This window comes from Cervus elaphus, chromosome 3 (genome assembly GCF_910594005.1).
Source record: "Cervus elaphus chromosome 3, mCerEla1.1, whole genome shotgun sequence".
Lineage (NCBI taxonomy): Eukaryota > Metazoa > Chordata > Mammalia > Artiodactyla > Cervidae > Cervus > Cervus elaphus.
This window is the reverse complement of record NC_057817.1, coordinates 54,680,696-54,738,494: the sequence shown is the minus strand read 5'-3', so window position 1 is coordinate 54,738,494 and position 57,799 is coordinate 54,680,696. Positions and strand designations below refer to the sequence as shown.

The following is a 57,799-nucleotide window of genomic DNA, read 5'->3' as shown; positions in this document are numbered from 1 at the left end:
CTCCTGCTCTGTAGGTGGATTATTTACCGCTGAGCCACCTGGGAAGCCCTGTACTACTATACACTTATTCACACTCCCTAGCTTACGCATAGAGGTTGCTCTTCTCACAATTAGACTCTAAACACATCATACTGAGTAAGCACTGAATAAATGCTTATCTAGTTTGTTAGTCCATGAGGAATTTCAGATGACAAAAGAATTATGGTTCAGGCTCCTCCTACCTTCAGTTCAGTTCAGTCGCTCAGTCGCGTCCAACTCTTTTCAACCCCATGAACCGCAGCATGCCAGGTCTCCCTGTCCATCACCAACTCCCAAAGTCCACCCAAACCCATGTCCATTGAGTCAGTGATGCCATCCAACCATCTCGTCCTCTGTCGTCCCCTTCTCCTCCTGCCCTTCTACTTTAGCACTATACAATTCCCAAAGCTTTTCCTTTCCTTCCCGTTTTTTCTTCCTGTCTGAAATCTCCTACTTTCAAGCCTAATGTAAGGGCCAATTCTGGGCATGAAAGACAACACAGTTCATACTTTTGGTTTCATATTTTTTCAGTTCATTTCAGTAAAAACATAATATAAAAGGCATTGCCACCCTCTTCCCCTCCTGGGGGTAATCCATCAAGCTTGTCAGTCTGAGCCGCTCCAGTGGTTCATAGCTCATCATGGGATATGTGCAGGGCATGGTCACATAGATCTGCAAATAGCACAGGACAGTTTCAAAGAAAACGCCACTCACGCTGATATACGCCACTATCAAGGACATACCCCAAAACAAATCAACACACACCGACCACCATTTTTCAGATCAAATGCTTTTTTTTTTTTTTTTGCCATACCTCAAGGCATGTGGGGTCTTAATTCCTGACCAGAGATCCAGCCCATGCCCCCGGCAGTGGACGTGCAGAGTCCTAACCACTGGACCACCAGGAAATCCCCCCAGCCCCCAGCATAGACTTTAAAATGACAAAACTTTCCCATCATCCTCTCACCCGTATGGATCTCGGGTGAGGGAGCCACAAATTCTGAAAGCTGACAGGAAGAGAATGGAGAGGATGAACCCAGGTCCCTAAGCCATGAGTTAACTCTTAAGCTAACTTCATGGATTAGGCTGGAGGAGGAGGTGTGAGGGGGCCGCCGGAGGACAGGGCGTGGGACAGACAACAGAGAATGTGCCAGGTCCCAGAGATGTGAGGACAGGAGGGAAAGTGACAGAAGCTTACCTGTCCGCTTACTACAAAGTTTGTCTTTAACGTTGTCAGCCTCTCGGGAAAAGAATTCAATGAGTTCATCCTCGTACTCCTCCACAATGCTCTCACACTGTCAACCCAAGGGAGAAAGCAGTGAGAGAAGCCAGCAAGGGGACGCCTCTGGTCTCCACCTCCAGAGAGGAGGACAAGGACGTGAACCCAACTTTCCACTTGGGCTCTCCAGTAACCCCCCTAATTTTCAAGAACCAGCTACCCATTCCCATAGCTCACCGCGAACTTGAGGGTGCCACTGATGTCTGAATCAATTCGAATGCCCTGTAGGTCCAGTTCACTGGATTCTCCATTCCGGCCCACGACACGTACATAGTTCTTGCGGTGCGTGGAAGGGTCGATCTGTTCCCCATACTCCTTCATCCGGTCGCACACCTCCTCTAGCAGCTCTGTGAGGTGGGCCTCTGAGCGAGCATAAGGCACCTAGAAATGTCCTCAGCCTTGGGTCATATTCTTCTACCTCTGGACATTAATAATTTATACCCTTACTTTTCCTTCCAAATCTAGCTTGATCAACGTATTCTAACAAGCCTTCTCCAATTTAAAACCATTATGATTTGTGTAATTATGAAGTCCTAGTGGCTCAGCGGTAAAGAATCTGCCTGCCAATGCAGGAGACCTGGGTTCAATCCCTGGGTCAGGAAGATTCCCTGGAGAAGGAAATGGCAACCTACTCCAGTATTCTTGCCTGGGAAATCCCATGGACAGAGGAGCCTGGAGGGCTGCAGTCCATGGGGTCGCAAAGAGTCAGATACAACTTAGCAACTGAACAACAACAAAGTCCATTCAAATATGTGACCTTATTTCACCTCATCATACCAGCCTAAGAAATAAAACAGGTGTCTTTCCAAATTATAGATAAATGACCTCTTTGATTAACCCTGGTCACTGTGTGTTCTCTTCCTTTGAATTTCTTTAATTTTTATGGCTGTAAGGTAATTTTTTTTTTTTTGGTATTAAAATGAGGCTAATACCTGCCCTTAAAAGGAGAGCATCAGACAGTTGCATGTGTGCTAAGTTGCTTCAGTCAGATAGTGTAGGCTTTGAAGATAACTATTAAAGCATTTCACAAGCATCATAACATTTCCCAAATACTCACTAGGTACAGCTTTCTGTCTGCGTGTATTATGTTTCCTACTAAAACAAATTTCCTAAATATATAGATAAGACCTATATATATATATATTTTTTTTTTTTTAATGAATGTATGTATACCATACTGTCATAGTGAAAACACAAGTCACACGGATTAACGATATGGAAAAGGGGGGCTGATCAAGGTTCTCTGTCTGCTAACAACTTCTACAAAGTATTAGGATTTCTGCTGTATTAGGGAGCCAGGGAAGCAAATGTATGGGGTACAAGCCTCCAGCCTCTTCCAAATGAAACAGCCCAATCTTTTAGATATCTCATTAGTTGAGTTCTCATTCAAAGTTAGAGTGAGCTATTTGGGGGAACAGTCAAATTACCTCCACCACTGACTGGCTGCCATCTGGGTTGATTCGGAAAGAGCCCATCTGAATGGTCTTCTTGGGATCCACCTGGGAAATTTCCCACTCAAGTTCATCCACCAGAGCCCTGCAAGCTGATGCAAGCGGGGAGGGGGAGAAAGGAATCAGCCTATGGGCTTCCACTCATCCTTCTCCCAGGCCTTGGATCCCATCCTCTCCAAGACTCTTATCTTCCCCATCCCACCCTGCTTCTTCCCACTTCTTCTGTGCCTTTACCTCCACAGTGTAGATCCTGGCTCCTCCGGGCCCAGGCAGTTCCCAACAGGGCCCCTAGAAGCAGGGCCAGCCAACCCCAGCCTTTCATCTTTGACGCGATGGGGTTGCTCCACCTGCATTTAAAGCATAGGTGTGAGAAGCCTACTCCATTCCCCCGCCCGCCCGGCCCGCCACCACCAGCCCTCCCCAGCCCTCATCCCAAGCCTACAAAGGCCTCAGTGTGATCTGGCTCTACTTTCCAGGAAATGGCCTGGACACAAAGGGGCTCCTCTGTTCCGGCGCTGGATGTCCCGGAGGCCCGGGGGCAGCGGGCGAGAGAGCGAGCTTGGGACTTGGGTCTTAGTCCCAGATACTACGTGGACAGGTGAGCCCTCAGATGTTGGTATTTAAGCGGTGGCTGCCTAGGATCACAGGGCTATGTGCCAGCCATGGGTTGGTGGCTGGGATTAAGCAAGGACGACAGGCTTGGAGCTGCTGCTGGCAAGGAGAGTAGCTGATTGGGGCTAAGAGGTAGCGAGGGGGCTGGCTGGCGAGAAGAGCGCTCAATAACCAGGGCCTATTTGGACCCAGCACCGAAGACTGCTGCATCCCCACCTCCAGCCTATAAGCTATTCCTCCGTGCGGACCAGCCCCCTTTGTAAAGACCCCACCACTGCCTTCGCTCCAGTCCAACCCCGACCCTCAGTGCCGCTCGGATCCATCCCACCTCTGCTCCCAGGGCCGCCGCCGTGGCCCAGGCACTGGAAGACAGCCGAAGTCTCACTTTAGCTCCCGACCCTAGCACCTGGCTGCGGGGGAGCGGGGCTGTCCAGGCGTCTCCAGAGCGCTCCTGCGCGCTCCAGACGCGGGGTGCCCGGGTGACTGCCTGAGCCAGCTCCTCGAGCCCTAAGTGGATTCCCAAGCGGGGCTCAGAGGCGCTGCAGTACGCGTCCCACAGCGGAGACCGACCCCAAACCCGCCCCTCCAAACTCTCGCGCGAACAGGCAGCTTAGGAGCGGCTCCCGGACAGCTAGGACCCCGGTGGATCGCAGGACCCAGACTTGCGTGGCGAGGAGCTCCACGTGACCATCAGGGGTCAGCCGAAGAATAGGAGTGGCTTGAAGCAGGGTCAGAGCCTGACGTCGTGCGCGGAGGCGGTCAGGCTCACACACGCCAATCTAGGTGGGCTCGGACCTGCTAAAAGAAAGGTATGCGGGAGCCAGAGAGAAGCCCTGGTTTTAATACCCGGGAAACTACATCTCCCAGGAAGCACCACATCACCACGCTGATACTTTGTTAGTAGCTACAGGTTTTAAGGTTCCTGGGACCTGTAGTTTGTCAGGTTCTCCAACTCACATTTTACACAAAACGGGGAAACCATACTGTACCTCTTACAAGAATCCGACACTAGGGTTCTAGCCAGCCACACCAGAGGCCTAACTGCCCAGGAATGACATACTTCTCCAATATCCTGAATTTTGGACTTGAGAATTTTATCTTCATTTCTGGGTGAGGCTTTGACTTAGTTTTTTCCAGTTGTGATATTGGGTTTCCAAAAGAGTTCCTTTGACTTTTTTCATGTAAGATGTCTGTAGTAGTGCTTAGCTGTCTAACTTCATTCGAAGCGATTTTGTTAGATTGTAGTGTGACAGTTGTCTTATCAGCATGCACTAAAAATACTTAGAAAATTGGTTAATTATTGTGTAGCCATTTTACTATTTAAGATGAAAGAAAAAAGCAACATTTTTGGCATATTGCTTTATTATTTCAAGAAAGAAAAGAATGCAACTGAAACGCAAAAAGATGTGTGTTGTGTGTGGAGAAGGCGCTGTGATTGATGAAATGTGTCAAAACTGGTTTGCAGAGATCCCGGCTAGAGATTTCTTGCTGGAGGATGCTCCAGGGTTGGGTAGGCCAGTTGAGGTTGATAGCAATCAATCAAGACATTGAGAACAATCAGTGTTACACCATGAGGGAAGACAGCTGACATACTCAAAATATCCAAATCAGTGAAGAGATTTTTTAAAAGAATCCAAATCAGACGTTGAAAATAATTTGCAGCAGCTTGGTTATGTTTTGTTGTTTGGGTTCCATGTGTGCTAAGCAGGAAAAAAAAAAAAACCCAAACACCACCTTCTTGGCTGTATTTCCACATGCGACTCTCTGCTAGCCCTAACGAAAACGTTCCCTATTCTTTTTTTAAATTACTTTGGCCGCCACAATTGGAGGCATGCAGAACTTCCCTGGCCAGGGATCGAAACTGCGCCCCTTGCAGTGGAAGCGCAGTCTTACCCACTGGACTACCAGGGAAGTTCCAAGACACTGTTTTTAAAACAAAGTGTGATGAGCAATGAAAAGTGAATACTGTACAGTAACAGGACACAAAAAGGATCCCAGCAGAGGCAAAATGAATCACCACCAACTACACCAGAGGCTGGTCCTTACACAAAGAAGGTGAAGTTGTGTGGGATGGGGAGTTCTCTATTATGAGCTCCTTCCAGAAAACCAAACAATTAAGTCCGACAAGTACTGTTCCCAGTTAGATCAACTGGCAGCAGCTCTCAATGGGAAGTGTCCCAAATTAACAGAAAAACACAATCTTCCATTGGGATAACGCAAGACTTTGATGACCAGGCAAAAACTGTTCCAGCTTGGCTGGGAAGTTCCAACGCAGCTGTTGTTTTCAATGGACATCGCACCTTCGGATTTCCATTCATTTTGGTCTTTACAAAATTCACTTAGTGAAAAAAATTTCAATCCTCTGGAAGACTGTACAAGGCACCTGGAACAGTTCTTTGCTCAAAAAGATGGAAAGTTTTGGGAAAATGGAATTATGAAGTTGCTTGAAAAATGGCAGAAGGTAGTGAAACAAAATGGTGGATACACTGTTCAACCAAGTTCTTGGTGAAAATGAAAAATGTGTCCTTTATTTTTACTCAAAAGCTGAAGGAATTTCTTGGCCAACCCAATAAAAAGCCAACACAAAGAAGAGGAGGCTGAAGTCAGAGAACCCCATGTGCAGATATTTCTAATGAAATAGATGACACTCAATAATATTTTTGTTTTTATTTTACAAAACATGCATTTTAAAACTTTTAAAAAAATAGCAAGAAAACAAAACTTGGGACAGGAGAGTGGATGGAAGACAGATGCTTCTCAGCTGTCAGCAGGAGTGAAGCCAGCAGCCAAGCTTTGTCTAGGACCCAAAGGCCCTTTTGGCAATGATGATGTTGGCAACACTGGTTTGCTGGGACCACCAGACTCTAAATGCTTGCCCCTCTGAGCAGTCCTCAAGCAGCCAGACGTAGGCTAGGTCTTGAGTTACTGCTGTATCCTATCAGTGTCTGGGACTTCAGTAGGAACTGGGCGTTTTGGTTCCAGGAGCTTTTCTACCTGTGTATTAATTACCCCCAGGACAGTGATTAAGGACACGCATTACTTTCCATCTGGGTCAGTCTAGGCGGTTTCTGGCCCACTCTTTTGCAAAGGATGAAGAAGGAGTCTGGCTCCTAGACCTTCTGCGGCAGTTCCGCTGCATTCCAGTTCTGTTAATAGCACCATCTGTAGACCCTGAGCAAGTCCAATCTGGAAGTGGACAGGGCATAGCCAACTTGGGGCTCATCTCCCAGTTCTGGGGCCACAGAACGCTAAAGGGAGGGAGCTGTTCGCTGGGAGAGCATGAGGTCAGAGTGCCAGCACTGAAGAGAAGACCGCTGCGTCTGTGAGAGACAAAACCAAGAGCGCTGACTCCTCAGGAGGCGGGAGAAAAAGCACCTGGGACCCCTGTCATGAAGGAAAAATGCAGGAGAAAAGAAGGCACGGACCTCCCCCAAAGTTTTTAGAATTGGGAAAGAGAAGGTTAGGACCAATAGAGAGCTTCAACAATAAAACTGATTTCTGATTTCACTGAATATTGGAAGGAGGAAGCGCTTTGTGAACGGTTAAGTGCTTTCTATCACAAACAGAAGGCTGGGGCGGTGCTGCTTCAGCATCACCACTGTTCTTATTTGGAAAAGGAAAAAAATGGCAACCCGCTCTAGTACTCTCGCCTGAGGATCCCATGGACAGAGGAGCCTGGCAGGCTACAGTCCACGGGGTTGAAGAGAGTCGGACAGGACTGAGCGACTTCACTTTCCCTTTCACAGTTACTATGGCGGCTGTAATCTTCACAACCCCCCAGACCCGCTCCCCCGCCCCGCCCCAGACCTTACTCTTGGGGCTTGTCTGGCCCTCAGGCTCGGGCACCTTCCAGTCCATCTTTCGACCTTTCTCGTAAAGGCCCTTGAGAACTTTGTGGAAGGACTCGGGCTCGGTGCCGTTTTTGCTTAGTTCCAGATACTTCCGGTAAAGCTGAAGGGCCGTGCGGGCGTCCTCGATGCTGTCATGGGTCTCCCCCTGAATCTTCAGGTCTGGGGGCAGCAGAGGTGGGGCAGTTCGGGACCCAGCAACGGCAGGCAAGACCACGTCCTCTACTCACATCCCCTCTCAATCAACAACAAAGGATCCCTGACTGCCCTTAAGGGAAAGGGCCAAGCACCACCCCCAGTGCACAAAAGGGATACTGAAGCCAATTAAATCCACCTGTAACGTGGTTCAGGGTTACCCCCAGTCCCTTGGCCGCTCACCCGTTTTCATGCTCTTGCCGCACACAGGACGTGCAAGGCAGGGGAACTCACCCAGAAAGTACCAAGCGAGGAACCGCAGGGAAATCATTCGTTTTCGGGGCATGTGAAATAGATAAACAGTGTCAAGGACTTGGTCCTTGGGCACCTGCCAGGGATAAAAGAGTGGGAGACTGAATGCAGGGGATCCGTAATTTCCCATTTTCCCAAAACACAATGTATGCCCTGGGGGGCCCACACAAAGAAAGACTCTTAAAAGAGCCCTGCCCGAACCATGAGGTTGATGACCCGGAAGTCCTTTTGCAGACCGTGACCCACAAACTTGACTCCAATGTCTATGAGAAAACGAAGCTTTAAGTAGGTAGACTTTAGCGTTGTGAGGTGCTTAGAGGAAATCTTGGCATCAAGGTCTCCTGGCTTTATCCCTGAGTACTGAGTCAAGTAATCCACCACCTAGGGATGCAGAAAAGGTCAAGTCACACAAGAAGCGAAATGCACAATTCCCCCTGCCGCTCGTCCCCAGGTTCGAGGCCTTCTGTGAAAGCACAGTCTTTCACATTTGCACACCCGCCCCCGATACCTGCTCCTGGGTGGAGATGTAGTCATCGATGAAGGGGATGCCCTCGTTGGGCCCCTGGCCCCTGACGCAGGTGATCCTCGCCACTGACATCTGGCTCGGCTTGATGGTCGATTTGGTGCCGTCGCTGCGGAGCTCTGCTTCCTCCTGTGTCAGAGTCCACAGGGAAACCAGAGAAGTGCCCGCGACCCCTGACGCCCCCAGAGTTCTGTCCCAACACCCCGCCCTTCTGGCCTTGGTTACCTCATTGAGGGTGACAAACTCCGCGTCCAGGCCCACCAAGTCCCCAACCTGTGGCATCTCATTCAGCATCAGGGGAATAAAAGTAGTATGTGTTTTCCGCTGCTTCCGTGCTAATGAGGCTTCAGCCAGCAGAACGCTTGCCTCAATAGGATTCTTAACTGGAGGGGAGAATCCAGAAGACAGATGGCTGGGGAGAGGCAAGGGATCAGGGGAGGGAAACCAGAGTGGCTGACTACAGACTGGGTCTACACCATGATCCCAATAATCAAAGCCTGTGACTAAAAAGATCATGTCTGATGAACAGAACAGGCCGACGAACAGGTCAAATCAGAAAATTATCAAGAAATATGCTAAGAAAAAAAAACACAAAGGAGTGAGATTTTCACTTTGGACTTTACCACAGAAAATCCAGAATTAAAAAAAAAGAAAAAAGAAAGCCCAGAATAATATAGTTTATTACGACACACACAAAAAAGAAGAGATCCTTACTTGGAGAAAAGCTCAATATTATACCTTAGCCATTTTCAGATATCCCTCCTCATCACCTCTTCTAACTACGCCCTCAGGATCCCCAGCTTCTGAATTTAAGGCCTGATGAGCAGAATCACTCTACTGTCCCTGGAAATATTAACACTGGTTGCCAGTCCTAACAAGCTGTTTTCCAGATCTCTTCCTGCAGATGAATCTTATTGCTCACACCCTTGGGTCTACACTGTCCCACTTACTGTTCAGGTTGTATCTGGAATTAAGATTCCTTTTGATGTAATAAAGGATGGCAGGCACTTTCCAATTCATGTCAAACTGCACAGCTTCATGCTACAAAAGAAAAAGCGCCTAATGGCCGACATATACGCCTTTCTTCCCCTTTATCCCAAGTCAGAGAGAAGACAGGACTCAGACTTCAGCTCTGCTGATGCTTTTACTGTTGAGGACCCACCCCTCCCTCCTGAATCTGCCTGGCATCCTCCTGGGTACTGAGGGTGAGGACACCAGGGGAAGGGGGGATGCAAGGGGAAATGGAACCTGTCACAACTCACCTTATCGATGGGTTCAATGAGAAAGTCATTGAAGAGATACCACTGCTGGTGGGTAACTCCCTGTGGAGATACAGAGGATGCCCAAGTGATGGCTGGAGCATTCCTGCTCAGACTCAAGGTGAGGACGGAACTGGGACTGTGCTGTGGCTGCCACCAGCACACCCCTGCCTGGGCTCCCCACTCACCTCCTTGCGCTGGTGGTAGGTCTCCCCAACTTTGATGTGAGCCACCAGGCTGCCCCCTGCGCGCGAGTCCAGGATGTGCACCACAGTGGCCATCAGGTCGTACACATGGACACCATGCGCCTCCTCTGCCCTGGCTGGGCCCCACTGTGAGGGCGTACCCAGGCTGCTAAGCTGAGTTTAAGGGCGGGGAAGGAAGGGGGTGGGGAGAGAGGACAGGGGGCCTGGGGGACGGGGACAGGGGACCAGGGTGGGCACTTTCCATCCTAGCCCAACTGTGACTGCCAGCACTGAACTGAGTCGCTCTCGAGAAGCCCGGGCTGGTGACACGAGGCCTTGCTCTCTTTCTCCCCTGCACTGAGTCCCACCTGTCCCCTGTCCTGCTTCTGCCCCATCTCTCCCTTCTGTTCTTTGGTCGTGCCGCAAGGCTTGCGGGATTTTAGTTCCCTGACCAGGGAACTGGACCCAGGGCCCCGGCAGTGAGAGTGCCGAGTCCTAAGCACTGGACCACCAGGGAATTTCCCAACCTTCTTTCCCTTATTCCCCCTCCTCTTCCCAGTTTTTCAACAACCTGCATCTCATCCCCATCAGTCCAATTGCAAACATCCAGCCCTTTGTTCTTGGTCATCTTCATTTGAATGGAGAAAGGAAGCCAGACATTCTTCAGCTCCTCAATGGAGGGACACAGCAGCATGCCCTCGGGACTGCCTAGTTCCTTCCTATCAGGACAAGAGAATCGGAAATTTGTCCTGAGGAGACCTGACCAGTGACAAGAGGGGCCACTGGGTAGCTCAATCCTTTGACCACTCTACAGACACCACCTACCAATCAGCCAAAGCAAACTCCTTATTCTTGGACATTTCTCCACTATGCTTCTTGATTGCCATCTTGAAGGCAACCTGCACACAAGGAGAAAACATCCAGTTCCTCGGAGAACACGAGTCATATATGGAGGTTAAAACTAAACGTGCTCCTAGAGCCCTACTTGCAACCTAAGTCCTGACCTCAGCCTGCATCCTCCAGAAGTCAGCTTCTTTCAAACTGTTCACCTCACAGTTGATGACAAGAATATCTGGCAGGTGGCGGATGTTGCGGGTCTGGATCTGAGAGGAGGAAACAACAAGGAATGGCAGGCGGCCCACAGGGAAAGAAACCTGGACGGGAACAGTTTAAGCCTGGGGCTGCTTCCTCCAGCTGGTGTTCTTCCCACCCACTAGAGATCTCTGGACGGTGGTGCTGACCTCGTCTGTCCCGGGTGAGACCACACGTGGCAGGACTCTGGCCCAGGGCCAGCGCCCACTCACCGTGGGCTGGTACTTTTCACAGTTGTCACACCAGGCCTGCGTATTCTGCTCCAGGCAGATGCTTCGCTTCAGCACCTGAGCAAAGTCACAGTTCTTCCCGGTTTTATCTGCGGGGAAACTGGATGCTTCACTCCAGGTCCTCCCTGTCCCCACCGTGAGCCCCCCAGCACCCTGCCCCTTGATGTCTCAGGACGCCTGGCGGGGCACCCCCCCCAGCTGCAGGGTATACCGCTGTTGCTACCCTCAGGGTAGGAGAGCGTGAAGAGCAGGGTGGAGGAGGCGCGCACGGTCTCACTGCCGCAGCGGCAGAGGCTGCAGTTTTCCATCTCACAGCTGAACAGCTGCCCAATGACAGAGTCCCCGGATGAGCAAAAGCTGCTAAGAGTGGACAGGGCAAGATATGCACACTGAGGAGTCAGGACACCCCTTAAGTCACAAGGGGGCCTGTCGTGGTGGCTTTAACTGTTCCATACCTGCCTCCAGCGCCTCGGTAAGCCTGGGGTACTTCCAGCTCCTGCAAATCTTGATGAAGTTGCGTGAGGATGAAGCGGTTCCACCTCTGAATGAGCCTGGCCAGGTTGCCCTTGCCCGAAGCCTCATCTGAGTCAGCCAAAATCAAACCGAGGGCTGAGGCCTCAGGAATGGTGCGGAATGCTCGAAGAAAATTACTGCCCTGGAATCCAGGAAGTGTGTCGGTGGAAAAGGGTTATTTCCTCTTCTGTGATTACTGGCGAGAGTGAGGACCCTGCCTGCTATCCCCCTCCTCTCCCCTTTTATTGCCCCAGGCCTCCAGGCACTGACCTGACAGGGGTCGCCTCGGGAGAGGTCCAACATGTGGAAGAGGAAGCCCAGCTCGCAGGCCAGGCAGAACTCCTTCTGGCAAAGGTGGTTCTGGATTAGACAGCGCACAGGCTCCAGGAAATAGAGCACCTGGAGGGAAGAGCAGGAGATCTGATGCAGACAACTGGTACACGGAGAAAGGGCGATGGGGAGGCGGAGAGTGGGTGGAGAACATAAAGCACAAGTCCACTGAAGAAGCGGCGCTCGCGGGGGCGATGTGAAGGCTGTGGGGCAAGAGAGAACGGTAGAGGGGACTCAAGTGGACTTGGCCACGTGGTGAGGGAGACCTGGAAAAAGGGGGGTCGAGGCGCCCAGAGAGAAGAAAAGCAGCAGCCATCTTCCAGTCGCGGGAATACCCAGCCTTACCTGGATCATGCAGTTACAGTAGGCATTGGGGATGTGGGGCTCCAATCCAGCAAACAGAGTCTTATTGTAGTGCTTGAAGTCGAAGTCCTCCAGCCCTAGCTTGGAGTATTTGATGGTCACCTGAGGCAGAAATAGTCTGAGCAAGATGATGTCCCCAGAGCCTCCTAAATCTTTGCGGTGACCATAACCTTCCCCCAGGCCCTTCCCAAGTCCAGAATGATAGGTAGAGGCTTCTTGAAGGAGCCCTCCAATCCTTTCTGCGATGACCCCCTTTCCCAGGAACCTGTCCCCACATCCCAGAGGGCCCCCTCCTCGGTATCCCCCAGCACCTTGCGGTACTTCTTAGAGACCATGTGGAGATGTGGCTCCTCTTCCCGCCCTACTGGTGACTCAGTGACCTGGCTGAAGCTGTCAAATTCACTGTCAGACTCCTTGAGTCGGTAAGGAATCTAGGGTTTTTAAAAAGAGATAGCCCTTGTTGGATGGATAATGATCTTTGGTCCCGCCTACCTTTTATTCCAACACTGAAGCAATCACCAAGTCCCGAACCCAATAATTTCACGGTTTTCAGCCTCCACTGCTGCCTTTTCATTCCCACTGCCATCACCCCACCTCATCATAGCTGGGCGATGCCGAGGCTGCCACAGTGGGTCCCGCACCCCCACCCACTCCATCCAGCGCACCGCCCCCGAGCTAAGCCCCCAGTACGGCCTTTTTGGTGCATCACTTCCGCTCTACCCTGGTACGCACAAAGCTTCCCAACTGGACCCCTTCCAAACTTCATTTCACATTGATTCCCAATACTAACGGCCGGTCCAACATGGTCCCTGTCAGTTAGGCCTCCTGAGACCTCTACTAACACTGTTCTCTCATCCTGAAAGGCTCCCGTTACGATCTACTTACCCATCTTTCATCCCTCCAGCTCAACACCCACCGTGTGGAGTATGCCCTTCCTGACCAATTGGGTCCAGAGTACCCTTTTCTCTCTAAACAGCTCCTAACATTCCTTTAGCATTTAACGATAGAACATAAATAATTTCTGCCATGGATAGGTCTTATCTCCAACAACCAAACTCTAAACTTCTAAAGAGCAAGGACCCTATCTCCTATGTATTCAAACCCTAACACCTAGTATAATACCTTCAATTCAGTAGGCTTCAAAAACCTTTGTTGGCTAACTAAAAACAAAAACTAGGGAGAATAACTAAAGACAAAGGAGAAACACCAATGGGCTGGGGCTGGGGGCACCCTCTCCCCTCTGAACAAACCTGGTTTCGCAGCCTGGTGCGGGGATTCGGTGCATAGCCAATGAAGCCCACCTTCTTCATGGTGCGTAGAATCTCTGCATCCACAGGGGGTGCTCGCCTATAATGTAGTATAGTTCTAGGGCTTGAAGGCTGCAGTGTCTGCCCATCCAATCCCCAATCCCCAAGGGACCAGAAAAAAAAGAAAATACTAAGAGTAGACAAAAATCAGGCATGACGCAGAATACTAGCAGGGCTTGCCGAGAACCCTGGTCTCTTGGCCCTGCCCCTTGCCCCTTGGCCCGGATGTGAGGTTCCACCTGGGAGCCGGAGCGGAGTTGGCAGCAGGCCAGTCGGACAGCAGCGTGTCGGTGGTGAGCGGGACGGGGATGAGGGAGAGAGGCAGCAGGTCCTGGCTCCAGTCCAGAGGCGGCAGTGAGTCCACGACGCAGGGCAGAGCAAACTCGGTCTCACGGGAGTAGGGGTTGAAGGACGGCTCAGGGGAGTCAGTCCAGAGGTGCACACAGCCCTCGGAGTCCCCGAAAGCGAGGGCCTGCTTGCTGGCTGACACATCAAACGTCATGAGCAGAGGTCCCACAGGATTCACATGGAAGATGTCTGCGGGGTTGGCCAGGCCTGTGGGCTCACAAAACTGGCACTGCCCTGGGAGGGGGGAGAAGGCCACTGAGCCCTGGAAGGTGCCAGGCAGCCATCCTGTGACGCTCTTCCCACCCTCTTCCTCTGGCGTCAAGGAAAGACGGGCCCCAAATCCATGCCTAGAGGTAAGAGGAAATACCATCTGCTGCCTCCCATAAATCACAAGGTTTGCTACCCGCCGGAGGCCACTTCTCTAGCTGTCTGCTTGCGCTACTTGTATTCTTTGCATATGTGTTCTTCACATCCAGGGAGAAAATAAAAGCTCTAATCTCTTACCAAACCTAAGTGAGATCCTGAGACCCCTTAGAATGGTTACTTTTTCCCCAGCAAAGAAATTTCAGGGAGTACACTCCTTCTCGCTCCTAGACCCCCTCTTTCACTCATCAACTCTTATCCCATCCTATATCCCCTTCATACCTGACTGGGAGATGATAGCGAGACGAGAAGTATATGTAGGGATGAAGCGTAAGAAGGCAGGATCCACGTGAACTTGAAGTGGTGTGATGGCACGCATCATGCGCAGATCATAAACTTTGAGGAAACGGTCACAGGCCAGACCGGTAAGGCGGCTGGAGAAGCCACAGGTGGCCAGCAGGTTGCCATGCACATCGAAATCCGACAGGCTCCCTGAGAAGGCATCGAACTCATGCTCCACCTTAAAAGTACGGAGATCTCGCAGAGAAACCTGAAGAAGAGACATCTTCGTTGTCTGCCAACACTGTTATCAGGAATAGGACCCGCCGTCTACCTAACCCTGTGAGGTCCCGGCCGAAACAACTAAGGCTCCACAATGTGTGTGCTGAGTCGCTGAGTCATGCCTGACTCTTTGTGACCCCGTGGACTGCAGCCTGCTGGGCTCCTCTGTCCATGGGATTCTCCAGGCAAGAATACTGGAGTGGGCTGCCATGCCCTCCTCCAGGGGATCTTCCTGACCCAGGGATTGAACCCACGTCTCTTATGTCTCCGGCACTGGCAGGCAGGTTCTATACCACTAGAACCACAATACACGCAATTAAAGCACAAAAAAAGCAAAAAGCAAAAAAAAGCAAAAAGAGAAGCCAAGAGCTGGAAGGGACCCCAAAGAGAACTCCTTTACCCCTCTGCCTCTAAGATACCCTATTTACCCCAGAAAATATCAGGCTCAAAGATAATCTCATAGTATAACATGGCTGAGTAGGAACTCAATTCACTCCTCCCAGCTCTCCAACTACAGCCCCAGAATTGAGTAAAAGACAGAGCCCAATCACCTATCTGGTGAAACAGAGCCCCAAGGTGGGAGGAAAAATGGAACTTGGTCATTCACCTTGCCAGATGTGTGGCCACAGAAGAAGAAGCGATTCGTCTGTCTCATGATAGTGACTCCAGGTGTCTCAACTGCGTACTGTGAGGGAAGCGGGAGAAACCCGTGAGAATGATTCTTCCCACAGACCAAAGGAACAGAAAGGTCACACGCGCATCATAGGCATTTCCAGCCCATGCTGCCCCCGGTGACCTCAGGCCCTGCCTGCGTCCCGCCTGCACCTTCTGGGTCTCCTGGACGGTGTTGAGGTCAATCTCCAGCACGTGGCTCTGCAGCCCCCCCACGAGCAGCGTGCTGCTCTCGGTCAGCAGCAGGCTGTGCATGTCTTCACTCTCATCCAGCCTGCGGGGGAGGCAGAGCTCAGGGCCAGGGTGTCCCACGTTTCCGATCCTTCACCCTTCCCACTCTGTGAGGGGTCCCCTTCCCCAGTCCAGAGGTAAGAAGCCACCTACAGGTAATCAAATATAATGAGGCCCCCTCGGGCCATATACTTGAGGTTGTTCTTGGTAAGAAAAAGGATGCCATTCTCCAGGCTCTGGATCTGGCGGATGTCATCACTGCCATTGACCTGAAATGATGAGTACCGCTCCAAAGTTGGGCCGAAAAATGATGTGGCATGGCCCTGTAGTGGACAAAAAGATGAAAGACACCCTGAGTGGAGGGGCAAGGCCATCCCAGATACAAATCAGAGAACTAGACATCGCTCAGTTTTTCCTTTCTGGCTAGTAGTGACTAAGGCATAAGGCTAGGCACCAATCCTATGTGATATGACATGATATAGTATCTTATACTTATGATAGAAACACTGAGAATACTATCTTACATTCATATAATGCTTTACAAAGTACTTTTATAAACTCCACCTCATTTTATCCTCACAATGACCCTGCTGAATGGGTAATGGCTCAGTTGGTTAGAACAGTGCTCAGAAGGTTAGGGACATAGGTCCAGTCCTCCACTGGCTAGGTGGCAGTCTTGTGTCCCCCAGTCAAGCCCTCGTCTCTACCAGCCGTCTGGGGACGCGTCCTGTGGGTCGCAGGCTGGGACAGACAGACTGAAACTCATGCCACCCTTGGCCCCTGTGACATCATCCACTCCTGGTTTCTCTCCTGACTCTTAGCTCATGTCTTCTCCTTATGTGCAGCCCTTATGACCACCCTTGAAACATGGCTATTCCAAGCCCACCATCTTCTCACTCTACTTTTCTTCCTAGATAAGTTTACCCACTCTTAAGGCTTAAACATTCAGCTTAAACCAGATGAATCCTAATTTTTTCCCCTAGCCCAGACCGTTGCCTCAAGCCTCAGACTTGTACATCCAAATACCTACCACATGCCTCTCTTTAGCTATTCCATAAGAATGCAAACTCATTACATCCTAAATCAAACTCAACATTTCCCCCCATTTCAATTCTTCTTAACTGTATTCCCTATGGTACCATGATCTACCCAGTGGAATAAGTCACTGGTAGTCGACTTAAATTTCATTTAACTTCCTAAATACTTCCCAAATCTGTTCTGAGGTATAAATCTACAGTGCTTCATTCAGGCCTTCATCACATTTTAGGTGAACTACTACAAAATCCTGTGCACTGACCTCACGGAGTCCTGTCCCATCCCCCTTAAATCAAACTCTATGCTACTACCTCAGCACTCCACCTGAGACGCAAACTGGACCTCGTCATTCTGGATAAAAACCTTTAGTGGGCTAAAGAATCAAGTCCAGGCTCTTTTAAAAGAGCTTATAAGGCTTTCTAGAATGTCCTCCCACAGATAACTGCATGGTTCCTTCCCTTCCTTCTAGGGAGATTAGAATGGACATCCTGGCCTGCATCCAGGTCTCCACTCAAGTGTGACTTTATCGGAAAGTCCTTCCCTTGACTATATATCTAAAACAGCAACACCTCACACCCTTCAATACCTCAACCCCCTAACTCCACAGTACTTTTCTTAGGGATCCTATTTTTCTTAAGGATATGTCATAAATATGTTTCTGTTGTCTTTTAAAATGCTTATTCAAAATCTAGACTCCAGAACAAGGTCTGGCACCTAAAAGGTGCTCAAAAACACTGGCTGAAGAAAAGTCTAACTCTTCAGCTTCATCTTCCATTCCAGTAAACCCTACTTGCTTGTAGTTCCTGCACTGTGCAATCACCAAGCTGTGTACTATCTTGGGAATCATTGTTTATTCCATTGCTTTTGCCAAAATGGAATTTCCCCCTCTTCACCTGGCTCCTGCGCATCTCTCAAGACGAGCTCAGGTGTCACTTCCTTCTGGAGATACTCTGATTCTCTTCTATGCTCACCAACATCCAATTGGCATTTATTATCCAGCTGGCATTTATTAAGTTCATATCCCAAATTCATAATTATTAAGTTAAACACTTTAGTTTCTTTTAAAATGCCATAAAGTTATGTTCATATACTTGGGTTTTTTCCCTTTGTCCTGTGACCTCCTTGACGGCAAAGAGTATTTTATTAAGCTTTATTCCCTGAGCCTAGTCTAGTAGTAGACACTGCCTAGTGAAATGAATACATTACCAAAAAAGTCACTCTTTCCAACAGAAAAACAATTCATGCCATGTTATTTCTTACAAAATCTTTGGGCTCCCAAGCATATTGGCAATATGGATACATTTTTAAAAATTAACAATGATAACTGCTCCCAGAGAAATTAAAGTCAGCCAAAGACAAAATGATTCCATGTAATATGTGCAGAAACAGGAGTTAAACATTCTGTAATTAGGGAATTCCCTGCCTGTCCAGTGGTTAGGACTCCATGCTTTCACTGCCCCAGGCCCGGGTTTGATCTCTGGTCAGGGGTACTAAGATCCCAGAAAGTGGCTGGCATGGTCAAAAAGAAAACATCCTATAATTATAAAAATGGAAAACAGGAAGAGCATTAGAGACTGTATTCAGATGGCTATAGACTAACTGAATGGCTACAGTTATCAAGATTAATCAGGGCATGGAATGGGCAAATGGTGGAAGAAGTGGGATACCTTCTGAATAAGAACACCTATGTAATCCATCTCTGCATTCTATGACTCCCTCCTTCTCCCTCCCCTCCCCTCCTCTTGGCTTGATTTAGAGACCCAGCTAACTCCATCACCTCAACTCAGTTCTGGCTCCCTGCAAAGCAGCTGTTCTTGGGCTAAAACCAGGTAAGAGGCCCCCGATCTCTCCTTTCAGCCCTTACGAAGGGGTACAGTTCTTACCCCATGGCTTCCCACCCACAGCAACTCCTCGTGCAAGTCAAAGTGGGAGCCGGAGACAGGCGCACCCACGTCAGCCACCACACTGTGCAGCTCAGAGTAGACGCCTTCCATTATGTGCACTGACTCCTGGGCTGGGAGCGCCTCGAGGGCCACTCCCTCCGGGTCCAGCTCCACGTTCTGTAGCAGACTCGGGTTCAGGTGGGCATCCAGGACAGGGTCCAGGGCAGAATGCATGGCCGGCGCGTACTCTGCCAGTCCAGGGTCCAGACCCTCGAAGTTCATGATGGTGATGACGACGACAGCAGCGGACTGACCCGCGTCACTCACCCTCCCTTGCCACAGCCCCTTTGGATGCCTGACCCAACCTTCAGCAGGACATCAGTGGGCCTAGAATGGACATCCTGACCTGCAAAGGCAAAGAGCGGGCTGAGTCACGGGTAGGCCCAGGAGCTCGTATTGCGTGAGTTCTAGGTTTTTACTGGCAGGACGGAGGTGAGGCAAGCAGAAGATTTAAGAATACAAGGCAGGGGGTGAAACAGCCAGGAAGGGAATGGGCACCGGGGCAGAGGTGGGAAAAGGTGTGGTCCCTTGCTCTTCTCTTCTAAGGTACTCTGAACTCCCAGCGTCCCACCAGGTAACTGAGTCCCTGACTTGCTTTCCACCCTCCTTCAGGCCTGGTTCGTCCCTGAACCATCAATGGCAGGAGCAGCAACTGCGGGGGCAGGGGTTAGGCAGAGCGGGGCAGAGTGCTTGTTTCCTAGAATTAGGGACAGGGGTAGACGGTTGAAAGGGCAGAACGAGATAAGTCAGTTTCCCAGAATCCTCTGCAATGCTACCCAGGATTCGCTAGGGGAAAGTAAGAATGGCCAGTTACCCACAGTTGGGGCGGGGGGTAAGGGGGACGTGAAGGAAATAACTAGTTACCCAGAATTCTCTGGGGGAACCAGAAAAATCAATTACCCATAATTCTCCCCCGGCGGCGGGGAGGGGAGGGATTAGGGCAGGGGTCAGATGTGTTCCTGGGATGCTTACGGGGATTAGGTCATTACCAAGATTTCTCCATGGCGGATATTTTGGAGCGCGTGGAATTAAAACGAGTAGGGGGAGAGCAAGCGCCGTCAGCTCCGCGGGAAATTCCAGTTTCCCCACTTCTCCCCCGCGCCTCAGGTTCAACCAAACTCTAGGACGGAAAGGGCGGTGCACTCCCAGTCGCAGCTTCCAACTAGGAAGGGCGAGAGGCTTACCTCAGCCAATCGGGAGCAGCCAGGTACAGCCGGACCCGCGAGAAGACGTGTGACGCGCGCGCTGAGGAAAACAAGACCTACGGGGCGCGGATAGGGACAAACGGGTCGGAACCTTGTCTCTGTTCGGTGGTGTGAGAGTAACCTTTGTCTTATTTAAGCCTTCTTTAAACGAAATTAGAAAGCCCCAGGCTTGGAGCCCGAACTTTCAAGCTCCGTATAGCTCCAGACTAAAGTAAGGGGAGCCCAAAGCAAAGCAGTGGGAATCGATTGCTGGATATTCCCAGTACGGCCCAGGCCACCCCCTCTCCCCGTGGTACTCTTGTGAGCACTTCGCCACCTCCGACCCTGTTACTCCTGAAACCTGCCGGCATTTCCTATCATTTTCAGGCATGGGAGAGAAAAAAGGAAGCGGGAGGCAAGTCTCCTAACACGACCCAAGTAGCTGCATCTTCTACGATTCTAAAGGCAACCGTCTGAAACTCCCATCTGTGATTATTCCCTCCCCAGAATCGCCGGTAATATTTCCAGAGAGCAGGAACCCTCAGCTATAAAATCCCCTAGCTCGTGGAGCTGAACATTATTCTTCAGGGGGCAAGACACAGCAGATTGAGACGTTTCCCTTCCCCAGAATTAACAGATTTAGTGTCAACACCTACTCAAGGATTCTTGGGGGTATAACTCGGAGCTTGAACTGTTTTGGAATAGATACAGAATGTTAGATGTCTGTAGGGTATTTTAATTCAGTTTCTAAAGGCTACATAGAGGGCCACGTTGATGGGATTCCTCATAGAGAAGACAGTTTTAAAGAATCTCAGTGTGGTGGTGGTGGTTTAGTCGCTAAGTCCTGTCTGACTTTTGCGACCTCATTGACTCTAGCCCTCCAGGTTTCTCTGTCCATGGGATTCTCCAGGCAAGAATACTGGAGTGGGTTGCCATTTCCTTCTCCAGGGGATATTCCCAGCCCAGGAATCGAACCCAGTCTCCTGCATTGCAGGCAGATTCTTTACCGACTGAGCTACAAGGGAAGTCACCATCTAGGGATCTCTGAAGTCAGATCAGTTTGAGAGACCCCCTGAGTTAAACGTGTTTTTCTCTTGGTCTATGACATTTAAGTCTAAAACCCCTCTGATTCAGGATTCTCTGACTCAGGATTCTAGGCTTAGAGGTCATAGACCGAGAGAAAAACACATTTAACTCAGAGGGTTTCTCAAACTGATGTGACTTCAGAGGTCCCTAGATTTAAAATCTTGTTAAAAATATGGGTGCTGAGTAATAGGGACAGTTCCTACACTTTGAGAAATTTCCATATTTAGGTCTCAAATTAAGAAAGACTTAATAGGGATTTCCCTGGTGATCCAGTGGCCAAGACTCTGCACTCCCAATGCAGGGGCCTGGGTTTGTTCCCTGGTCAGGGAATCCCAAGATCCCTCATGCCACAACCTAAGAGTTCTCATGCCTCAAGGATCAAAGATCCTTGCCAGAACTAAGACCCAGTGTAGCCAATTTTTTTTTTTTTAAGACTTAACAGTAAGAATTACAAGGCCTGAGATACCAGCAACATCAAGCTAAAAGAGCTACTTTATTAAGATGCATAGTGTCCCCTCACAGCATCCAATGTAATAGAATGAGAATGCAGAATCTGAAGTCTATGTGGTAATTCTGGCCACTTAATAATGATTTTAGGTAAGTTACTTATCTTTGCACCTCAGTTTCCTCATTTGTACCCATCTCATTGGGCTGTTGTGAAAATTAAATGGGTTAATACATGAAAAGTGCTTAAACCAAGTATTTGGTGTAAAGTGAGAGTTGGATAGAAGCCATCATTACTAACCACCTGGGGAAACTTCAGCTGGATTTGGTGTCCAGGCATCCAACTGGAAAGGCCTGCTTGGGAGTGTCTTGTCAATATAATTTGCATAACGGTTGAGGTCTTGCTGACGTCAAGGTCTCCTTGCAGCTCCAGGTCAGATATAGTCCTGGAAGTAGTTCCTGTCACACAACAGTCCCACAGTCACCCCACCAACCTTGCTTCCTACCCAACTCCCAAAGCACCAGGAAGTGAAACAAAGCCCCGTGCTTCCAACTCACCCTTGTCCCTCTCATCCCATCCCCCAGGGTTCCACTTCCTCCTCCTCCTCCTTTTCACCTTCCATCTCCTATCCTAAATGGCTCCCAGAATGGGAACTAGAGGTGGGAAAAGCATGGGAGACATTATACAAAAGTGAAGTGAGCTCCCCTACCCCACCCCCAATTTCCTTATTTCATGCATATCCACCTTTCTCAGAAGGCAAGCCATTTCTCACTCAAACTGAGATAACATCTCTGAGGCTGGTAATGTTTTATCCCAAGGGTGGATTTACCACAGAGTCACATTTGAATCAGAAATTTCACTGGGCAGTTTTGAATAGTCCTAAGGGAATGGAGACCTCTGTCGAGAGTAAGTTTCTCAGAGAAAAAGGGTCAACCTCTTGGAAAGGCTTTGGGAGCCATCTGTGTGGTCATCAATGGCCTCATTCTGACGTCCAGATTGTCCTGGGACCCTGCACTGGGGTGGGGACAGTCCCAGATTTGGGCCACCCTCCACTCCCACGCCCAACCTCACAGTCTCAGCTGTTTCACTGAGTGTTGCATCAGGGATGGTGATGAAATCGGTATCAGCGGATTTTACCCATGGATGCAACAGGCTGAAGGACCAGCCAGGGTCGCTGACACAGTGCACCTTCAACTAGCGAGAACCCTGGACTTTCTAGCCATGGTGAAGGGCTTGGTGATAGGATGTCTCCAGTTGGATTTCTAGACCACACTTACACACTGGTGTCCCCTATCCCCAAATCACCTGAACCCCACAGAGCCCAAGAAACTTGGGCCACTAAGGTTGAGGAATCAGATGGTTCTTAGCAACAGCTCTCTCCTCCCAACAGCACCCCCCCCCCCGCCCAGCCTCCAGAGTGAGGCCTGAAGTGAGGGAGCAGTATACCTTATACTGAACAGATGTGGCTTCCCAGTTCACAAAATGCCTTCATGTCCATTCTCTCCTAGTGAAAACAACACTTCTCAACAGAGAAAAAGAAGCCCTCTTAATTCTTGGATTGAGGGCATCAGGTGGGAACCCAGCTTCATTCCAAACTGAGCTTGCCATCCTATTGGGAGATAAGGGAATGCCTCTGTTTTGGTTTTTACTCAGGCAGGAGGTGAGGAAATTAGGTTTGAAGGGAGGGCTAATATAGCTTAGAGACACAAAAAGATGAGAAGGTTAAACAGGAAGGAAGTTGAGACTAGATTCATTTAAATATTTGCTGTTCCCACCCCTCCCCCTGTCTTCGGCCACTTTGATTCCTGGAGAGCGTTACACAGAAGTCTCATCCCAGGCCTCCAGCCACAGCCACCACACGACTCATCTCCCCTGGAACTGAGGCTACTTACCTGGGCTCCCCACGGAGGGGGATGATGCAGGAGGGGAATCCCACCTGCTGTGAGTCACCTGCTAGTTTAAAGGGCGGGTCTCACAATGCAGGGACCTTAAAAAGAGACTCAGAGAACAAGGGGAGAAAATCCACAGGAAGCAGCTCAGAAGCACGGTGAGCACAGAACAGACAGAATCGGATTCAGAGCAAGGGGAAGTGGACAGAGGTCCCACAGGACTGCACGGCACGCAGCCAGGCGGACTGGAGAGGCAGGCCACGAGATGCTGGGGGACGGAGCCGTGCTGCTGCTGCTGCTGCTGCCCTGGACAGCTCAGGGCCGGGCTGTGTCAGAGGCCGGCGGCCCCGCTTGGGCTCGGGGCCAACAGCTCTCACGGCAACTCTGCGTGCTGGCCTGGAGGGCACACCCACCAATGGGACATGTGGTGAGTGGCGGCGGCCCCCAGAGCCGGTCTGAGCGCTCCAGGGCTGTGGTGGCGACGCTGTGGCCTGGGGTGGACGCTGGAGGGCTGAAAGCCATCGGCGGTAAGAGAGAACCGTGGCTGAGAGAACCCCTGGAGAAGGGATCCAGGGAGAGTGAGGACCCAAAGGTCCAGGTAGGGTTTGAGAGTACTTACTTCTCTACTCTTCCCACCCCTCCCCCATTTCAGGATCTACCAAGAGAAGAAGGAGGTGATGAGACTACAGAGGATGTCCCCCGTATCCAGTGTGAGGATGGCTGTGATCCACAAGGACTCAGGGACAACAGTCAGGTACAAAGACGAGGCTGGGCCCCCAGGCAAAGGGGACTGGAGACAGAGCTGGACACCATGGTGAATGAGTAAAGTTGTATCTGTCCTTGTCCATTCAGCCTGCTGTAGCAATAAACCATAGACTCAGTAGTTTATAAACAACAGACATTTATTTCTCACAGCTCCAGAGGCTGGAAGTCTGAGGTCAAGATGCCGGTGTGGTTAAGTGAGGGCCCTCTTCCAGATCAGACTTCTTGTCTCCTCACATTGTGGGAAGGAGTAGGGAGTTCTGTGGGTCTCTTTTATAAGAGCAATAATTCCACTCATGAGGGCTGCATCCTCATGACCTAGTAACTTCCCAAAAGTACCATTTCCTACCACCACACTGGGGGTCAGGATTTCAACATATGAATTTCACAGGGACGCAAACATTCAGATCACAGCCATGTCTTAAGAATGGTAAATATCAGGTGAGTCTTTGGTGGAGTAATTAGAAGGGATCTGTTTTGTTTCTTTCATTTTGATTTTGGCTGAGCTGTGCTGTGCCCAGCCAGGGATCAAACCCATGGCCCCTGCAGCAGAAGCGTGGCATCTTAACCACTGGACCGCCTGGGAAGTCCCCGTATCCGTTTTCTTTCACGGCTTTCTTTCCCCCCTAGTCCTGCTTGCAAAGGATTCATCAAGGCCTGGTTTTTTACGAGAAGCTGCTGGGTTCAGACATTTTCACAGGAGAGCCTTCTCTACTCCCAGATGGCCCTGTGGACCAGCTTCACGCCTCCGTACTGGGCCTCAGGGAACTCTTGCAGGTATGAACTAGGGGCCTGGAGGAGAGGGGCTTGCAGGTGTCAGAGACGGGGCCTGGGGTAGGGGTGGGGTGACGACTTATAGAGTCCTCTCTGATGGTGTCCTGTGTCCTTTCAGCCCGAGGGTCACCACTGGGAAACTGAGCAGACGCCAAGCCCTACTCCCAGCCAGCCATGGCAGCGCCTCCTTCTCCGTCTCAAGATCCTTCGGAGCCTCCAGGCCTTTGTGGCTGTAGCTGCCCGGGTCTTTGCCCATGGAGCAGCAACTCTGAGCCCCTAAAGCCAGAAGCTCAAGGATGGCACCCAGACCTCCATGGCTCAGTAACGCTAAGATCAGTCTATCAACCTGGACACCTGTGAGCCAACAAGTTCATCAGTCCGTTAATTTTAATGAGACTTATTCTGTTGAAAAATTACCAAAACTGACTGACTTATGATGTTGACCTAGGAGAGGCTGAATATTTATTACATGGGAAGGGAATTTTGGGATTATTTATAGTGGCAGGAGCTTGGGGATGAGGATTATTTATTATATTTATACTGAATTATGTACTTTTTTCAATAAAGACTTATTTATGTGGATCTCTAAGTCTAGGCTTGTCAGTAAAAAGAAACAGAATGGAAAAATAGGGCCAAAGCACTAAAAAATGCATCCTTCTGCTCTGCAGGGCTACGGTGGAAAGGGGTCTTACCTCGTGACCCCTTGGTATATAGAGTAACTGGGATCTTTTTGGCCATAATCCCTGCTAAGGCTGAGCAAGCTGAATGAGGTTACAAGGGAATGCAATTGGGAAGTATGGCTCCTAAGCTTGGCCCTCTCTTGCTCCTTGGCCCAGGGCTTCCTTCCCTGCTTTCTTGGCCAAAAGTGTATTTGGTCAATGACAGGAGTCCCCAGGCACTGCGGGATCGGAAGTCAGAGCTGCTTTAAGCAGAAAGGGCATTCCAGAAAGATGAGTTAGTCTTATCAGTCACTAAGATGTTGAAAGCCTTCTATACTGGAAAGAAGCCACTGCCCTGAGCCTTACAGGTGCCTCCTAACTGTCCTGGCCTGCCCTTGAATGCCCGTACCTCCCGGCACAAAGGCAGCCCGCAGGCTCCTAGTCGGAGCCACGGGTAACATCTCTTCTGAGGCATTGCTGCCTCTGCCTTACCCATATTATGCTTCTCCCTCACACCCCCCAGGGTTAACCCAGTTTAGAAGGGGCACATGCCTCATGTCCCATCCTTGGAGAGCAACATCCTGATGTGAGGAGGAGGGGCAAACGCACAGAAAGATCTGAGGAAATGTAGCTCCTAGTAGTCAGAAGGGCTCAAGGGCCCATCTGCATAGAAGTGGCTGGGGCTGAAGACGTCAGCTTCATCCGTGGTGTTCTGGCAAGGCAACAGTGGATCACCGTTGGGCATGATTTCTTCAATCCTCATGCTGTTCCTAAAGACTAGATCGTCCAGAGAAAGAAGTCAGGCCCTGATCTCAGACTAGGAGTTCCCAGACCAGCAGGGAAAGTGAGGGAAGATGGCAGCAGCGGCCCAGAGAGGGCCTGAGGGGGGCCTTAGGTGGGGTGGGGGAGGCATGTGTATTTCCTAATGAAATCAATCGCAGGGAAATCGGCCTTTCTCCAATGAGGAGCTTAGAACACAGGCTTTTTCTGTGGTGAGTGAGGGCGGGGAGCTGGGGAAGGCAACATGTCCTCTCCTCCCTGCTTGCACACCATCACTTACTTTCCATGTCCTCGGTGTTCAAGTGTCTCAGATCATAAGGCAAATCCGGTTCCGGCATGGTCTGCAGATCGAGCTCTGGGACAGGCTCCAGCTGCAGTTCTGGCCCCAGGTGTGGTTCTAGGACTCCCTGTGACATCTGGTCTAGAATGGGCTCCAGCGTGGGCCCCAGCACGGGCTCCATGCTCAGATCCAACCCTGCCTCCAGCAGCGGCTCTAAGTCCAGGCCTGGCGTGTGCTCAGGCTCTGAGGCAAGCCCCAGGTCCAGCTCGAATGACTCCAGGTCTGGCTCCAGCCTGAGCTCCGGCAGTTGCTGCAGTTCATCCACCTGTCTGGATACCCGATATAGACGGAAGAGCAGGGCTCAGTTGTCTAGGTGAAGTGGGGAATGGCAGAGAAAGCAGAGGCTATCTTTCTAGTCTAAAAAGGCATTAGAGCAGAGGGCTTAAGACCACAGGCTCTGGGATTAGGCTTCCAGAGTTTAAATCTTATCATTTACTAGTTGGAGGACCTCAGGCAAAGTGACCCAACCTCTCTGAGCCTAAACAACCATATTTGGGAATACTTGGGAGGCAGTAGGGTGGTTCAAATCAGGGCTCTGGAACCTGAGAGACTTGGACTACTGAGCAGCCATGTACCCGAGGCAGGACGCTTCGTCACATTAAACCTCAGGTTCCTCAGCTGGAAGCAGTAATAACAGTATTTTCTGCCTCACAGGACTGTTATGAAGTTAGTAAATAAGAAAATGAACACAAAGCTTTTAGCCCAGTGCCTGACACATAATGAGCTTTCATTAACTGTGGCTATTACCATTTCTGGCTTGGCTGGGTTCTCATAAGGATTAAATGAAAAAAGGAATGTTCTAAAAGAATCTAGTACTATGCTTTGCATCAAGTGGATGTCCATTAACGTTAGTGATGATGACGATTATTTTTTTTTTTTTTTTTAATTTTTTTATTAGTTGGAGGCTAATTGCTTCACAACATTTCAGTGGGTTTTGTCATACATTGATATGAATCAGCCATAGATTTACACTTAGATGATGACGATTATTATCAGGGAATCCTGATGGAGACAACCTAAGGATGGCAGCAGGAAAAGAAAGAGAGGCTGAAAGAGCAGGAAAAAAGCCCCAGAGGGCTGGGAGCCTGGGTCGGTAAGAGAGAAGGCTGAGGAGACCCGAGCTGGGACAGTCTGGGTCACTGTATTAGCCAAGAAGGGTTAAGGAAGGTGGGCAAGGAGTTCATATCTTACCTGTTAGAGACAAAAATGAGCTTGTGTTTCAGGTATTTCTTCCGTTCCTCGGGATTAACTATGGGGGACAGACGGGAGGCGGGGGGGTCAGTGGCTTGGACACAGCGCCCCGGGGCCCCCGGTGCGGGTGGTCCTGACCGCCGTGTCTGCCTACTGACTAGCGTCCCACAGACAGACCCCTTCCCTCCTCTGGACGTTGGCTCTCCCCCGATGCCGCGGGAGAGCTGTGCTAACGGGTGCCTGTGGACCCCTGCACTCTGCAAGGGAAACGCGTCAGTGGCTCTCACTTTTCTCCTGGGAGTAGCACCCGAAAGCCTCATCCCGGGGGATCCGCGGGTAGAGGAAGCGCAGTGGGTTCTCAGGTACGTTCTCCTCCGTCAGCATCTGGTACTGGCTGATGATCTTGGTCAGCGGCAGTGACTGCAGCACCTCCTTGGTGAAGGGCTGCACCGAGTTGATGAGCACCTCGTCTGGGGAGCGGACGGGGGGACAGGCAGGCCTGAGCGGAGAGGCTGGGCCACCCCAAACCTGCCAAGGGAGCTGGGACAGAGCAGGGAGCCAAGGGCAGGAGAGGGGAGGAAAGCAGAGGCTGGGGGGGCGGCGGGGCTGCTGACCGTCATCTTGGTGTTCCACCCAGGAGCAGGTAATGCCCCCCTCCAACGTCTCGCTGAAGCGCAGCAGGAAGGTGCCGGAGACAGTCTTCTTCAGCAGCCGGCGCACCTGGTTCCGGCTCACGAAGCCCATGATGCGTCTGCAGCGCGGAGAGCAGCTGTGAGGCCCTGCTGCTTCCGGCTCCCCGTGCAGACGGACAGAGTGCCAGGGCTGGGCCCCAGCTCGGCCAACCTGTTACAGACGGCTCCGTGCTGGCCAGGTCATTTCACTGGACTGACAGTCCCCACCCCCCAGGGCTGAAGGAGGTGTGACGCTTCAGTGAGAGCACTCGGGGGAACAGCCCCCTGTGAAAGGCACAGCGCTGCCCGAGCGGCCGGCGGTGCGGCAGGCGGTGCTCAGGGGTGGGGTCAGACCGCCCCCCGGGCTCACTCCCTTAACCTCACGTCCTCGCTTGAGGGTGGCGACACCCACCACGCAGCAGGGCTGGAAGGGTGACATGAGCGAACTCATCAAGGGCACCTAGCGGGCTCTGGAGCGCTGCGGCCGCCTGGCAAACGCAGGCCAGGAGACTGCCGCCGCGCACGTGCGGGGTGTGACCCGGCATTGGGCTCGCACCCTCCCTCTCCCTGCCACACGGGGGCGCGCGGAGTCCTCGCTCCAGCCCGGGAGGCAGCGGGGCCGGAGGCAGACTGACGAGGCCTTACCCGTCCTCCCAGAGATCCTTCAGGTGGTCATGTATCAGGTCCAGAATCTTGTCGAGCCACGTCCAGAACGGTAGCTTGCCAGGGGGACTCTCTCGCTGGAGGAGGGACAGCAAGGCACGAAGGGGTGCAGAGCTGCCCCGGGGGTGGAGGGGGAGGGCTGGGGGAAGGGCCAGTAACTGCAGGCCGGGACCCAGCTGCAAGGGATGCGGGGAATTACCTTAATGAAGTCGACCCAGGGCAAGGACGCATCCTCAGTCCTGGAGTTCTGCCCTGTGGAAGGACAGTTCAAGATGATGGAAGGAGGCAAGGCCAAAGGTCCTGGGGCAGAAAGGATGGAGGGCTGGGCAGACAGAGGCTAGGGAAAGGCTGAGAGAAAAGAAGTGTCCGTACCAAACAGCTTGTCCCTCAGCATGCCCAGCTGGTCTGAGTCCAGGCCTCGCTTAACATAGGAGGAGAACTGCCAACTGAGAGCAGGGCCCAGCAAGCTCCACGGGGCCTTCGGGGGGTTGGAGAAGAACTGCTGGTCCTGCAGAGGCGGGAGGGGACAGGGTGGCTCAGAAGCAGCGCCCTCACACCAAGCTCCACGCCCCTCCCGGCGGGCCCCACCTCCTACCTCGGGGTTTGAGCTGAGCAGATTGAACCACAGAACCGAGGCCCATGCAATTGAGAGCTGGTTCATGTTAGAAATAATCACCACAGGGAGGGTGTCCGTCTGAGGAGGGGACAGAAATCACCAACGAGGGATGTGAGGTTTCCAACTGCAGATGCTTGCTAAGGGCCTGACCACAGCCTACCCTGAAGGGTTTCTGCTTGGCCCCTCCTTATGTCTCCCCACAAAGGCACTTCATTTTCACTCACTGTCAGCTCCTGCTTCAGACCCTGGTAGGTGTATCTGACTGTGAAGCTAATGATGTGCAATTCCTCTGTAACGGACAGCGGCCCCTGGGACAACACAAGGCGCGGTGATCAGAGTGCCCCTAGCAACTTCCTCCTGCCCCCAACCCTCTGTCCAGGCCTCACCTTATTGTTGCCTTTTCCTGAACCCCCTGAACGCTGCTCCACCAGAGTCTGTGAACAGAAGACAGGGAGAAAGAATGCCAGAGAAGAGACCCCAGGGCCCCTGGAACCCCGGTTTTGCCCTCAGGACTTCCGAGGGCCTGGGAACTTCCCCCAGCCTGTTCCACTGCACTACAAGCTTAAAACAGCATCCCTCTGGCACTTCCCTGATGGTCCAGTGGTTGAAAATCTGCCTTCCGATCGACATGGGCTCGATACCTGGTCTGGGAACTAAGATCCCACATGCCACAGGGCAACTACGCCCACATACCACAACTAGAGATCCTGTGTCACACAAAGGTGCCATGTGCTGCAACTAAAATCCAATCAAGCCAAATAAACAAAAATAAATATTTAAAAAAAAAAAAAAGCATTCCTTCTTAACCACCTTACCAGGTAGCCGAAGTCCCAAATTAAGCCCTGAGTCTGGCCTTTCTCGGGGGTCAAAGTTTTCTGGTTTGAGGTCAGAAGGTTGAACTTCCGGAAGCTGTTCCAAGGAAAAAGAAGATACATGGAGGTCAGGAGCAGAGTCCGGTAGGGAAATAACAAAAGTTCCACTTCATTTCAGACCTCCCCCCTCCTTTCTCTGTCTATGCACCACACAAATCAACCTCCTCCTGGTCTGTGTCCCCAGCAGGCCCACAGTCACACGTGACTGTGTAGCTCATGCAGTGCACAGAGTCTGCAGCATCCTTGTTAGGTACCTACCCTTGTGATTTGGGAGGATTCCTAAAAAGAAAAAAAAATCATTAGGAAGCAAAATAATGTAGAAGTAAGGGATTCAGTCTTTGGGGTCAGACAGACCTAAGTTCAAATAGCTCACCAGTTATGTGGCTTGCACTAGAGACATAAATTCTCTGAAGTTACTTCTTCATTTGAATAGTGCATTGATAATATTTAACTCCTGGGGTTCCAGTGACAATTTTAAATTGAGTACTTGACAAGCTACATGTCACACAGTAAGGACTCAAAAGGGATGAACTATTTCTATGAGGTAGCAACGGAAGGGGAAAGAACACAGCCCAAGGGCCTGGTTGTGAACGGTAGCTGTCTCCTTCACTCCATCACCCCATGTCCTGGGCGCCTCCTGGTCCCACCCTTCACCTGCCCCAACTAACCTGTCAATGGAGACTTCCGCAGTCAGTGATTCATTGCCTTCCTGGAGTCTCACTAGCAGCCTGGAGGAGAGGGAGGTAGACGGGGGGAAGTGGTCAACCTCAATCTCCTGGATAGAACAGATGTTTAAAAAAGATAAGGGAAGAGATGAGAAGAGGTAAGTGGACCGAGGGGAAATGAGAGAAGAAACAGCTCAGAGTGAGAAGATCTGAGAAGCCAAAGAGCAGACAGTGTGAGGGCTGGAAAAAGGAAGCAGGAGTGAGTTCTGAGATGCCAACCTTGTTCGGACGGTGAACTTGCTCCCTGTCTTGAGGATGAGGGGTCGATGAAGAGTTTGGGGCATGCAGGGCTGATTTTCTACTACAAAGGCTCTGGAGAGATGTGGAGAGAATACACAGAGGTCAGTATCTGTGAGAACGGCCCCCTTCCCTCTGGCCCCGAGGGTCCCTGTCCCGGCCTCCAGACCTGTGGAGCAGGCGCTGCAGCAGCTCTGTGACCTGGGCCTCCCGCAGGTCCACACCTTTGCTCAGAGGGTCCCCCTCGTAGGAGACCATGTGACTCAACTCCCTCAGCTCCTTCAGCAGCTGCCGCAGGTGGAACAACAGCTTTGCTCCATCTGTGAACCTGGGTGATGACACAACCCAAGGAAGAAAGAATCGTGAGTTTCCTGGAACCCCCAGACAGGCTCCAAAAGCTCCTCTTTAACTATGTGGAAAGTCATAAACTGATTGGGACAAAAAAAGAATCCAGGAAGTGTATGAAAGATTATTCAACATTGTCCACAATGCAGGGAATGAAAATGAAAGCCACTTTCACATATAAAACCAGTAAAAGATTCATTAACATAATAAAGCGAACACATGATGCTTGATCTCTACTTTTTTTAAAGTGCTTTACACATCTTCATGCATTTAATTCTTAAAACAACCCTGTGAGGTAGGTACCATTTTATCCCTATTTTATGGAGGATAAAGCTGTGGCACAGAGAGAGAGTGAAGTGACTTGCTCAAGGTCATAAAACTAGTAAGGAGTGAGGTTGTATGTGGCCTCAGGCAGTCTGGCTGTACAATTCATACTTTTAACTTCTATATTTTACTGTTTTTATAATAAGAAATAATAGCAATAGACAATGTGGTAACAGGAAAACAATTGTCCACTACATAAAAGCAAACAGACTGGGATAACAGTTTGGAACTATTTTTTAAAAAGCCTTAAGAATATACATATGTTTTACAGTATTCCATCTCTAACATACATCCTAAGGAAATAATCAAACAAACGGACAGATAGATGGTCACAGTTCATGGCTTTGTTGTCTGTAATAGAAAAATTAGAAACAGTTGGTATTGGGTATATGTGGTGGTAATTTAGTCGCTAAGTCATGTTCGTCTCTTTGAGATCCCCAGGTATAAATTATGTTATAGTTACATTGTGGAATACTATGAAACCATTAAAAATAATGATAAAATAGGTGGAAAATTTTAATATGGAAAATATCCAAAAATATTAAATTAAAAAATATAAGATAGCATACGTATATGGTGTAATCTGACTTCTGTTTAAAACAGATGTATATTTGTATATATGCATAGGGAAAATCTGGAGAAATGTATTCAAAAGCATTAACAGTGGGTACCTCTGCATGATCAGATTATGCAGATGGATAATTTTTACTTCTTTTCCTCTTTTCAGTAGTCTGAAATTTTTTCAATTGGCATATATTTACAATCAGAAAAAGCAATAAAGCTCTTTGTAAATAAAAACAATGAAATAAAAGAACAACACAATAACAACACCACCACCAAGAAGATATATTCTCCAACCTGGGAATATCACTTCCAATAACTTACAGAAATAAATTAGGGCTGTAAATAAAGATGTAACTATGAGGTTATTTCTGGAGGAGGAAAAGGCAACGCTCTCCGGTATCCTTGCCTGGAAAATTCCACGAACAGAGGAGCCTAACAGGCTACCGTCGATGGGGTCACACAGAGTTGGACACAACTCAGCACACATGCAAACACACAAGAGGTTGTTTACTACGGCACAAAAGTGACAAATCGAGAATTCCCTGGCAGTCCAGTGGTTAGCACTTCCACTGTAAAGGAGATGGGTTTGTCCTTGGTCACAGAACTAAGATCCCACAAGCCAGCACAGCATAGCCAAAAATAAAAAAGGCAAGAAACCACTCCCAGGCCCTAGTTTGCCAATCCTGCAACTGTAATTTAAACACTTATCCTGTACCCTAACCCTACACACCTGTTTTCAATTTACCTGAACAGTTGTGATGTATTTTTATTTATTTATTTGTTAACTTTCAGCTGCACCACATAGCATGCAGGACCTTAGTTCCCTGACCAGCGATCGAACTCATGGCCTCTGCAGTGGAAGGGTGCAGTCTTACCACTGGACCGCCAGGGAAGTTCCCTGTGGTATATTTTTAATAAATTGCTGCTGCTGCTGCTAAATCGCTTCAGTCGTGTCCGACTCTGTGCGACCCCATAGATGGCAGCCCACCAGGCTCCCCGTCCCTGAGATTCTCCAGGCAAGAACAATGGAGTGGGTTGCCATTCCCTTCTCCAATACGTGAAAGTGAAAAGTTAAAGTGAAGCCGCTCAGTCGTGTCCGACTCTTTGCGACCCCATGGACTGCAGCCTACCAGGCTCCTCCCTCCATGGGATTTTCCAGGGGTGCCATTGCCTTCTCCGTTTAATAGATTAAATTATAATAAATTTTCTCATGAGAAAATATTTAAATAATAGGTATCTTTCAAATCAAATATATTGAAGGACACATTATTTTTTTTACATCACAATAGGTAATATAAGATAGTTTACTAGAAAACAATAGCAAGAAATTAAAAGCAACCCGAATATCCAAATATCGGCATTTATTAATTAAATTATATTACCCCCATAAAGGGAACTATGACCCATCTATTAAAAGTATCATGGGTAGGGACTTCCCTGCTGGTTAAGACTCCAGGCTTCCACTGCAAGGGGCATGGGTTTGATCCCTGCTTGGGGAATGAGGATCCCACACGCCGTGTGGTATGGCCAAAAAAACCATATCACAAGTAAATATTATATACTGCTAAGTTAAAAAAACAAACTCACAGGTTTCAAAGTAGTTTGAACAATACATTTCAATTTTTGTTTAATAATATTATAGTAGCTACAACTGGATATTAAGGTAACAGGTAATTTTCTTTTCCTTTTTTCGCGGCATTATATTCATTGCACTAAAAAAAGGTAAAAAGATATTTCTCTGGTGATTAAAGAGGCAGGAAAAATTGGACTGTGGATCAATTCATTATCTTCCCCAAAGCAAAGACTGGGCTCTGGGCTTGCTGGGTGGTGAGAATGAAGAGCAGCATGTAGCCGCAGTCAGACAAGGGAGCTGAGACCATTCTGGGGAGTAGAGATTAAGGAGGGCGGTGTCTCTCGTCATAAAGAGGCCATTGTGTGTGTGCTCAGTCACTCGATCGTGTCTGACTGTGACCCCACGGGCTGTAGCCTGCCAGGCTCCTGTGTCCATGGGATTTCTCAGGCAAGAAAACTGGGGTGGATTGCCATGTCCTCCTCCAGGGGATCTTCCCGACCCAGGGACTGAATGCGGGTCTCCTGCATTGCAGGTGGGTTCCTTACCACTGAGCCACCGGAGAAGCTCACTCAGGGCCTTATAATCTACGAAGCACAGGCGGCAGTTAGGACTAGGGACAGGTGAGCCAGCGTGAGGTGGGGGAGCGGCCTCTCACCACTTTTCCAGCTGTTCCAACCCTCCGACAGGGGGCGCTCCAATGCAGGCTTTCTGCTGCTGGACTTTCCACTCCTCCAACTTGGGCAGCAATAGCTCAATTAAGGTAGTTAACTGGCCTAGCAGTGCTTTGGAGACATCCAGCACCTCCTATGGCAGACATAAAGTAAGTACTGAGAGCCTCTCACCATTACCCTCCACCATCCAACGAGGCGTGAAGAGACAAAGGAACCAAGGCCAGGAAGCCAGGGCTCCTGATGCCTCCTTTTCCCCAGTTCCCTGCTGCCCACTCCTTCTGTCCTCTGACTCCCACCTTTCTCTGTCTGTCCAGTTCATTGAGTGTTTCCTGAAGAATGTCCATCCGTCTGGTCTGACGGGGGTCCAAAGAAGGTGTCTTCACTGGATGGCAGGAGAGGGTGGGAGACAAGCGCTCAGACCTAGGGCTCCTCCCCCTCTCCTCCCTGACCCAGACCTCAACTAGAGGCAGGAGAGGGGAGTTTCAAAGGGAGAAGAAGGGGAACCAGGAGAAGCACAGGCACCTCTGGGCCCTCAGGCAAACTGCATCACCTTGCTAGAAACAGAAGCCCACTCCATCGGCCAAGGCAGTTTCCCAAACACCTCCTCCAACCTTCACCAGCTATCCCTCGGTTTACATCACTACCCTGACCTCTACGACATACCCTGTCACTTCCAGCGTTGCAGGGCAGCAGGACTATAACCAGCAAGATGCAGCCACAAGTGATCACCACTTACTGGGACTTTTCCCTTCTGCTCTACTCTACCCCCCGCCTCCCGGTAGGCACCCCACCCCCCAAAGTGCTGTCTACCTGATTTCTCGATATTATATCGGAAACAGAAGACATCCTGCTGGTCTTTCAGTTGGCTGATGGATTTCACCAGCTTCTGCAGAAGAGATGAGACCCCAGTGAGGCTGCCTCGGTGAGAGGAGGCAGGTTGAATCCTGCCCACCCTGGCTCTTGCCGCATCTACCAACCTCCTTCATAGCTTGTAATTTCAGGATCCGGGAATCAAGTTCATGCTGCTGGCTCTCCCCAGGTGCTTCAGGGGCTGGCTCTCGTTGCTCCTGAAATAAAAGGCTATGAGCACTTTTCAACTCTGACCTGTCACCCCTAAAATCCAGACCTGAAATTAAACCACAGGATGTGGAGAGATCTTGTTCTGAGGCAAATTTCCTGAGTCTTTCGCGTGGTCCCTCTCTACTGCAGGAGCTTTTCAACACACTACCAAATTGTTCTCACCAGCTGAGCCCTCTGAGCCCAGGTCAGAATTCTTTTTTCTTCCAGAAGGAGGTTAAAGATCATCTCAGCCAACTGGGTAGAGCCAGTGGGAAGGGCCTGCAGTAGGAAAAGAGGAAGAAGTGATAGAACTCAACTGCCATCAATGAACTACCACCTCAGACCCTCCCCACTGGTGACCTCGGTATTCTCCCCTTCTTCAGGATCCCAAGCCCTACCCGTTTTCACCACTGGTTCCTCAAACCCTAGCCTCTTTAATAGGATCATCTAGACTCTGCCCTTCTCTCTTCCAGGGATCCCCTAAATCCAGACTCTGTCCTTTTCCCCCCAAATCTTCTCCTGTCCATTTGAACCTCCAGGTCTTGTTCCACATTCCATATCCAGAAAGTCCTCCTCTTCACTCAGCTCCCATTCCTACTGTGTTATCCCCCGCTCCTCTGAGTACCTGAATGTCCCGATAGAATTTTCGCAAGTTGTGCTGTAGCAAAAAATACTCAGGGTCTTGGCTGCATCGGCCACACTCAGAGTTGAGTTGGTCCAAGAAGTGGAAGAATAGCATATTAGCCATGGCAGCATCGTTCCCCAGCGCGGCTTCCTGCCTGGGGACCAGGAAGAACAAGGATGAGTGTGTCTGCAGGACTGGTACTATTGTGAGGCCTTTCAACCCCTTCCAGGTGTCTCCAGGATCCTGGGGGCTCAGGAGAAAGAAATCACTCTCTTCATCCCCCCCCGATTCCCAGAAGGCCTCACCAGTTCTGATCTTCAATCCAGACAGCCAAGTGCTGCCGAACGTCCATCGGCAGGAGGCTGTTTGAGTAGAGCTCATGCAGCTGGTCCTGAAATGGGCTGTCAAGGTTCTGGAGCATCTCCCACTGCGCCATCTGGGGTCTGAGCCTGAAGGATGCAGGTTCCCAATTGGAAATTTTGCTGGACTAAATCATCCACAGTCTCATGATTACTTATTATTACAAATTTAAAAATTAAACCATACCAGCAAGAAAAAAATTAAAGTCTAGATTGATCCCACTTCCAATCTTGGTCCCTTTTCCTTCTCTCCAGAAGTAACCAGTATTACCAGTTTGGTGCATATTTTTCCATGGAGTATTATTTAAGAGCTCCAATGTGTAGGCCTTTTTTGTTTCAGTGGTAATTTTCAAATACACAACAAAGTTGAGTGAGTAGTACAAGGATCATCCATGTACCCGTCACCCAACTTCAACAATCAGTAATGGTATTTCCAAAATCTTTATTTCATTTATCTCCCCAGTGAACTTATACATGCATTTGCTTGGTTTTGTACACACTTATGCTAGACCATTTAAAAGTCAGTCTTGAGTTTTTATTTCAGCATTATCCCTGCTGGCCCCAAACCTTTTATCAGAGGCTGAAACCTCCGTGGAGATAAACTGCTCTCCCAGTTGGAAGGAGGAGCTCCACTCTTTACCAGATGCTTAAGATGCCTAAACACTGTGGAAGGGGTCACTCAATCCCTAGGACTATGACACTTTTATGACCTCTGTCAATTTCTAATTCTTCATGTGGATTATCAACTTTGTGAGATAATCAACACACAAATTTCAATTGAGTGAAACCAATTTCACTCAAAACTGGTTTTTGCCGGTCACCAAACAGGCTGGGTGAAGAACTGTTCTCCTTACCTCTCCCTGCCCACTGCCATCTGTCTGTTTAGAAAATCTAAACTTCTTGCAGCCTAAGCCTAACAGAAAAGAATAAACACCCCCTTCTGTGGGCTAAGAAAAGGTCACATGATTTAATTACAATCAAATGCTTAGGGTGGGAAAGATTCTTTTCCACCAGTAATCATTTCTTCTTCTGGAAGTAGGAACAGGGGAAGAAAAGAATTGGGCAGGGACTCCGCCATTTTAACCCTTTTAATAGAGCTTGACTTTTTAAACTCTGTATTTGTATTGCTTTAAAAAAAAAAAAAACAAATGACCAGGCCTCAGTTCCTAAGGAATTAATCAGCTTGTATTAATAAAGCAAAGCAGCAAGTAAACCCTGAGGTTTAAATATGAAAAATAAAAACAAAAAACCTGGCGTTCTTAAATAGATTGCAAAACACGGAGGTTAAGGGCTAAAAACTCTTCTTTCTCCAGTTACCTATTACTCGTTCAGGTGCACATTTTGTTCTCCACAAGCTTTTCTGAATTGAACTGTAATTTTTTTCTTTTGCTGAGGATCAGAAATAACACAGACCAACCTGAAGAGTGGGATGGGGTGGGAGGTGGGAGGAGGTTCGCGAGGGAGGGGACACATATATACCAATGGCTGATTCACGCAGATACATGGCAGAAACCAACACAATACTCTAAAGCAATTACCCTCCAATAAACCACACACACACAGACCAAAAGGTAAGTGTTGGCCAAGACGCTGAACCAATGCAACAACGCCAGGTTTCGGGTCTTGGAAGCAGGGGTGTTTCTGGAATGGGGCATTACGATTGGACCCCTAGGTTGGCCAGGAGGGGCAGCAAGCGACAGCTCCTATTTCTACCTGGAAACAGAGTCTGACCCCTCCGGGGTGTACCCGCCCGGGCCTACCTTCCATCTGAGGAGAAAACTTGCGCCTCCACCTACACCCCCGCGCGCCCCCTCAAGGCCAGTACCTGGTCAGGGTCTCAGGCCCAGGTCCCAGCAGCAGCTCCGGCCCAGGCTTCCGGTCGCCAGAAACGTTCCGGCACCAGGGCCTCCAGACACGCCCTCGGCTTCTGCCGGCGTCTCGGACCCGCCCCCTTTCCGCAGGCTTGAGAAAGAGGCAGAATCTCAGAGCTCTTCACTTCCAGACGGGCACCTCGGCACCGGCTGCCAATCAGCCAAACGCTTCCCCAGGCCGTGAGCTCATTGGCGCCACCACAGCACCACCTCCCCGAGGGGCGGGGCAGGAGGAGCCGAAGCCACACCCCCAGCGCCCGCAATCGGTGGGCGGGCTCAAGTAAGCCCCGCCCCGTGCGTGCGGAGGGAGGAGCCCGGTTAGCAGAGTTGCTCAGGACTGAAACAGCTGATTTCCGAGAAGCAGAACCCACTCGGCGGAACCGAGACTAGTTCAAGATCTTGGAGGCGTTGATCTAAGAAGCGGGCGGAATTGCGACACTTTGGGACGGGAAGGGGAGGGCTCAAGTAATGACAACAGTAACAATGACAAAAGCTGCTTTATTGTTGGTACGGTGCTAAGCATTAGTACAGCGTGCCGTTTCTAATTTCCACGAAACCTATTGAGATGCAAATCATTACCCTCACTTTAGAAATTTTAAAAAACTGAGTTTGGAGAAATAAGTTACTAGTCAATGGTCACTGAAGCTCTGACAAGTGGAGCCTGGATTCCAAGCCAAATCCTCTGATTCCAAACCACAAACTTTAAAATTCTTACACGTTACAGTACTGCTTTTCTCCTTGATAAGAAATCAGAGATTTGGATTTTGAACACACACATTACAACTTACAGGATACTAGGTCTAGTCATCAGTGTTTACCACCTTCTTTTATTATTTACTTATTTATTTTTGGCCACATCGCCAAAAGGTGAGCAGAAAAACGTTAGCTCTTCTCATTCCCCTCTTTCTTTGCCTTTTTGTCATCTCAGAACACTTAATCCTGATCTGGTTATGGATTGTAGTTTATAGAAGGGAAGGAATCGGAGAGAGTTCTGCTGGATTAAGTGGACTGGATTGAATTCTCTTTAGTCAGAGGTCACTATCTTTTTATTTTATTATTTTTTATTTTGGCTGTGCTGCATGGCTTGCATGATCTTAGTTCCCTGACCGGGGATTGAACCTAGGCCCTCTGTCAGTGAAAGGGTGGAGGCCTAACAGTTGGCTCCTACCACCTTCTTCTATATCCTAATATTCCAATACCTAGGATCTAAGCCACAGTTGTTGAATAAGGTCCACCCCCAGCATGGATTTGAACTTACTACTTCTGACACTAAAGGGGCCATGACAGTTGTTTCTTCCACTTCACTCATATCTGAGGTGCTCCCCAAGACCTCCTCGCTGGTCTCTGGTGGAGGGGTGTTTGCCTCTCTCTCATAGTAATACTGGATCAACCGCTGAACCCCAGCCTTCAGTGCAGGTTTAAGTGCAATGCCGATCGCTAGCCCTGTGGGTCCCCATGACGGTCCAGCCATGGCCGTCAGAAGGTCATATCCCAGATCTATGACCCCGTCTCGGCCTCGTGCCTTGGCCACGTCCGGGCAGTTCTGAACGGCATAATACACTGCTGTGCCCAGGTTGTAGAAGGTTCCCACTCCCGGCAACATCTGGGCTATGTTGTGCACACTCTGCTCCTGCTCCTGCTCACAGTCTTTGGCGGAGGGCGACCGTCGGGCTCTCCGTGGGCCTGGGTTCTCTCCAGCCCACAGCTGCAGAGCAGAGGTCAGAGCATCTACTGACACTCCCCTCCCTCTGCTTCTGCTTCTCTCCAGCTCTTGCAGATGTCTGATGAGGGTCTGTGTAGCGTTTACACCCCCTTGGCGGTACAGCTGAAGCTGCAGGACCTGTACATCAGCTTGACAACCAGCTCTCTCCAGGGCGATCGTCAGTGGCAGGCTCACCAGGAACCTGGTGAGAGGGGCCATCTGAGTGAAGCCAGGGAGGGATTTGGGAAGAAGGGTCTGGCAAGACAAGGGGTATGAGGAAGTTAGCGAGGATTCCAAGGGTGAAGGAAGATGTAGTAAGACATCCGTCTGGTTTCCAGATGAAATGGCGTCTGCAGTGTGCAGCAGGAAGCAGCAAAGAAGTAGCTCAACTGGTAACATGATGAGTCTGAGACCATGCAGGTTCGTAGCAAGGTGGACTGGAGAGAGGAGAAACCAGAAACATACAAACTGTCTCCTTAAGGGCTGTGGTCCGAAAGGAGCCCAGGACTCAGGGCGAACCTCACCTGTTACTTCCAAACTTCTGATCTTTTTTAGCTAAAGGACTAAAAAACAGGAAACTCAACCCAATTGTTCCCACTTGACCTTCTCCATCTTCAGGTCTTCCTCAGCATGATTCCCACCCATTTATAAGGAGCTCCAAATTACCACACAGTCCAGTGATTCAGAAGTGAGACCGCCTTGATGGATTTGGTAGCTCCTCGATCCTGTTCTGCCGACTCCTCTGCCCCACGAAGAGAGCAGATGTACTGGCTTTCCTCTAGTATCAGTAAGAGATGTAATCTCTGCAAATATTTGTTCCTCTGTTCTGGCTTCTCAGACTTTGTGCACTTGTCCCACACTTGGCCTCAGTATCTAAAAACTTTGGCATTTGGCATTTCCAACTAATCCCTGCCACGTTCCCACTTTAGCTCATGATAGAAGCTGGGAGACCCAGAATCAGAAGAGATTAGATGTCTATGATTCCCTTTTATTTCTCTTTTCAGTTTAAAAATTAAATTAGCAAGCTACAGTGTCTCATTGGGGATTTATTACAGGGGGATGGATGAGGAAAAAAGTTCAAATGCTTCTCATGCTGAGATGTATTACAGGCACAGTATATGCTAACTGAAAGAAAAAATGAAAAATAGAAAGTGAAATAAGGACTGAGAGCTACCAGGTGGAGAAGGGCAAGGTTAAAGCCAGCACTGGGATGAAATAGAGTATATCTGTTCTAAGTAGTGTCCAACATTTCTGCCTACTTACTGTGTCCCATCTTATTTATTTATTTGCCTATGTTTGGTATTTGTTCCAGCACCAGGGTCTTCGTTACATTGTGTGGGCTTCTCTCTAGTTGTGGTGCATAGTTGAGGGTGTATGGGCTTAGTTAACCTGTGGGATGCGGGATCTTAGTGCCCAGACCAGGGATCAAACCTGCGTCCCCTGCATTGGAAGGCAGATTCTTAACCACTGAACCATCAGCGAAGTCCCTGTCCCATCTTTGAACACCGTCCTGGGAGAGCAGACCTGTTTACAGTGTGGCATTGAATATCTGCAGTAAAGAATCTGGACAAGTTCCTGAATCAGTTTCTCCATAAAGCACTTCAGAATAGCTGTAGAACATTTTATAAATCATGTTGTCGTCATCCATAGACATTGAGAGGCTCTTAACTTGGGGATGTTTTAAGCTTTTTACCTAATTCTTCAACTAGTTCCCAAGACTCATACTGGCAGTTCTAGAAGAGGTTGATTCCAAAAGGTCTGAATTGTGTTACACAACATGGGAGATGGCTTCTCAGCGAGTTCAATCGTCATCCAGGTTAACTGGCAGACCGGCCCGCCCAAAGGGTTGGGTTGTATTCACCATCATTAATAAACCTCTCAAGGTAAGTAGCTGAGTTTTTGATTCATCCAGTCCTCCCTGGGGGTCCCCCAAGATTCCTCAGAATGACTTTAGCATTGCCAGTGCCTTTTCCTTTGTTGTGCTTTTTGCTCTCACGGATGAGGGGTTTGGTCCTTTTCTCCTGTCTTTTTTTTTTTTTTTTTTTTTTTTTTAGCGGCGCGCGGCTCAGGGCGCGCACTCGGACCGGCCGGCGGACCCGGGCGCGCCGCCGCCAGCGCCTTTTCTCCTGTCTTAACAAGCTGAATCTGCAGAATGTGAGCCTCAGCTTGTGCAACCAGCCTCTTCCAGGACCACCTCCAAAGCTGAGTTGGATAGATGCTCAAGCAGAGGGGCTAAGGAGGGGGGAGGGGGCCACATACAAGAGATGCTGGCAGGTTTTAGGATCTGGGAGAGGGATCTGGTTGGAGAGCAGGTTCAGAGGATGCCCAATTTCTGAGATAGGCTGCTGGAAGGTCGGGGCCCCTCCCTGGGCGTTTCTTGGGAAGGCAGCCACTGGGGACAGCAAGACACAGCAAAGGAGCAGCACAGCCTGGATCACGGTGGGTCCCGGAGCAGCCCTGCTGGAGAGAAGCAGCGCTCAGACTGGGCAGTGGGGAGAGGCTTGGGAGGAAGAGACTCCAGGACTGCCCAGAGCTCGGAATTGCCTCAGCCCTCAGAAACTTCAGTTACCCTGAACATACCTCACACCCATAAGGGCTATGGGGGGTCCTCACTGTTTTGAGGAAGAAACAAACCAGAGGAGCAAGAAAGTCCAAACATCTTTGCTTTGATATCTTCATGGCTGGAATGACGGTTTTGATTTTTTGGTTGTATCCCACTTTCCTCTTTACCCTAGCCAAAATCACAAGGACCAGAATGCTGATAGCATCCAAAACAGTGAAGGACATAGCACGCGCAAATATTTATTCATGTCTTTCCAGCCCAGACTTTGTGCTTCTCACCTTTGTCCTATGCTGACAAATACAGGGCCTTGTCCGTTTTTTGGCCCTGCTAGTCCTGCCCCAGGAGAAGGCAATGGCACCCCGCTCCACTACTCTTGCCTGGAAAATCCCATGGACGGCGGAGCCTGGTGGGCTGCAGTCCATGGGGTCGCGAAGAGTCGGACACGACTGAGCGCCTTCACTTTCACTTTTCACTTTCATGCACTGGAGAAGGAAATGGCAACCCACTCCAGTGTTCTTGCCTGGAGAATCCCAGGGACGGGGGAGCCTGGTGGGCTGCCGTCTATGGGGTCGCACAGAGTCGGACACAACTGGCGTGACTTGGCAGCAGCAGCAGCAGTCCTTCCCCATATCCCTAAGTTCTAAGGTTTTACCCTGGACCTATACATGAGATGAGGGAAATTTCCTCTGTAGATTCTGAAAGGGAGAAGAGGTAAGGTAAAAAGACTGATGATCTCTGGCAAGAGACTCCCCAAAACGTTTAATAAGTTCTCATTAAAAGGATACACTGGGTGAAGGTCTGGGGAAACTGAAAATATTGGTAAGTTGAATGAAATCAGTACAACTTTCACTTCTCACTTTTCTAATTCTAATGGAAAACATAAAAAAAAAAAATCTATTCATCATCTGGGTAGTAACTCTTTCCATATCTAACCAATACTCCAAAAGTTGGGAGTTTAGGGTTAAGCAGTTTCATCTAGGGTTTAGCAGTAAAGATGATATCTGATGCCTTCTGAGACTAGTACAGGTTCCTACATGTGGTTGTGGTAAAAGCTTCCTTGGTGTTGTCACTCCCTTCTGCTGGATAACCAAAAGGAGCAGGCCAGAGGGAGGGGCTCAGGGTCCTTCCCTCTATTTATTTTATTTCTCTTAGTTCCCAGAGAGCAGATAGAAGAAAAAGAGGGGTTGGTTTGTACAGACACACTACCAAACTGCTGGAAGCAAGAACCAGGAGCAAAGGGAGGGATCCTTTCTGCCTGAAGTTGTTGTCATTTACTCACTAAGTTGTGTCTGACTCTTTGCCACCCCATGGACTGTAGCCCGCCAGGCTTCTTCTGTCAATGGGATTTCCCAGGCAAGAACACTGGAGTTGGTTGCCGTTTCCTTCTCCAGGGGATCTTCCCGACCTGGGGATCATCGATGCCGCATCTGCTGCATTGGTAGGTGGATTCTTTATCGCTGAGCCACCAGGGAATCCAGTTACCTGAATTTGCATGTGAGCAAGCTAAGTCAATTCAGTCGTGTCCAACTCTTTGCGACCCTGTGGACCATAGCCCGCCACGCTCCTTTGTCCCTGGAATTCTCCAGCCAAGAATACTGGAGTGGGTTGCCATTCCATCTCCCATCTTCCCAACCCAGGGATTGAACCTGTGTTTCTTACATCTCCTGCATTGGCATGCGAATTCTTTACCACTAGATAGACCTTGAGGGCAATTTGCTAAATGAAATGTCAGACTCAGAAGGACATATACCTCCTGATGTCACTTATGTGTGGAATCTTTTAAGAAAAATTGAACTCATAGATACAGAGAACGGACTGGTAGTTGCCAGGAGGTGGGGACTGAGCAAAATGGATAGAGGAAGTCAAAAGGCACAAACTTCCAGTTAGAAAACTGAAAAGTCCTGGGGATGTGATGTACAACATGGTGACTATAGTTAATAATACTGTGTTGTATATTTGAAAGTTGCTAAAAGAATAGATCTTAAAAATTCTCATCACAAGAAAAAGTCCTAACTATATGTGGTGATGGATGTTAAATAGACTTATTGTGGTGATTGCTTTGCAATATATACAAATATCACATCATTATGTTGCACATCTGCGACTAATATGTCAATTATATCTCAGTAAAAAGAAGAAACAAAAATGGGGATATTAATACTTGTTTTACAGAAGCAAAAAGGACTTTGAGAGAGTGTCATGAATAGGTGTGGGCTTCCCAGGTGGCGCTAGTGGTAAAGAACCCAGCTGCCGATGCAGGAGATGCAGGAGACTCGGGTTTGATCCCTGGGTCAGGACGATCCCCTGGAGTAAGGCATGGCAACCCACTCCAGTATTCTTGCCTGGAGAATCCCAGAGACAGGAGCCTGGAGGGCTATGGTCCATAGTGTCGCAAAGAGTCAGACTTAGCGTACATGGATGCATGGGTAAGTATATGCTAATACATTTTATAATCTACAGGAAATAGACAAATCGCTAGAAACACACAACCTACCACGACTGAATCATGAAGTAATAGAAAATTTGAATATACCTTTAATTAATAGGAAGATTGAATCAGTCACCAAAATTTTCCTAATATGGAAAAGCCCTGGACAAAACCGCTTTATTGGTGAATTCTACCAAACAGTTGCGGGTTTTCTTTTTCATTCCTTTTATTCCTGCCAAACATTTGAAGAAGAATTAACACCACTCCTTCTCAGACTCTTTCAGTATATCAAAGAGGAGGAGCCATCTCAAACTAATTCTAGGACACCAGTATTACCCTGATATCCATGCTAGACAAAGACCCTACAAGGAGTGAAAACTACAGAAAACGTATTTCATGAGACTATGAATGCAAAATACTAGCGTGTTGAATTTGGCAGCATATTAAGAGTGTTATACAACATGACCAGGCAGGATTTATTTCTAGAATGTAAGAGTGGGTCAATATGTGAAAATCAATCAGTATAATTCACTACATTAACAGAATGAAGGAGAAAAATCACATGATCATATCAGTTGATGTAGAGAAGCATCTTACATCTATAAAATATAAATAGGAAAAAGCTTGCTCAGTAACAAAGGCCATATATGAAAAACCCACAGCTAACATCATATTCAGTGGTAACAAGACTGAAAGTTTTTCCTGTAAGATCAGGAACAGACAAAGATGTTTGTTTACACCATTTTTACTCAACATAGTGTCAGATGTTCTATCCAGTGCAATTACTCAAGAGAAAGAAAATAAGACATCCAAATTGGAAAGAAAAAAGCAAAATTATCTCTGTTTGCAGAAGACATGATCATATGTGTAGAAAACCCTAAATAGTTGTACCACACACACACACACACACACACAAACTTATTAAAATTAATAAGCAAATTAAGCAAAATTACAGGATACAAAATCAACACCTCAAATTAGTTGCATTACTATACCCTAACAATGAAAAACATGGAAAAATGAAATTAAGAGAGAAAACAATTTTTTTACAACAAACTTTTTTACAACATCATCAAAAAAAATAAAATAATTAGGAGTAAACAAAGGAGGCAAAAAAAAACCCTATACACTGAAAACTACAAAACATTTCTGACAGAAATTACATAGGTATAAATACACAGAAAGATATCACACCCATGGACTGGAAGACTTAATACTGTTAAGATACCAATACTACCCAAAGAGACTAACAAATCTGACACAGTCTCTACCAGAATCCTAGTGATGTTTTTTGCAAAGTAGAGAAACCATCCTAAAATTCACATGGAATTTCAAGAGACATTGAATAGCCAGAGCAATCTTGAAAAAGAAAATAAACTTGGAGAACTTGTTTCCTGATTTCAAAATTTATTACAAAGTTACATCACTCCAAAGAAGAAAGCAAATTTGGTGATCAGAAACAAGTCAGTAAAATAAAAATGAAGTGGTTCCTGAAAATTTAAAAAAAGCTGTAGTAATCAAAACAGTGTGGTACTATATAATGACAGGTACCGCAAAGGAGCTATTCTTCCAGGCCAGTCAAAGCCACATTTGTGTGCTTCCATGAGCAGCTGAGCTGCAGGTAGAGAATAATCCTCTTCTTAAAAATGAAGATACCAACTAGGATACACCACTCAACAAGGCTTGCCTCCCAAGAGAATATGCTTGGGCAAGGGAAAGCATTTCTTGAAAATATTTCTAGGTTAGCCCTAACAGATAACTGGATGAGAGACTTCATTAACATACTGGGAACTTATAAGAATCAATGAGAAAAGCAAAAGTTTCAATTTAAAAAATAAACTAAGAACAAAGTTTGCAAAAACACACAAAAACCAGTATGGTATAGGCATAGAAATAGAGATATAGGCTAATGGAATAAAACAGAGAACCCAGAAGTAAATCTTTGCTTATGTAGTTAAATAATTTTTTACAAGTGCGTTGAAACCATTCAATGAGATATATGGTGCTGAGGCAACTGGATATTCACATGCAAAAGAATGAAGTTTGACCCTTCCCTTATATTATATACAAAAATTAACTGAGAATGGTTTAAAGGAACTTCCCTGGTGGTCCAGAGGCTAAGACTCTGCACTCCCAATAAAGGGTGTCTGGGTTCGATTCCTGGTCCCACATGCTGTAACTAAAGCTTTTAGTTACAAGGAAGATTGAAGATCCAGTGTGCTGCAACTAAAATCTGGCCCAGGCTAAAGAAATAAAAATATTTTTAAAAAGAATGGATTAAAGACTTGAACATAAGAACTAAAACCGCACAATTCTTAGAAGAAAACATTGGAAAAAAAATCTTCATGACAACATATTTGGCAATGATTTCTTGGATGTGACAGTAAAAGCACAGGTAAAAAAAGAAAAATAGATAAATTAGAGTTCATAACAACTTAAAAATAATAAACCTTTAAAACTTTTGTGCATCAAAGGACACTAACAACAGAGTGAAAAAGTAACCCACAGGAGGGGAGAAAATATTTGCATATCATATAGCTGTGAGGGATTAATATTCAGAATATATAAAGATCTCCTACAATTTAACAATGAATAATTCAATTTAAAAATGTGCAAAATGTGCAAAAATTCATTTGAACCAGTCCTAATGAGATGGATGAAGCTGGAGCCCATTATACAGAGTGAAGTAAGCCAGAAAGATAAAGAACATTACAGCATACTAACACATATATATGGAATTTAGAAGGTGATAACGATAACCCTATATGCAAAACAGAAAAAGAGACACAGAAATACAGAACAGACTTTTGAACTTTGTGGGAGAATGTGAGGGTGGGATATTTCAAAAGAACAGCATGTATACTATCTATGGTGAAACAGATCATCAGCCCAGGTGGGATGCATGAGACAAGTGCTCCGGCCTGGTGCACTGGGAAGACCCAGAGGAATCGGGTGGAGAGGGAGGTGGGAGGGGGGATCGGGATTGGGAATACATGTAAATCCATGGCTGATTCATATCAATGTATGACAAAACCCACTGGAAAAAAAAAAATAAATAAATAAATAAATAAAAAAGAAAAAAAAAATAAAAATAAAAATGTGCAAAATGAGGCTTCCCAAGTGGTTTGGTGGTAAAGAATCTGCTTGCCAATACAGGAGAGAGAGGAGATACAGTTTTGATCCCTGTGTCAGGAAGATCCCCTGGATTAGAAATGGCAACCCACTCCAATATACTTGCCTGAAAAATCCCATGGATGGAGGAGCCTGGCAGGCTGCAGGACATGGGATCACAAAGAGTCGGACATGACTGAGCACGCACATATCACACCATAAGATTGCTTCCAGCATTTAAAAAAAAACAAGCGTGCGAAGGGGAATTCTTTGGAGGTCCAGTGGTTGGATCCCGGGTGGGGGAACTAAGGTCCTGCAAGATGACTGGTACGGCCAAAAAAAGGGGATGTGGGAAAGGGACTTGAATAGACATTTCTCCAGAAAAGACATACAAATGGCCAGTGAGCACATTAAATATGTTCAACATTATTAGTCATTAGGAAAATGCTAATCAAAACCACAATGAAAGACTATTTCACTCAAGCTAAAAGTCTGTCACAAACGGGTGAAGAAAATGTGGTCTATATGTGCCATGGGATAAGAAGTAAGGAAATGTGTGACGTTGATGAACCTTGAGGTCTGTGTTCTCAGCTGCTTCCAACTCTTTGTGACCCCGTGGACTGTAGGGGTCCAGGACCCCATGGACCCCAGGCTGCTCTGTCCATGGGATTTTCCAGGCAAAAATACTGGAGTGGGTTGCCAGTTCCTACTCCAGGGGATCTTTCCAACTCAGGGATCGAACCCACATCTCTTGAGTCTCCTGCATTGGCAGGTGAATTCCTTACCACTGAACCACCGGGGAAGCCCTGAGCTGAGTCTTGAAGGCAGAAGTTTAATCTGGAGGGCAGAGCATTGAGAGAAAAAGCCTGCTTTTGAAGAATGGAAAGTAGTCCAAGATGAAGATAACTCCAATATAAAGTAGGTGTGTGGGTGGCATGGTCCTAAGGCTGTCAAGGTTAGTCAAAGACCAGACACACTCAGAGGCTCTGGACTCTGTCTTAGAAGCAGTGGGGGAACTATCAAGTGCTCTGGACAGGGAAGTGAAAGGGTCAAACCTGTGTTTTAGAAAGATAACTCAAGTGTGCATGGGTACTCAGTCATGTCCGACTCTCTGCCACCCCTGGACTGTGACCCACACGGCTTCTCTGTCCACGGGGCTTCCTAGGCAAGAATACTGGAGTGGGTTGCCATTCCCTTCTCCAGGTATATTCTCAACCCAGGGATTGAACCCTGGGGCTCCTGCATTGCAGGCAGATTCTTTACCACTGAGCCGCTTGGGAAGCCCAGATCACTCAAGAGGGAATGTGAAAGACGGACTTGGGAGAAGGGGAGATGGAAGAGCGGAAAGCAAGCAGGACCCCTGCCACAGGAATCTCCATCAGAGACGGCAAGCAGCAGTGACCGGGAAGACGGCCAGAGGAGTCAAGGTTATAGAAGCTTGGATGGTTTCTACATAAGGGTGGTGGTTGGGGGCTGAGGGGAGGAGGAGATGGGGAGTTAATGTTTAATGGGTAGATTTTCAGCTTAGCAAGATGAGAAAGTTCTGGAGATGGACTGCATAGCAATGTGAACAGAGTTCATAGTTACAGGCCAGCTATTGAACTGTCCACTTAGAAATGGTTAAGATGGCAGATTTTATGATATGTGGTGTTTTTTTTTTTTAACCACAATTAAAAAAAAAAAAACAAACTAAACTGGGAATTTCTTGGTAGTCCAATGGTTAAGACTGGGTACTTTCACTGCCATGGGCTCAGTTTCAATTCCTGGTCAGGGAATTAGAATTCCACAAGCTGCGTAGCATGGCTTTAAAAAAAAAAAAAAGTAAACTAAAAAAGGAAGCAAGAAAATTATTTTCTTTAGTTTTAAGTTCCTTTTTTATAATGAAGAGGGCAATTTTTTTTCAAATTGAGTAGACTCACAGGATACCAGAAAATAGGTGAAAAAAGACCCATATTTAATATATTAGTGTGCCAGGCCCACCATAACAAAATACCATAGATGGGATGACTTAAACAAAAGGGGTTTATTTCTCACGACCTGGAGGCTGAGTCCAGGGTCAGGATGCTGGCAGGTTTGGTTAATTCTGAAACCTCTGTCCGTAGTTTGCAGATGGGTGCTGTCTCGCTGTTCCCACACACGGCCTTTCCTCTATGTGTACGCATTTCTGGTGCCTCTTCCACTTCTTATGACACCAGTCCCATTGGATTACAGTCCCACTCTCATAATCTCATTGAACCTTAATGGTTAATGGCCCTCTGCCCTCTCCTTAAAGGCCCTCTGAGCAAATACCATCACATTGTGGGTTAGGGCTTCAATCTATGCATTTTGTTATAAGCGGTTCAGTTTGTAACATTTAGAGACAGTATCATGTAATACCAAGAATAAAAACTATGAATAAGAATTTAAAACATGGAAAGAAAATTCAACTTCTCAGTTGTGCCACCCACGTTTCAAGTGCCCAGTAGACACACGGGGCTGGCATCCACCGTATGGGACGCACAGATGGAGAATATTTCTGTCTTCCCGCAGATTTCTGTGGGATAGCAGTGGTCTGGAGATTGTGGACGAAGTCATAAAACCCCTAAGATTGCATTTTAATACACCCCTCGGTTCCTCTTCCTTACCTTAATCAGACGGATTATCCTGATCCCAACTATCTGAAATTTCAACAAGGACTGGTAAGATTTATGTCACTTCTGATTTTCAATGTGTGGATTAGCACATTGATGAAAGACTTGCTGGCCTGGCAGCATTCTTGCTCCTGGGGCTATCTGATCACTGGGAAATCTCAATTTATTGCAGTACCCAGAGTCTGAAAGAATAAAGCAAACATGTATATGTCTTAAGGAGTCATATGATTTTCTGGTGAAAGGAAAACCTTTTGTTTGTTTGAGGTAAGAGGATTCTCTTTACTTAGCATGAATACTGATAGACTGACATAATCATAGTTGAATTATTCCATTCCATACCTGAGGATTAGGATAAGGGAGTCAGTGAAAATTTTAAATTCAGTTTAATTCTTTCTGTGCATAACCTCTTTGTTTATGTAAAGCATAAAGTTTCTAGGAAAAGTATCTAAGTCATGGCCCTTGAATAAGGCCCCACATGAGTAGGAGTTGAGATCACTTCTTCAGGAGTCTTGTCCTCTGAGTCTTTGATTGTCGTTTGTCACCTCTGGATGATTCACGTCTGTGCTGCCTCCCAAGCCCTCCTCCTTAGTCTCCAGTAGAGGGGTATTTTTCTCTTTTTCATAGTGATACTAGATCAGCTACTGAATCCCAGCTTTCACTGCAGATTTGAGCACAGAGCTCACCAATAGCCCCTGGTCCCCTGACAACCTGGGCATGATGTATGGCCCCAGGTCTATGGCCCCATCTCAGCCTCGCTCTTCGGGTCTGTTGTAGTTCTGGGCAGCAGAGTACAAAGCCATGTTTGACTTTGTAGATTCCCACTCCTGGCAACAGCTGGCCCACATTGTACATATGCTTGTACTAGCTTTCTAGAGCAGAGAAGGCACATCTTTCTCTCCAGGATAAGGCTGAAGCCTGCCTAATCACTGCAGCACAGAGACCAGAGCACTCCCTGGGAGGCCCCGCCCTGAGCCTCCATCTGGCACCTTATGTTTGCTTGAAAAAAGCTTACTTGGCTTTCATGTCGTCCAGGTTATGAAGATGAAGCTGCAGGGTCTAGGGCTCAGCCTGGTGATCAGCTTGCTCCCGGGACATTCTTGGCAGAGGACAAAATGGGTAAGGTCAGGCAGGGGCTTTGGGAGTAGAGCCTGGCAGAACCAAGAGTCTCCAGAGGGTGGGTGGATCCCCAGAGATGAGGAAAAAGATACCAGGGTCTTTCCTGGGCTCCACATGAAGTGAGAACCGCAGGGAAGAGCCGGCGGCACTAGAGGAGCAGGTCACAACAGGGCTCAGTGATGCTTAGGCAGGTCAGACTACACTAGAGTGGAAGACAACATTCACACTGTTCCCTTTGGGCTGTGGTCTGAAGGAGCCCAGGGTTCAGTTGGAAGACATCTTCCCCATCAACTCCCAGCCTCCCTTCCTTTTCAGCTTGGGGCCAGGGAGTAGAGAATGAGACTCAGTTGCTCTTCTTGGTTTCCCCATCCGGATTACCAGGGGCTTTTTCTGCTTCACGTGGGCCCATTCCATGTAGGCATAGGGCCCCAAACTACCGCACAATCCAGTCACCGAGAAGTGAAGCCGCTCTGGTAGTTCTAAACTCACTCTGCCCGGTTCTCCATCCCATGTGGAGGAGTTGGTTGCTTTCCCCAACAGTCAGCAAGGGATATGCCCTCTACAAATATTTGCCCGTTTGTATTGACTGCTCAAACCTTGTCCCCCTGTTACAAACTCAGTCTCAAAATGCATCGGCACTTCTGTGGGTCCCTGCCACGTTCTACCTCCAGCTCACAAAAGAAGCTATGGAGGGAATTCCCCGGTGGTCCAGTGGTGAAGTCAGGAAAACAAGATCCCGTGTGATGCAACACCAAAACAAAACAACAACAACAAAAAGCTCTGGAGACGCAGAGTTAAAAGAGATCAAATAACTGTGATTCTGATCTAGAAGCAACATTTAATTTCTCTTTTCAGTTTAAAAATGAACATAAACAAGTTACAGCATCCAGTTGGGAATTGGAAAGTAAAAGGTAGATAAATGGGGAAAGATTACAATATCCTTCATGTCTAGTACGTAATACATCCCCAGTATCTGACAAACAGAAATTGGGGAGAAAAATAGAGACTAGGACTTAGTAAGAGAGGGGGCAGAGCTGACTCTGGTCACATGGCTTTTAGCATTGGGATCAAATGAATAGAATTGGGATCAAATGAATAGATGCTTCTGCCCTAAGCTTCTCAACATTTCTAACTACCTGTTCTGCCCAGTCCTTGTACACGATCTTATCAGAGACGTTTGAGAAAGGAAATAGGGTGCCTTGGAGGCCTTCCCTATCCAAAAATATCCTGGACTTGCGTCTTTATGAACTCCACTACAATGTGCATCAGAATGGTTGAGAAGCGCTTGATAAAGTACAGCTGATCTTGTATAGGCATTGTGAAGTCTTTCATCTCAGGGCTGTCCACTAGCTGGTTGCTTACTGCTTGCAAATGCTCCCAGGACTCGTCCGTGCACTTCTGGGTGACATCAATGGCAGCAGCTTTAAGCTCTTTTACCAACTCAGTGTTAGGGAGCTTCTCAGCAAATTCAGCTATCATTTTTGCTGTCTCATAGAGCACCCACCTATCTTGCTGCCTACATGCTTCCACAAGGGTAACTGAGCGCCTCACTCGCCTAAGCTCCCCTGGGGATCCTCCCAGATCCTTCAGCATGACCTTAACTTTGCCAATCCCTTCTCCTTCACTGTGCTTTTTGCTCACACGGATGAGGGTTTCAGTGGTGTCCTTTCCTCCTGTCTTAACAAGCTGGAGCTGCAGAATGTGAGCCTCAGTTGTGCAACCAATCTCTTCCAAGACCACCTCCAAAGCTAAGTTGGATAGGTACTCAGGCAGAGGGGCTAAGGAGGGGGCCACATGCAAGAGATCTTGGCAAGTTTTAGGGTCTGGCAGAAGGATCTGGTTGGAGAGCAGGTTCAAAGGAAGCCCAGTTTCTGATATAGACGGTGGGAAGGTCGGGACCCCTTCCTGGGCATTTCTCGGGAAGGCAGCCACCGGGGACAGCAAGATACAGCAAAGGAGCAGCGCAGCCTTCATCACGGTGGGTCCCGGAGCAGCCCTGCTGGAGAGAAGCAGTGCTCAGACTGGGCAGTGGGGAGAGGCTCGGGAGGAAGAGACTCCAGGACTGCCCAGAGATCGAAGTGACTCCGCCCTTGGAAACCTCAGTTGCCCTAAACGTCAGAACTTATGGGCTGTGGGAGATATTTACCTGCTCCTGGAAAAAAAAGAAGCCAGAGGAATGAGATGATCTGAGCACGTCCTTTGCCTCCGTGCCGCTCTTGATCTGAATGACCGCTTTCTAGATCTGACCTTCTCTTTATCTCAGTCAAAACAGTTGACCCCTCTGACAACCTCAGTTGACCTCACTGAAAACAGTGAAGGATGCAACCTTCACAAATATTTATCTGCCTCTTCTTAGTTCAGGCTTTGCCCTTACCTTTGCCCCGAAGCTGAAATCAGGTTTCTCCCTCTGTGGATACTGCGCCATATCCCTCTCATCTTAGGATTTCTCCAGACCTAAACTTAGATCAGGAAAATTTCCTCTGTGTCTTCTGGGGAAGAGGGAGGTGAAAGGCAGCGATGCCAGTGATTTCTGGATAGGAGACACCAAAATAGTTCTTTTAAATTATTTTTTATTTTCTAATTGAAGTATAGTTGATTTACAATGTTTTGTTAGTTTCAGGTGTATAGCAAAGTGATTCAGATATATATATATGAATTATACATATATTCTCCGGATTCCTTTCCACTATAGGTTATTACAAGATATTGAATACAGTTCTCTCTGCTATGCAGTAGGTACTTGTTATCTATTTTACATACAGTAGTGTGTGTTTGTTAATCCTAAATTCCTCATTTATCCACTCCTGCCTTACAGTTTCCCTTTTGGTAACTGTAAGTTTGCCCCAAAATACTTCTTATTCAATGGACTTAATAGGTAGAGAAATAGAACAATAGAATCCACCAGCAAGTCAGACCAAATCAGAGCAACTTCTGTTTTTACATTAATTCCAATGCAGTTCCTTAATTAAACATGTCTATTACCTTACTACCCCTTTCTAAGCTAATATCAAAATATAAGGAATTGGGCTTCATTTCTCAACCAGGGGTCTAGGAGAGAAACTGCAGTCTGAACAATGAGGAAGGATGGCATATGGTGCCTCCTAAAACTGGTACAAAGCCCACGTGTGATCATGGCGTCAAGGTTTCTCTCTGGTTCCACAACCACCATGGCACACAGCGAAAGGGAACAGATCAATGAAGGGATCCCAGGTCCCTCCTCCTATCTTATTTACTCCTCTCAGTCCCAGGAGGGCCCCCTAATAAGCGAGAAGAAATCAATCCCTAGAATAAGAGAAGTAAGTCTTCGAGGAGCTACAGGGACACATTCCTAAGACTGGGAGAACCAGATGTAGAGATATCCAACACCGCTGCCTGAAATTCTTGGACCCTAAATCCACAGGGAACCTCAAGACTCTGCTGCTTCTGTAAAGCTGTTAGGTCTTTGGATCCTGCCAAATGCTCCCACTTCTGACTTGAGTCCCCATCCATGACTGGACCTCCAGTTCTACGATCAGGTCATCCTCAATATGACAATTACTTTTCCTTGAAATTGCTTGCATTTCCAACTCTGGTGTCTTGGGAATGACAGGGGAGAGAGAATGTGTAAATGTGCAGGGGGTGGAGAGCAGTGGTTCATTCGTGTCCAGGACTGAGGAGGGGAATGATAGAGGGATGAAGACAAAGTCTGGTCCCTCCAATCAGACTCCCCACCTATGCTCCTGTCCTCATCTGCTACCTGTTCCTCATCAGTTCCCATCAGCTATCACTCCTTGAGTGATGGGTTTTTTTTTTTGTTTGTTTTAACTAACAGTTTATTTTTGGGAATTCTCTGGCTGACCAGTGGTTAGAACTCCAGACTTCCACTGAAGGGAGCCCGGGTTCAGTCCCTAGTCGGGAACCAAGATCCTGCAAGCCACACACCGTGGTCAGTAAAATAAAATAAAATGGCTCGAGAAATTGAGTAAAAAAAAAGTTTATTGTTTTAGTAGAAAAACTGAGCAAGAACCACAGAATTTCCAAATATTCCCTCTTCCCCAGTCCCTAAGTTTCCCTATTGTTAACATCTTCTACTGGTGTGGTCACATTTGATTGTTATATTATTTAAAACGTTATATATTATTATTACCTAGGCCCATAGTTTACATTAGGGTTCAGTTCTTTGCATTTGCACAGTTCTGTCAGTTTTACCAAATGTATGTCATAAAACTTTACAGTATCATACAGAATACTTCCACTGTCCTGAAAATCTCCAGTGCTGTTTTCAGTTGCCAATCCCTATCAGCCTGGTCTCCCATCAAAGTAACTTCACCCCTACACCAGCATGGCTGGGACGTAAGTAATCAGTAGCGGTCTTGCTATTATCCCTTTGGGACCCCAGACCTGTTCTCCTTTTGCTGGCTAACAGGAGGGCCTTCGGGCCTTGCCCTAAAGAGACTTGGGGTTCCACACTGGCTGAAGCTTTCTTCCTCCTCTGAGTGACTCAAAGAAGCATCTAAAATACTCAGGATTCAGCTTATGCGGACTCCACAGGAAGTTCTCCTATAGGGTCAGAGAAGTTGAAAAAGCAGTAGAGTGAAAGAACCAGCCTGTTCTTTCTGGATCACCAGATTGTTAGTATTAAGGACCGCTTTATGCTTAATTCTGCACGGGTGAAGATCAGTAAGCATGGTGACTCACACGTGAAGTGAAAGCCACGCAGTCGTGTCTGACTCTTTGCCACCCTATGGACGATACCGTCCACGGAATTCTTCAGGCCAGAATACTGGAGCGGGTAGCCTTTCCCTTCTCCAGGGGATCTTCCCAACCCAGGCATCGAACCCAGGTCTCCTGCATTGCAGGCGGATTCTTTACCAGCTGAGCCACTGGGGAAGCCCATTGTTTACCGAGACCTCTCCCTAACCCAGACAGTTATTTCCTGCATCTCACTTCCACTCCACCTCAGCTGGAAACAGAAGAGGGCCAGAAAGCTAATGGTTTCCAAGAAAAGGGAAGCACATGACACTTGCAGTGTTTCCCCACCTTTCTTGCCCAGACTTCTTTCCCTGTGACCCAGGCCGCAGACTGACTTTTCCTCCGCGTCTCCTGCTTCCTCCTGACGCATTTTCTTTTAAAGTTTGGCTGTGTAGGGTCTCAGCTGCAGCACTGAGACCTTCTGTTGTGGTGCGTGGATCCTCTAGTTGCAGTGCTCAGGCTTAGCTGCTCAGTGCTCTGAGGGATTTCAGTTTCCTGACCAGGGATTGAACCTGTGTTCCCCAAGTTTCAAGGTGGATTCTTAACTACTGGGCCACCAGGGAAGCCCTCAATGCTTTTTTTTTTTTTTTTTTAAATAACTCGAGGTATAGTAGATGTACAAA

At 48.2% G+C, this 57,799-nt stretch overlaps 6 protein-coding genes and 1 long non-coding RNA gene across 12 annotated transcripts; 2 read left to right on the top strand and 5 right to left on the bottom strand.

Annotated features, from left to right (window-relative positions):
• Nucleotides 1–527: 527 nt before the first annotated feature.
• CNPY2 (canopy FGF signaling regulator 2) lies at nucleotides 528–5,006 on the bottom strand. The gene is made up of 6 exons (XM_043890036.1): nucleotides 3,689–5,006; nucleotides 2,983–3,095; nucleotides 2,725–2,840; nucleotides 1,475–1,678; nucleotides 1,217–1,313; nucleotides 528–690 (listed from the first exon to the last, which is right to left on the bottom strand). Exons 2-6 carry the CDS (start codon nucleotides 3,068–3,070, stop codon nucleotides 647–649), a joined length of 549 nt encoding a protein of 182 aa, XP_043745971.1. The 5' UTR covers nucleotides 3,071–3,095; nucleotides 3,689–5,006; the 3' UTR covers nucleotides 528–646.
• Nucleotides 3,091–9,193, top strand: LOC122685354. Its single transcript, XR_006338360.1, has 2 exons — nucleotides 3,091–3,346; nucleotides 3,553–9,193. It is a non-coding gene; the product is annotated as an uncharacterized LOC122685354 (long non-coding RNA).
• On the bottom strand, nucleotides 6,013–19,847 carry PAN2 (poly(A) specific ribonuclease subunit PAN2). 5 transcript variants are annotated; one of them, XM_043889976.1, is made up of 26 exons: nucleotides 19,600–19,847; nucleotides 18,551–18,956; nucleotides 15,786–15,955; nucleotides 15,555–15,675; nucleotides 15,337–15,414; nucleotides 14,451–14,718; nucleotides 13,697–14,039; nucleotides 13,401–13,497; nucleotides 12,462–12,581; nucleotides 12,133–12,252; nucleotides 11,728–11,856; nucleotides 11,400–11,599; nucleotides 11,156–11,301; nucleotides 10,927–11,033; nucleotides 10,627–10,725; nucleotides 10,448–10,521; nucleotides 10,194–10,341; nucleotides 9,626–9,769; nucleotides 9,441–9,500; nucleotides 9,129–9,219; nucleotides 8,404–8,561; nucleotides 8,164–8,307; nucleotides 7,857–8,036; nucleotides 7,638–7,731; nucleotides 7,173–7,370; nucleotides 6,013–6,680 (listed from the first exon to the last, which is right to left on the bottom strand). In XM_043889976.1, exons 2-26 carry the CDS (start codon nucleotides 18,830–18,832, stop codon nucleotides 6,646–6,648), a joined length of 3,606 nt encoding a protein of 1,201 aa, XP_043745911.1. In that variant the 5' UTR covers nucleotides 18,833–18,956; nucleotides 19,600–19,847; the 3' UTR covers nucleotides 6,013–6,645. The 5 variants fall into 5 exon arrangements, with proteins under 5 accessions (XP_043745911.1, XP_043745932.1, XP_043745902.1 ...); XM_043889997.1 differs by having other exon boundaries at nucleotides 11,156–11,304; nucleotides 13,697–13,940; XM_043889967.1 differs by having other exon boundaries at nucleotides 11,156–11,304; nucleotides 19,600–19,846.
• A 1,652-nt stretch (nucleotides 19,848–21,499) lies between these two features.
• On the top strand, nucleotides 21,500–25,332 carry IL23A (interleukin 23 subunit alpha). The gene is made up of 4 exons (XM_043890021.1): nucleotides 21,500–23,641; nucleotides 23,867–23,968; nucleotides 24,607–24,753; nucleotides 24,869–25,332. Exons 1-4 carry the CDS (start codon nucleotides 23,480–23,482, stop codon nucleotides 25,028–25,030), a joined length of 573 nt encoding a protein of 190 aa, XP_043745956.1. The 5' UTR covers nucleotides 21,500–23,479; the 3' UTR covers nucleotides 25,031–25,332.
• STAT2 (signal transducer and activator of transcription 2) lies at nucleotides 24,096–39,013 on the bottom strand. The gene is made up of 24 exons (XM_043890012.1): nucleotides 38,850–39,013; nucleotides 36,971–37,114; nucleotides 36,666–36,819; nucleotides 36,224–36,319; nucleotides 35,959–36,048; nucleotides 35,792–35,867; nucleotides 35,278–35,363; nucleotides 34,966–35,114; nucleotides 31,674–31,832; nucleotides 31,487–31,579; nucleotides 31,211–31,270; nucleotides 30,801–30,821; nucleotides 30,486–30,579; nucleotides 30,057–30,104; nucleotides 29,895–29,978; nucleotides 29,650–29,748; nucleotides 29,427–29,562; nucleotides 29,254–29,306; nucleotides 29,037–29,131; nucleotides 28,335–28,471; nucleotides 28,008–28,190; nucleotides 27,721–27,778; nucleotides 26,470–26,798; nucleotides 24,096–26,186 (listed from the first exon to the last, which is right to left on the bottom strand). Exons 2-24 carry the CDS (start codon nucleotides 37,099–37,101, stop codon nucleotides 26,044–26,046), a joined length of 2,574 nt encoding a protein of 857 aa, XP_043745947.1. The 5' UTR covers nucleotides 37,102–37,114; nucleotides 38,850–39,013; the 3' UTR covers nucleotides 24,096–26,043.
• A 360-nt stretch (nucleotides 39,014–39,373) lies between these two features.
• Nucleotides 39,374–41,440, bottom strand: LOC122685301 (apolipoprotein F-like). Its single transcript, XM_043889931.1, has 2 exons — nucleotides 41,264–41,440; nucleotides 39,374–41,034 (listed from the first exon to the last, which is right to left on the bottom strand). The coding sequence occupies exon 2, from the start codon at nucleotides 40,994–40,996 to the stop codon at nucleotides 40,073–40,075; it is 924 nt and encodes a 307-aa protein (XP_043745866.1). The 5' UTR covers nucleotides 40,997–41,034; nucleotides 41,264–41,440; the 3' UTR covers nucleotides 39,374–40,072.
• Nucleotides 41,441–53,263: 11,823 nt separating this feature from the next.
• LOC122685307 (apolipoprotein F-like) lies at nucleotides 53,264–54,741 on the bottom strand. 2 transcript variants are annotated; one of them, XM_043889945.1, is made up of 2 exons: nucleotides 54,592–54,741; nucleotides 53,264–54,441 (listed from the first exon to the last, which is right to left on the bottom strand). In XM_043889945.1, the coding sequence occupies exon 2, from the start codon at nucleotides 54,417–54,419 to the stop codon at nucleotides 53,658–53,660; it is 762 nt and encodes a 253-aa protein (XP_043745880.1). In that variant the 5' UTR covers nucleotides 54,420–54,441; nucleotides 54,592–54,741; the 3' UTR covers nucleotides 53,264–53,657. The 2 variants fall into 2 exon arrangements, with proteins under 2 accessions (XP_043745880.1, XP_043745890.1); XM_043889955.1 differs by having other exon boundaries at nucleotides 53,264–54,444; nucleotides 54,592–54,710.
• Nucleotides 54,742–57,799: the final 3,058 nt, after the last annotated feature.

Bases quoted from the DNA above. Each gene is read 5' to 3' on its own strand.
- STAT2 (XM_043890012.1), bottom strand. From the start codon at position 37,101: ATGGCGCAGTGGGAGATGCTCCAGAACCTTGACAGCCCATTTCAGGAC. The intron at 35,364-35,791 runs GTAGACAGCACT...CCTGCCATCCAG, and splicing joins ATATAATATCGAGAAATCAG to TGAAGACACCTTCTTTGGAC. The intron at 26,187-26,469 runs GTAAGTGATGGT...TGGACGATCTAG, and splicing joins GAACACCGAGGACATGGAAA to TCTTTAGGAACAGCATGAGG.
- CNPY2 (XM_043890036.1), bottom strand. From the start codon at position 3,070: ATGAAAGGCTGGGGTTGGCTGGCCCTGCTTCTAGGGGCCCTGTTGGGA. The intron at 1,314-1,474 runs GTGAGCTATGGG...TTGGGTTGACAG, and splicing joins GTGGCACCCTCAAGTTCGCG to TGTGAGAGCATTGTGGAGGA. The intron at 691-1,216 runs GTAAGCTTCTGT...TGCTATTTGCAG, and splicing joins ACTTTGTAGTAAGCGGACAG to ATCTATGTGACCATGCCCTG.
- IL23A (XM_043890021.1), top strand. From the start codon at position 23,480: ATGCTGGGGGACGGAGCCGTGCTGCTGCTGCTGCTGCTGCCCTGGACA. The intron at 23,642-23,866 runs GTGAGTGGCGGC...CCCCCATTTCAG, and splicing joins ACCCACCAATGGGACATGTG to GATCTACCAAGAGAAGAAGG. The intron at 23,969-24,606 runs GTACAAAGACGA...TTTCCCCCCTAG, and splicing joins GACTCAGGGACAACAGTCAG to TCCTGCTTGCAAAGGATTCA.
- PAN2 (XM_043889967.1), bottom strand. From the start codon at position 18,832: ATGAACTTCGAGGGTCTGGACCCTGGACTGGCAGAGTACGCGCCGGCC. The intron at 12,253-12,461 runs GTGCTGGGGGAT...TTTCTGCCTCAG, and splicing joins TCTCTAAGAAGTACCGCAAG to GTGACCATCAAATACTCCAA. The intron at 11,600-11,727 runs GTCAGTGCCTGG...CCTGGATTCCAG, and splicing joins CCCGAGGCGACCCCTGTCAG to GGCAGTAATTTTCTTCGAGC.
- LOC122685307 (XM_043889945.1), bottom strand. From the start codon at position 54,419: ATGAAGGCTGCGCTGCTCCTTTGCTGTATCTTGCTGTCCCCGGTGGCT.
- LOC122685301 (XM_043889931.1), bottom strand. From the start codon at position 40,996: ATGTTACCAGTTGAGCTACTTCTTTGCTGCTTCCTGCTGCACACTGCA.